At 46.0% G+C, this 72,089-nt stretch overlaps 4 protein-coding genes across 5 annotated transcripts in view; 2 read left to right on the forward strand and 2 right to left on the reverse strand.

Annotated features, from left to right (window-relative positions):
- Nucleotides 1–5,782: 5,782 nt before the first annotated feature.
- On the forward strand, nucleotides 5,783–8,996 carry LOC307076138 (putative gonadotropin-releasing hormone II receptor; the record flags this gene model as incomplete). The annotated part of the gene is made up of 3 exons (XM_079737022.1): nucleotides 5,783–6,346; nucleotides 7,856–8,057; nucleotides 8,578–8,996. 3 exons carry the CDS (start codon nucleotides 5,783–5,785, stop codon nucleotides 8,994–8,996), a joined length of 1,185 nt encoding a protein of 394 aa, XP_079593148.1.
- Nucleotides 8,997–33,250: 24,254 nt separating this feature from the next.
- cep89 (centrosomal protein 89) lies at nucleotides 33,251–60,294 on the reverse strand. The gene is given in 21 exon segments (XM_079736595.1): nucleotides 33,251–34,028; nucleotides 35,995–36,152; nucleotides 48,469–48,558; nucleotides 49,792–49,933; nucleotides 51,468–51,635; nucleotides 52,332–52,491; nucleotides 52,871–52,986; nucleotides 53,725–53,828; nucleotides 54,409–54,492; nucleotides 54,867–54,917; nucleotides 55,251–55,354; nucleotides 56,084–56,311; nucleotides 56,772–56,858; nucleotides 56,959–57,004; nucleotides 57,246–57,277; nucleotides 57,625–57,688; nucleotides 57,854–58,148; nucleotides 58,546–58,625; nucleotides 58,627–58,693; nucleotides 59,831–59,937; nucleotides 60,197–60,294. Coding segments are annotated over 21 exon segments (2,484 nt in total). The 5' UTR covers nucleotides 60,266–60,294; the 3' UTR covers nucleotides 33,251–33,796.
- On the forward strand, nucleotides 36,298–42,864 carry LOC307076384 (E3 ubiquitin-protein ligase RNF182; the record flags this gene model as incomplete). The annotated part of the gene is made up of 2 exons (XM_079737372.1): nucleotides 36,298–36,358; nucleotides 42,089–42,864. The coding sequence occupies 2 exons, from the start codon at nucleotides 36,298–36,300 to the stop codon at nucleotides 42,862–42,864; spliced, it is 837 nt and encodes a 278-aa protein (XP_079593498.1).
- A 1,872-nt stretch (nucleotides 60,295–62,166) lies between the features above and the next one.
- The window catches only part of rhpn2 (rhophilin, Rho GTPase binding protein 2), a 21,626-nt gene continuing 11,703 nt past the window's right edge, over nucleotides 62,167–72,089 (reverse strand). Inside the window, exons 5-15 of one of the 2 annotated variants that reach the window (XM_079736788.1) lie at nucleotides 71,912–71,989; nucleotides 71,071–71,195; nucleotides 70,216–70,382; nucleotides 68,943–69,130; nucleotides 68,202–68,358; nucleotides 67,609–67,728; nucleotides 67,077–67,271; nucleotides 66,482–66,528; nucleotides 64,846–64,992; nucleotides 64,198–64,353; nucleotides 62,167–63,780 (exon numbers count right to left, since the gene is read on the reverse strand). In XM_079736788.1, the coding sequence (XP_079592914.1) occupies nucleotides 63,520–63,780; nucleotides 64,198–64,353; nucleotides 64,846–64,992; nucleotides 66,482–66,528; nucleotides 67,077–67,271; nucleotides 67,609–67,728; nucleotides 68,202–68,358; nucleotides 68,943–69,130; nucleotides 70,216–70,382; nucleotides 71,071–71,195; nucleotides 71,912–71,989 (1,641 nt within the window). In that variant the 3' untranslated portion in view covers nucleotides 62,167–63,519. Of the gene's footprint in view, nucleotides 63,781–64,197; nucleotides 64,354–64,845; nucleotides 64,993–66,451; nucleotides 66,529–67,076; nucleotides 67,272–67,608; nucleotides 67,729–68,201; nucleotides 68,359–68,942; nucleotides 69,131–70,215; nucleotides 70,383–71,070; nucleotides 71,196–71,911; nucleotides 71,990–72,089 lie in introns of both variants that reach the window. The other variant, XM_079736787.1, reaches the window with a different exon arrangement.

Below are 72,089 nucleotides of genomic sequence, written 5' to 3' on the forward strand. Positions count from 1 at the left end.
GAATTTGGTTGCATATTATAACTCATGCAATCCACAATCAAACACATTATAATGCAGCGCGGAGCCGAGAGAGAGAGAGAGAGAGAGAGAGAGAGAGAGAGAGAGAGAGAGATGTTCTGCCGTCTTAACGGCAGAACATGGAATCTGTCAGGTTAATATCATGACTTTAAAAGCACCTAATGACTTCCTTTAACTGATTTCGTTAGTTTAAAATATTAAGAATTGTAAAATATAATTTCCATGAGGCTGTTCGGTCAGAACCTGATGGATCATCAGTAATAAGTAAAGCATACGTAACTTTTAGCCTTTAATGACCAAAGTCTTGGCCATTTGAATTAAAATAAATTAAATATATAGGCTATATATATACATATATATACATATATACATATATATACATATATACATATATATATACACATATACATATATATATACACATATATATATATATATACACATATAAATATATATATATATACATATATATATATATATATATACATATATATATATATATATATACATATATATATATATATATATACATATATATATATATATATACATATATATATATATATATATATATATATATATATATATATATATATATATATATATATATATATATATATATATATATATATATATAATCCGTCATTGTTTAGAGCTCTTAGGAGGAACACCATCAAAGAACACTTTAGAGCTCTTAGGAGGAACACCATCAAAGAACACTTTAGAGCTCTTAGGAGGAACACCATCAAAGAACACTTTAGAGCTCTGCGGAGGAACACCATCAAAGAACACTTTAGAGTTCTTAGGAGGAACACCATCAAAGAACACTTTAGATCTCTTAGGAGGAACACCATCAAAGAACACTTTAGAGCTCTTAGGAGGAACACCATCAAAGAACACTTTAGAGCTCTTAGAAGGAACACCATCAAAGAACACTTTAGAGCTCTTAGGAGGAACACCATCAAAGAACACTTTAGAGCTCTGCGGAGGAACTCAACGAAGAGAAGACGTTAGAGCTCTGTGTCCCCATGTCCCCTGACCCAGTCGTCCTCTCACAGATGAGTAATGATGGGCATCATTACCAGCCCCATGCCCCCTGACCCAGCTGCTGTTAGATGATGGAGGATGGTTGATGGGTTGGTGAATGGATGAGGGGTGGATTATAGGTGGATAGATTATTGAGGGAGTGGGTATGATGGGTGGGTCAGTTGAGAGATAATTGGTGGATAGATGATGGGTTGGGGGGTGGATGATAGGTGTGTGTGTGGAGGGTGGAGGAAGGGTGGATGGAAGACGGTTGGCTGGGGGAAGAGTGGATGTGATGGGGGGGTTGATGGTAATCATGGAGGTAGATAATAGCAGCATAGCAACACAGGGATCCACAATCAGACCATGGAGACGGATGATACAGTCGGTAAAGTGCAACGTGTTTGCCATGGTTCTGATGTGTTGCTCTGTTCTGTTGTTGTTCTATTCTATTTTATTCTGTTCTAAACCGAGAAAATGAAGGTTTGTTTGCTGTTGTTTTATGCTCCTCTGTTCTGCGCGGATCTACTCTAGTCTAGTCACAAACTCAGAATTAATCTTTGATTATAATTACAACATGTGATCTAGAATCATTAAAGCGAGCCATGTAGGAATGTTGCCATGTTGGTTCATACCTATCAAAAATACCAAAATGTCTTTGTTTTGAGAATAATAACTTTAGTAATATTACTAATATTTTACGAGTATGGATTCAAATGTAACATGCATGCATGTCTGTGTGTTCTGTAATCATTGACAACACAAAGTGTAATTTGAATCATAAAAGCTGATGTAGCCTTCTGAAAGGTCAGGATGATATCTCTCAGGTTTGAGAGGTTCAGATTGACATATAAACCCAGTTAGCATCAGACATATCTTCCCGTCCATCTCAAGGTTGACAACAGCTTCCGGATTCTCTGCCTTGTGTTTCATAGTGTGTGTGTGTGTGTGTGTGTGTGTGTGTGTGTGTGTGTGTCTGTGTGTGTGTGTGTGTGTGTGTGTGTGTGTGTGTGTGTGTGTGTGTGTGTGTGTGTGGATAAAGCCACATTGTATTTGAACATTTACATCCACAGATGTAGCCACATCTGCTGAAGCCTTGTAGCTGTCAACACAGACTAGTGTCTGTATTGCATTGGTTTCTGGAAGCTAGATACTCAGTGTTTACATGATCAAGTTTATGGAAGATGATCCTCAGTGTTTACATGATTAGTTTTTTAGAAGCTGATGCTCAGTGTTTACTTGAACAGGTTTCCTACATTTCTTATTGTTTGCAAGTTTGACTACTCACAGCCTTCTCACTTGTAAGTTTATTAAATCAATGAATGAGCTGAGATGAACAGCCAAGCTGCATTGAAGGCCATTCATTTACTCGTCAAGTTATCACAGAGTGCTCTTATAACAAGATTCGTTTAAATAGGCTGCAGCTCTTTCAATGGGGATTAATTGTCCTTCCTTTGAACTGAAAACCATAGTGTGAACAAAGAGAGATGTATTGCAAACAAAGTCTGTATGTATTCATTAAGCGGGCTGTGCAGATGTTGTGTAACACAGGCTGTGCAGCAGACGGTCCAGCAGAGAACCCTGCACACAAATAGGAACAGTCCATTAGAACCTCCAGAACACTCAGAACCCTTTAGAACCACCGCTGCTCCGCGGGGACAAGGCTGAATCTAACTAAGAATCGAACATCTAGATCCTGACTGATGTAATGCAGGACACTTGGTAAAGACCGTCTAACTACATGATGTAACAAACAACATCTGGTGAAGACAGTCTTAATTACATGATGTTATGAACATCTGGTTAAGATAGTCTGATGTAATGCAGGACATATGGTAAAGATAGGCCTACTGATGTCACAACTCCACTCACTTCCCCCAGCCAGGAGCGATTTGACAACTCACTAGCTACAATTGTTACCAAAATCAAGGCTTAAACTGCCCTCCCCAGACCCTACTGTTCCCAGCCGTGTGTGAGTGGAGACATGAGGACATGCTGGGTCCTGGTTGATTGTATTGTTAGAGTTTCTCCCTTTTCAGGTCTTTACCCGAAGGGATTGCTTACAGCTGTAGGGCTTCGAACCACTTACATTACACAAACAATTTACATCCCTCTGTTTTCCTGTTCACACACCTGCATATGCCGATGTGTTAACAGGAAATCTAGTTTGCTTTAATTTCATGTTCAACATTCCCCTGTTAATCCTGCTAAAGGCTTTCAATTGGCTGTTTAGCACGGAGGAGAAAGATTCAATTTGTCTGAACAGAGACTGCACTAGCTTGAAAACGTAGTCGTCGCAGTGACCAGACCTCATGAACACATTAGTAGCAAAGACGGACTAATAAGACGGTAGGCTACTGAGGAAGATGAAGGCGGCTGTTTAGATGAAGGATGCAGACATTGGTTTAGCTTTGCTTCCGGCCTGGGCTGTGTGATGAATGAATCTCTTCTTTGGTGGTTTACACGCTATTCAACTTTCACCAGGTTAGGATGGTTCTCCAGATCCCTGGTGTTCTACAGGGTTCAGTCTTTGGGCCCTCGTTGTTCTCTCTCTCAACAACATTTCTCATGAGCAGAGATAATCGCTAACCATGGATACCGAACAATACTTTCCTAATTGGTCCCTCTCGTTATGTCCCAGACTCATTAGGGCTGTGATTGGTCTGTATGGCTAAACTTAAAGGGGTGATAACATGCCACCAGGTGTGAATGTGATCAGCAATTACAATTTTTTTCTGTGTTTAGTCACATCAAAAGTGGGCATGTCCACCTAGATTTACCACAGTCCACTGGATAGTCTGGTGAACTGATCTATCCAGCATACATCTAGCTGGACAGGCGGGTAACGGCTAATCACACTCACACCTGTTGGCATAATATCACCTCTTTAAAACGGCGTTCCAGCTGATTTAGGTATCGTGACCTGTGAACAGAGGACACGTTTTACAGTCCATTTGATGGCTGACCACAATGAAAAAGAGATTTGAATAATAGGTTTTTAATTCCCTTTGGAAAACAGTGTCAGGCTATGTAGCAGAACAACCAGTGAAGTGCTGCAATAGGTATGATGAGCATAACTATAAGGCTTTAGATCAGGGTACGTTCTGTGACGTCTGATCTGCATGAGTCTAGCTGGACCAGAGAAGGATTTAACTCGGACAAGAGAAAAGGGCTGTATTTTATATTTCACCTTAAAATGCCAGTTCTTAAAACACTGATAATACAACAATGAACGAGATAATTATAATAAGTCCTTGCATACACTCTCTCTCATTCTCATACACACACACAAACACACACACACACACACACACACACACACATTAAACAACTCGTTAATGTTTCGCATTGCGGTTGAAACATCCAAATGTATAAGGAGGTCGGGGCCATTAGCCTTATAGCGCCGTTGCTGACGCTAATGCGCACTGAGACATTTGAGCCGCTTCACTGTGCACCCAAAGCATCCACCCTCAGCAATGTAGCCCTGTTGCCCAGAGGATTCATCGTCAGCAATGAAACGCCGTCATGGAACCCGTTGACCTTATATAGCCCCAAGCCAACCCGTTTACGCGCTGAAATGCATCTCTTTATAGTGTGTCCTAAGCCTTGAGGAAGAAGCCTAGTTGAACTTGACCGTGGAGAGAAAAGATGTATGCCCCCCCCCCCCCCCCCCCGAACCATCCCTCCCCCTATCTTCAGCAACACGAAGCGCCAGTCTTCCCGCGCCACCCACTGTGCGCTCGGATCGCGCGTCAGGAAACCTCGGGTTCCATCTGATGCGCACGGCAGCCAACGACGCACCGGAGTGTTATGTCAATCGAATTGGTTTCATCACGTCGTCGGGGGTGATGCGGGAATAATTTGGTTTAATTACATGAACAAGGGAATACTGTCGCGTCTTCACGAACCGATGGAACTACATGTAAGTTTACCCTTTTTTTGCAACATTGCGCATTTTGTACTTGTTTTCATAGATACTTGTTTCTTATCCTAAAGTTAATGCCTGCTTATGCTTGTTCTTGATAAATTATTTTAAATTAATTTGATTGGGAAATTAACAGAGAACATATCTTTTTATGTGCGGACAGTGTGATAGAATCAGTCTAGGTTCAAAAGCTGGCAGACGCGCGTCTATATTAATAATAACAGACTTAACACACTACAACCCTATCTCCGGTACAGACTTCACATTCAACACCATAAAATATGAAATGCATATAAAAAATGTAGTCACGTTTTTTTACATAATAAACTACACATCGAAAGATGTCCGCATTATCTTTTGATCTGAAGTAGCTAGAATGTTCAGATCACTTTCCTTTGAACTTATATTCTTACAACTCACTTAACGCATCACTCTCATTTGGCTATAGAACGAACCTAATGAACGTGACGACAGGTAGCGCGAGGATTGTTTGACGCTCTCGTGTTGGTTGGACCTAACGTCATCAACCATCCGAGGAGAGAGCGCGCGATTAGTGCGCAAAAGGTTCTCCGGTCCGCCGTCAGGAAACATCAGTCCAAACATAGACTGATGAAAAAATAAAAAATATTTATAAATATTTACTTCTGCTTCAACCACTAGAAGAGGGATGTTTATGAGTTTTCCTTTTGTGGGCTATTGTTAGAGGGTGGCCTGTGAAGCCCTTTGAGCGCTGTGATGAAGGGCTGGACTAATATAACTGACTCGACATTTCACCTGCGGTGCGGACAGCCCCCCCTGCCTCTGCTTCCTGCCATGAACACCAGCCTCTCCGCACTCCTCACCACGGCCTCCGTGTTCTCCTCGCCGCCTCCCCCCGGCCTCCCCTCGACCTCGGGCCCCGTCCCCGGCTCCGTCTCCGAGGGCCCCCCAGGGGATGCCTCGACGGCGGACCTCCAGCTGCCTACCTTCTCCACGGCGGCCCTGGTGCGCGTGATCCTCACCTTCATCCTGTGCGCGGCGTCGGCGCTCTGCAACGTGGGCGTGCTGTGGGCGGCCAGCGGCCACAAGCGTAGCTCGCACGTGCGTGTGCTCATCCTGCACCTGACCGCCGCCGACCTGCTGGTGACGCTGATCGTGATGCCGGTGGACGCGGCGTGGAACGTGACAGTGCAGTGGCTGGCGGGCGACGCGGCCTGCCGCCTGCTGATGTTCCTCAAGCTGCAGGCCATGTACTCCTGCGCCTTCGTCACCGTGGTGATAAGCCTGGACCGCCAGTCGGCCATCTTGAACCCGCTGGGCATCAGCGAGGCGCGACGGAGGAACCGCGTGATGCTGAGCGTGGCCTGGAGCATGAGCCTGATGCTGTCCGCTCCGCAGGTACGCACGCACACGCACACGCACACACGCACACACACACACACACTGCTGCTGTCTGTTCATCAGGTACACTCAAAGAGACACACACAAACACTCTTCTGTCTGTTCATCAGATACGCAGACACTGACACACACGTGTGCAGACACACACACACACACACTGCTGCTGTCTGTTCATCAGGTACACTCAAAGAGACACACACAAACACTCTTCTGTCTGTTCATCAGATACGCAGACACTGACACACACGCGTGCAGACACACACAAACACACACACACACACACACACACACACTGCTGCTGTCTGTTCATCAGGTAAACTCAAAGAGACACAACAAACACTCTTCTGTCTGTTCATCAGATGCACAGACACAGACACACGCGCACGCAGACACGCACACACACACACACACACTGCTGTGCATGAGGTACACTGATAGAGCACCTGCAGTCCCCGCTGCAGGTGTTAAAGGGACGGAGACGGCAGCATTGAGAAGATCAACAGTGTGCTTCAGTGTTCTCGTTGAGCTCTGATCTGAATGGGGTTTTAATCCCTGCCTTGCTGCAACGGATGGATGGATTTACTTACATCATCTTCTGTTAGCAGCAGCGCACACAGCACACACACAAAAACACACACACACACACACACACACACACACACAGGACCTCCGCAACGGGTCTGTTTTGGATGTGGATGTTGTTTTTTTGGTTTCTTATCTTCTACCCATATTTACATAAATGATATGCCATCGTTTATTACACCTGAAGGATTGTAAAGGGAGAAGAAAAGGCCAGAGCCTGGCATTGTTAGCTGAGTAGCGCCAAGCACTGTCCAACTGGTAGATCATTGACGGCCACTGGGTGGCAGCGCAGGATGACTGGATAACTGGATAGGTGGGGTGCAGTTTAGGTGGGGTTTTAGGTCGATCATCAAAGTCATTCTATTATTCTATTTTATTGTATGACAATGTTTATATGTGAAGCACTTTGAGTCTGCCTTGTGTATGAAAAGTGCTACATAAATAAGGTTGCCGTGCCTTGCCAAGCTAGCTCTGTTGTATACAAATTCAAATTCAATTCAAATTCTAAGAACTTTGTTTTTCCCTTGAAGGAACTTCCGCGGTGGTCAGGCACATTCAAATAAGACATCCTTCAGCAACATACAGGAAATGGGTTAACCAAACGATTGTTACTGTTGATCTGTTAGTGCTTGGCACTTGGTTCTATTAACAGCCTTTCTGCACCGCCAGAGATATATTGTTTCTCTTTCTTCTGACAAATGTACTTATTGTAAGTCGTTTTTGATAAAAGCGTCTGCTAAATGCCTTAAATGTAAAAGTAAACGTTTGAAAGGAAATTGCTCTCCATATCCAGTATCCACCCACAACCAGTGACATCTACTCGCCCCGTCCATCTCTCCTCGCCGGGACAGACTCTCTCTGCAGAACCATCCAGATGTAGAACTCCTCCATCAAGGCTGTGACGCCTCTCCTCTGTTCTTTCAGATCTTCATCTTTCACAGCGTGACCATCACCCACCCCCAGAACTTCACCCAGTGCACCACCAGAGGCAGCTTCCAGACGCACGGACAGGAGACGGCCTACAACATGCTGACCTTCTGCTGCCTCTTCCTCCTGCCCCTCGTCATCATGATCACCTGCTACTCCCGCATCCTCCTTCAGATCTCCAGGAGGATGCGCAAGGCCTGTAGGTTCCCCCCCCCGCCCCAGGACCAACCCCCCTCCCCCCGACCCCAACCATTCTCTGGAGGTTATAATCCTAATGATGGCTAGGGTTACGTTGGTAATCTCTGTTTAGTGATCAGTGATTTAGTGATTCGTTTGTTAGAAGTACAAAATATAATAATAATGTATATTTTAATAATTATGTCTAGCTTTTAGTTTAAGAAATATGTAAAGTCAAAGCGTTGGCGATTAGGTCAGCAGTCTTTATATATGATCAAATGTGGCTACCAACACCAAAATCCATAAACATTATAGATATATCGCACGTCTGAAGTGCAGTGAGCAGAATATAGTGGCAGAAACACAATATAATATTCATAAACATGTTCTATTAATGTGTATAATCCTATGATACTATAAAAGTCAAAAACCCTAACCCCCCCCAATTATCCCTCCCCAGTAATAACATGAACAACCAGCATCATTATCGCAGTCATAACCCTCCTCCCACCCCCTCCCTCACGGCGTGTGTCTGTCCCCAGCCTCGTCCAACGAGGTGCCGCTGCGCTGCTCCCAGGACAACATCCCGCGGGCGCGCATGCGGACGCTGAAGATGAGCCTGGTCATCGTGCTGTGCTTTATCGTGTGCTGGACGCCCTACTACCTGCTGGGCCTCTGGTACTGGTTCTTCCCGGAGCACATCGAGGGCAAGGTGTCCCACTCCCTCACCCACATCCTCTTCATCTTCGGCCTCTTCAACGCCTGCCTGGACCCCATCGTCTACGGCCTCTTCACCGTGCGCCTCCGCAAGGGCCTGCGGGGTAGCCGTGGCAACGCTGCCCCCGGGGCGGTGTCGGGGCGATGCCGCGCCGTCGGCCCCGGGCGGGGCGTGGCGGCGGAGCCCCGGGGAGGCTCCGTCGAGCCATCGCTAGCAGCCGGACAGCCCACTTCCATCCCGTAGTGTCAGTCCAGCCAATGGAACCGCTCCGTCGCTTAAGCCTGAAGTTGGGGGGGGGGGGTCCGGGGCAATGAGGAAAGAGACGGTAAAACCGAGCGACCAACAGAACCAGAACCCATGTCACTACAGACAGAGACCGCAGAGACCTGTGGGCGCTGACCCCCCCATGAGCTGACGAGCACATCCTGAGTTTGGCCGTGCATTGTTTCAAGTGATTTGTGTGTGTGTGTGTGTGTGCGTGTGTGAAGGTGTGTGTATAAGGATGATGGATTATCCAACTACTTCATACAGTCTGCAACACTCAGAAGTAATAATGTATAAGCTATGTATCCCATGCTGTAAGTCGCAACCTGTCAACACTATGCTTAGCGTTCACATTTCGGTTAGTTGTCATGGTTACCAAATAATCGATACAGGTTTCCCATCCCAACTAACCAAACATGGCTGCAAGGTGAACAAGGTCTTTGGTGTCAGAGGGGCCAAAGTTAGAGGTGATGACCTCATGCCACGTAGCGGTGATGTCCTCATGTCACGTAGAGGTGATGACCTCATGTCACTTAGAGGTGATGACCTCATGTCATGTAGAGGTGATGACTTCATGTCACGTAGAGGTGATGACCTCATGTCACGTAGAGGTGATGACCTCATGTCACGTAGAGGTGATGACCTCATGTCACTTAGAGGTTATGACCTCATGTCATGTACAGGTGATGACCTCATATGTTCTGTATGTTTAATGATAAACATGTTGTAGCCTCAGCCCCAGAGTCCAATCAGCCTTGGCCCGGTGAGGCTGCTTGAACCAGCCATCAACCACACATGTTCTTTATGTTCAATGATAGACATGTTCTATATGTTTGAAGAAAATGTCTTCAGAGTAAGTTGTAGTACTTGCCTTGTGCTTTGTGAATATTCCCATGTGTTTAATTTCCGGAGGTAAAATGATAAACCCAGGAACAATAAATAACAGTGGATGATGTCATGTAGTCATATGTATTTACGTGTTACCAGTAATCAATAACTCTAAAACTCAAGAGCTCAGATGAATGAAATAAGCAGTTTGTGGGTACATTTAACGAATATCCCCATAATTCACATCATTCAAGGGATCAGGGAAGTCTGCAAATCCAATTTCATACACCCACTGTTTTGGCCGCCCTGCTTAATATTGTCGTCAAACTGTAATCCGGGGAAATAGTTTAATATTTGCAGTATTAATACTAATAGCACTAAACTAGAGCTTATTCATTAGAATATATTTAGGGGTCCGAGCAGCGAAGCTGCTTGGTCCCGTTGCTTCTGTAACGTTTTTTTTTTTCTCAAATTCTGTAAAAGACATACTGCAGCCTATACCGTAAGTCGGAAAATCTTGAAATGTTTAGGTATGATTACCAATTTGTGGTACTGCACCCAAAGGTGGCGCTATTTTAAAGATTCACAGGCTACAGAAATAATCAAAAAAATCACCAAAATCGCCACATAAAAACTTTAGACCAAGCCTCACAAAAATCATCGAACAGAATTTGTTTTACTTAGTTCCATTTGAGAAATATTGGCCAATAAAGTTGGAGCAGTTAGCCCATTTTTCTTATATGACCATTTTGTTATTGTATAAAAAAACTTACGACTATTATTAGGTGGATACCAATACCTCCCAATACCCATAAACCGAAATTGTGGTACTGTACCAAAAGCTAGCGCTATTTTAAAAAATTATGAACTAGCCTTATTTCTCCTTACTAGATAGACTGACTCAAAGTTCTTTCATCATATTAATCTCTAAAATCAGATGCATCTCTTTCACTTTGGTGTTCTGCTCTAACAATGTTTTCTTTTCCCACAATTTCATAGAAAAGCCAAACGTCCACAGACGCAACCCATTTTGCCTATATGACCATTTTGTTTTTGTATAACTACCTTACAGCATCATTAGGTGGATACCATTAACAGTGCAAATTTTCAGATCTGTACTCTTTTAAGAAAGCCCTTAATTCTCTTGTGAAATGTGTGCTTGGAGTTTTCTTGATGTTGTGTGCTTATCAATCAACATCTTCACAATGTGAAGGAGGCTTTACGCAGTTCAGGAATGTCAGTGGCTCAACGGGATAATGCTGTGTGCTGGTGATCCTTAGGTTGAGAGTTCGAATCCTGATTAGAGCATCATGAACAAGCTGAACATGACATTCTGTCAATGCCACTCATTTAAGAAACACAACATTGAACAGCACCTGAAATTCATACGGCAATCAACATTACGGCTCATTAGTTTCCAAGAATCTGACTGCCAAGACACAGTATGGCATTAAGGGGAACTTCTTCATTAACCAATTTTCCTTCATAATTAATTCCTAAGTCATATTTATACTTCTTCCGTTAGTGTTTTTGACTACAAAGGTTTAATTTCCCCAGAATTTCAAAGATTTTTCATAAATCAATTGAGAAATGTGTGTTTGGAGGTTTCTGGATGTTGTATGCTTATCAATATACATTTTGACCATGTGAATGAGGCTGCAATTCAGGTTTATCAGTGGCTCAATAGGATAATGCCTTGTACAGGTGATCCTTAGGTTGAGAGTTCGAATCCTGATTATAGCATGCTGAACATGACATTCGGCCATTGCTTTGCAGCCCACCTGAAAGCCGAGGCACAGTATTGCATTAAGTGGAACATCTTCATCAACATCTTTCCTTCATAATTATTTTTCATATTTATATATCTTCCATTAGTGTGTTCTTGACTTTAATTTTGCTCGGACCCCGTTAAGCACCGCTTGCGGTTATATTTTTCTTTTGTTTTACAAAAACTACCTATCTATCGAGGAGTAATACAAGAGTAATACAAGATGGATGCCAGATAAACACATGTAGGGCTGACTTCGACAACGGCAGTGCTGTTAATGTTTAGAATGTGGCGCCCTGGGACGTGTTTTACGTGCTGTAAACGTTTCCGGCTCTACGGGAATTCATGAAGGAGCACTTTCCTATTCCAGCCTGGAGGCTGAAGCCCTTTCTGCTCTTTGAGAGGACTTCTAAAGAGGAATAGAGAGACTTGATGGCAGCGTTATGTAACTGTAGAAACACACACAAACAAGTGCTGTGACAAAACCCAATTTCATGCATGGTTGATGGGTTAAGCCCCGTACATCTTACACCACAACGTGTTGAAAGTCAAAGGCAGCATATCTAACCACCTCACCCTTGAATGCCGTAACAAAGTTAGGAAGGTTAGCAGAGGCCTTGTGGCTTTTGGTATCTTTTCAACTAAAGCCCTTTATACATTTGATGTATACACAACAGGAAAAATATATGCACATACACATCTGGAAGTATGTATACCTGGAACCTATACACATGTTGTACACAAACCTGGGCATAAACAAACTTGGAAGTATACCTGAAACTTATAAACCTCCTCTTGAGGTATAAACACCTGGCCATGTATACATCTGGACGCACACATCTGGATGTATACATACAGGGAAGTTATATACACATTGTAAACAAACCTGGACACACACATCTGGAAGTAAACATAGCTGGAATGCAAAGAGGAAAATGCCAATGTCTGGTTGTGTACTACCTTTCTGTACTTCAATGAAGGGGCTCTTGTCTTCTAGCTTCTAGACATGGAAGATATCATTCTCTAATTACACTCGTCTGTTGTGACATGATGGTGTTGGCGAAATTAATATAATATTTACACATAGTGTTGATTTATTTAGGAACTGAGAGAACAAACCACAAAAACTCTAATTTTAGGGAGACAACCTTTTATGGAACGAGAACTGTCCCACTCCCCATACAAGACGGCCATGAAACCATTCAAACATTCATTTATTCCGTCTAACCAATGTTCGAAAAGACCTGTTGGGTCCAGATTTAGTGTCGACTAGGACTCATTCACACTGACACTAACCCCACGGATAGGTCTTGAGCATACTGGTGGATCCAGCTACCCAACACTAGTTTGTGTTTCAGCTTAAACAACAAACAATATACGTGGTCTACTCTAGGCCAAAAGGGTGTTGTGAATCATCTGCAGTTTTCCCGGCAGCGCTGCAGACAATTTGGCTTACTTAGACCTCCCAGGGTACAGTTACATTGATCCAACATGACGATGAACCCCTGCTGTGTATTCCTGACTCCATTATGTGTGAAAAGGACACTCCGCTGTTATAAGTGTTCAGCCAGGCAGGGCCTCAAGGCCAGTTTAGCCAAACTACAGTTTATACCACAGAAGGTGGATTTCCTGGACCACATCATCGGACCACAGGGCAGGTCCCTAAGTAGGGGCTTATTGGGAACGAAGGGCTGCTGTAGACAGTGGAAAGTCAATCATGCAAATGTAGCACCGCCACTCCGAGACATCCCACACAGCCATGGCCTGACCCCGAGTGACTCTGTGACTTGGACAACAGCAGCATACTCTGCGTGCAAAGGCCCGTATGGCCCTTATATACACTTATGGCCCTTACATACACACTCGTTCATACAGAATGCAAAGCAGCCCAGTGGTTACATGACATCAGTGCTATTACAGGAGCACGGGGCCAAGATGTGCCCATTTCCCGATTTCTAATCCAAATATGATCCAGTGGCAGGAGGTGTACCACACTGTTTAAAGGCAGCGGCAGATACATTAGGGGGCGAGTCGATAACATGCCATTAGCTTTGCTTGTTACAAATGAGGTTTCATCTATTTTGCTAACACAAAACACATTACAGCTCAAAACATCATGATTATTGGCATGGCAAGTGTTGCTTGCCATGGATAACATTACTTGACAGAGGTGGAGAGTGAAAGAAAGAAAGAAAGAACATTCTCAAAAATGGGGAAACATTAGCAGATCCTTGTTATTGTGTTATTCCTAAAAAAATAACAGATATTGGATATCCTGTGTCAAAAAGCCAACTATTGTATGGCCCGTCATAGGATATTATAGCCTACAGGTGTCTGATAGAAAAGCCTGGCGTATCTACCAAAGAAAACCTATGTGCATCCTGTTGAGGATTGTATTAATCGCCAGACAGTAAATATGTTTCACCTTTATCCTGTTATTAATCCCCCTCCCTGCGAAACATCGGTCTCCATCCCTCCACTATTCTCGAAGAGTTGATCGAACTATTGCTCTGTATTCACCTTCATCCTGTCCTCATCCTCCTCCCTGCCAGACCTCTGTCTCTAACCCCAAAGGGCCCATCCCTTGTCTCACAGACCAACAGGTACGGGGCCGATCTTGCCCTGGTATAAGACCCTGCCAAATCTTCAGCCTACAGAGGGGTGTAAGAGGTTTGTTATTGGCTTGATTTGAATAACGGCAACCCAATAGGTATCCGTTTTTTGAATGTTAACAGGTAAACCATGGAGGTAACTGATAGCCCGGTCCTTGTCACATGCTTTGATATTCTGTGTTTTTTTATGAATTAAGGAGAACAATGAGAAGGGCAGAATTGAAGTGACCACGGAAGGCCTAAGTGGTTGTTTTTTGAATCCTGCTGAGCCCACAAATAAAGGAGTGAACATTGCATCTTGGCTGTATGGTCTATTGCGGACATCGGACTGGAAACTTGCATCGTGATTTGATCATACTTCTTCAATAAATCATAACGACTCAAATCCGCCCTTTTAAGGACTAATCTGTCTTAGATCCATGCCAGTCCAATTTGAATCGAAGGGAATAAACCCCATGGTATGTAAATCTTTTTCAATCTCTGGCTTTTAGGATTAGGGCAATTAACGGCACACCAAATCATTGCCATCTTGACGGTTGTCTATCTGTCATCTACACTTTCTGCCCCCTGGTTGCTTGGGCCTATCCGCTGTGACGCTGCCCAGAAACCTGTCTGTATGACACAGGCCAGGGCCCACAGGTCAAAGGGCTGAATGGGAGATAGCATTGACTAGCAGTGATACACAGAAGGATTCTCCAATTATTATATGGGTTCTCGTGCCAAATATCTTCACAAATAACATAGGGAGAGTACAGAAAGACTCACCCACTAATTACCCACCACCATCACCATCTGATGATGATTTTGTAGAGTAAACCCCCATGTGAGGGAGACACATATTGTTTAGTAATGGTAGACATATTCCTTGTCCCATCTAAATTGACATGAAATATTTCCTACCAAGGCTAAGATACCGTTACCATTCTAAGGTAACGGTAATAAAGTGTACTTTAATTCGATGCTAAAGATACTTCAACCATACAATCGAACTAACTGCAATGACACGTTTTTTTTTTTCAAATACACTGTGTTGAACTACTTTAAAAGTCTGGTGTGTAAAAGGGTTGCCACTAGCTGAGGTGTTTCTTATTGCAGCCAACTGACAACACAGCAATTCATATTTTCATGAGATTATACACCAATTAAACATAGCTATGAATATTATATTCCACTTCTGCCAAGCCCGTTCAACCAGATGGTAATTAATTCTACACAGTGGAAATGTTAGTGTACAGTGTGTGAAACATGAAATGTGTCTTAATTCAACCTACTTTCCGTATTACACTTTCAGAGTACAATTTAAAAAATTACTTCAAATAACTTCTGTTTCATCTGGGACTATGACCAAGCCATTGCGATTGAGGATCAATGAAACCGTAATAGAAGATTGTCGGAACAGATTTGATGTAAATGTTTTAAAATAAATGCAAAAATAAATGAACTATTCAAATCTCGGTGAGCCTGACGAGAAGGGTATGTTCATCAGAGGACCTTCGACCTCTTATTTACATCTTGGCTCAAGTCGGGACAGTAGCCGAATATGGACATAGGTACTTTCAAATGGATCTAATCATCTACGACAGCATTGGGAATTCATATCAACTTTCCTTATAACACACTGCTACACAACGATTGTAAAAAAAAAAATACAAAAGAGTTGTAGCCATGGGGATGAGACGCCCCACTCAGTCCTACAACTCTGAGGTTGCAACATGGCAGCCTCCTTGGCAGAGGAAACACCCCCCATGTAGATATAAAGCGCTAAAACTAAGGCAACGAGATCACAGCAATTCTTAGGCCCCGTTTACACAAGGACGCTTGCGGGTAAAAACGACAAAATATTTTATCGGAAGTGCCTTTCGTTTAGACGGCGACAGGGTTTTGGGGGCTTAAAAACGCAAAAATCTGAAACCACCCTCCAGAGTGGAAAACTTGATAAAGCTGCTTTCACACCGCCACGCGGCAACTCGCCGCCTCCATTCATTTCAATGAGGGAAGGGCGGTAGAGGGGAGGCGGTTACAAAAGCGGCTGAAAACCAGGAAGCGTTTGCCGCCCACGTGAACGCGCACAGATTTTGCCCTACCGCTCAGCTTTCCCCGTGTTGAAACTTTCGGCGGCAGCCGCTTTTGAAAACGCCTGGCCCTTCACACTGCCGCGCTGAACCCTCTGGCAGCGAGGCGGTTATAAGGGCGGTTGCGCGGCGGTGTGCAAGCACCTTTACGCTCCGCCGTAGCGTTTCCGTCTACACTGCCAAGACGCAAAACTCTGCTCAGATCTCCTCACGTCGCGTATGCGTTTACGTCACATACATGCGCCAGTACAGGGAAATAAACTAACATGTTGGAATATTTCCATGCGTCGGACCGACAAGCTGCTCTGGCAGCTCTAATAAACTCACAGGAGTCTTTCCACGAAATGTACAGGATATGTACAGATAGTATTACTGAACAGAGAAGGATCTGTAATTCTGTTTTGGTTTTCGCGGCGCAGATAAGAGAAGGAAGATTCTACACATGCGCTCATACATGGCGGTGTTGTGTGATGGTGTATCACAGCACCACCTAGCCGCCTGACATGCACACCCAATCGAATTCCACACACTTTTGTGTCACCGTATGCACGCAGATTTCCTCCCGAAAACGCTCGTCTAAACGCGGAATAAAAAGTGAAGACGCGACGCCACCTTTGCGTCTTCTGTTCAGACAGTCATCATGTAAACGTAGCCTTATTCTCATGGGATTATACACCAATTAAAGCGTACCTATGAATGTTATACTTCATTTCTGTCAAGTCCGTTCAACTCGATGCCACTCAAATTCTCACAAACTGGGCCCTGTGTAGTTAGTACACTTACAGATATGTCAATTACACTTTCAAAAAGTATACTTCATATATAATTATTTTTCACCTGGGACTATGACCAACCCATTGCGATTGAGGATGAAGGATACCGTAATACAAGCCTTGTCTGAAAAAAAAAACAATTCTTAATGTAAAAATAAATGAACTATTCAAATCTTGGTGAGCCTGACGAGAAGGACGCCGATCAAACGACCATCCACCTCCTATTTACATCTCTGCTCAGGTCGGGACAGTAGCCGAATGTGGACGTAGGTACTTCCAAATGGATGTCATCATCTATGACAGCATTGAGCATTCACATCAACATCACTTATTACACACTCCTACCAAGAGTATTATTTTGCATAGGGACGGAGGGACATGTCCCGACCAACTTTGGGAAAAAAAGGATTGTCCCTACCAATACTTTGATTTAATATTTAATACAACGGAAATATATTTTACACAATGCATTTAATATAAAATAAAAATCAAACTCTTGCGCGCAGCGAGAAGTCCCTCGGTTCTTATACCTTGCGCGAAGGCCACGTGCACGATTCCATATTCAAGTGAACCTCTGGAGCACGTGCGCAAGTTCCTAACTTCTACTCACCTGCTCTTTTTTGCAGTGGGCTATTTTAAATGTGAATAAGTGCACATGTAAATCTAGATTTTATTTTAATAAAGTATTTATTGTTCAGCATGATGCAGTCTACGTAGGGATTTTGGGTTAGGTCTGTGAAGTGTTCCTACCAAAGCTGAGACCAAACTTACGCCCTTGACTCCTACACAAGGATTCTAAAAATAAATACACAAAAGAGTTGTGAATGAATGTTATATTCCATTTCTGTCAAGTCCATTGAACTCGATGCCACTCAATTCTCACAAACTGGGCCTTGTGTAGTAAGTATACTTAAAGATATGCCAATTTAACATCCTTTTCAGAATAACACTTTCAAAAAGTATACTTCAGATATATATACAAATCTCGGTGAGCCTGACGAGAAGGATATGTTGATCAGACGACCATCCACCTCTTATTTACATGCTTGCTCAGGTGGTAACATGTCTGACGTGGTGATTGTCCCCCATCTGTGTTCTCATAGGTCCGCTGGACGGGAGTGGTGTCAGGTGGTGCACTGATTGGTCCCCGGAAAACATCTTAAATCTCATCTGCCACGACGCGGGGAACACAAGCATCAGACTTCTGCTGTCAAGGAGCACAAGCTACTCATCTCACCCCGGGTGAGTACTGCTCTAGTTACCGAATGTAATGTTGTAATACTAATTACTGCGTGTAAGTCTTGTACACCTGTTCTTTCTGTGCGTTGAAGACATGGATTCATACCTGCGCCGTGTCTTCATCCTGGTCCTTCTGACTCCTTTAATGCACCTGGTGTCTTCTGGCCTCAGAGGTCACCACTACGTCGAAAATTCTAAAACATGGGAAGAGGCCGATCAACACTGCAGAACACACCACAGCGGCCTGCTGACCGTCAGGGATGCGGAACACGAGGCCACGCTTAGCGGCGACGGCTGGGTTGGCCTCCGACGAACTGATGGCAATTGGACGTGGGCCGGAGGGGAACCGCTCGGTGTCCTTCGCTGGGAAAAGGGTGAGCAAAACATGCAATGAAACATTTTAACTGGAGTATTACATGAAAGGGTAGGGATATGGAAGTATTGCATTTGTTATCTTTTTAGTCCCAGTCAATCCACGGTGTTAATTAAGCCTTGTTTTGGTGTACAGGCGATGAACCAAAGAATGATAAGCATTGTGCAAAGTGGAAACAAGACGGCTTGAAATCTGAGGATTGTGACAGTGAAAAAAAGTCCTTCTGTGTCGACAACAATCTGGTTCTGATCAGTGAGGAGAAGACCTGGGAAGAGGCCCTGCAACACTGCAGGGATCTGCCATTGAGCCGGGGTATGTGCCATGACCTGGCCACCTTGGAGACGCACGACGACCACGTCTTTGCGAAGGGAGAAGCAAAGAAGGCTGCAACCGACGAGGTAGGCAGTCAGTCTGTCTGAGCTGCTCTGTCTGTTGCTGACAGTGAGCAGGCTCCACGTCATGCACTTTAACACATAGTGGTTGTCGTGTTCTTGTCTCCCAAGTTGTGTTTAAGTGATGGTGCTCTTGTCTCCACAGGTGTGGACGGGTCTGCGTTACCTGAGTAGCAGGTGGTTTTGGGTGGGGGACGTGGATAAGGCGATCTGCCATGCCCTGCCCGCCTGTCCAGACCAGAACAACTTCTGTGGCACCATGTCTGAGAGCTCCCTGGACTTGCAGACCAGAAATTGCATGGAGAAGAAGAACTTCTTCTGCCAGAGGAGAGCGTGTTATTAAAGCGACGGAGGATCTTGCTAAATGAGTAGTAAAAATAATAATTTGTTTATTTTATATAGCGCCTTTCTCATACTCAAGGTCGCTTCACAGTGTCATGTAGTAAACTGGTAAAATCCCAAAGTAATCCCCAGGATATTCAATATGTACACAGAATAGTGTCTGAAATAAACACAGTAGAGACGTTCTCACCTCTTCACCTGCAACCTTTATTTGTGGTTCTTGATGTTCATCTGTCATTTTGTCGTCATATGTAATCCTCTACAACGGCATAGAGTAGCCAAGTGTCGAGTGAGGAGGTTCTTTGATCGATTTATGTTTTGGTTTTGCTTACTAACTTTCTCCAAAAGAGTGAGAGCCTATATTAAGTTATGAACAGGAAATCAACTAAAAAAATGACTGTTTCCAAAACATGGATGAACTCAACAATGCAAACCAATTCATCCTAATCCCTCTCACCCCCAAACTACCATTTGGTACACTATTTAACCATCTGTGCAGCGGTATATGTCCCCGTCCTAGAGAGGGTTAAGCTTCTCTGATACTTATAGTGCAACGCCTGTGTGCCTGTGTGCCTGTGTGTGTGTGTGTGTGTGTGTGTGTGTGTGTGAATGTGTGTGTGTGTGTGTGTGTGTGTGAAGAATTTCTGATGATTTTGATGTCCACGTCTGAGAGGGGTTAGCTTGCTGGATGGGTAGTATAACCTCACGTTGAGCGGGCCCATTTTCATATCAAAATATCTTATTACAACCCGCCTACGCAACGACTCCAAAAAAAACAAAATACACAAATAGGTTGTAGCTATGGGGATGCCACACCCCACACCCTCCTAAAACTCTGAGGTTGCAACATGGCAGCCTCCTTGGCAGAGGACACGCCCCCTACGTAGATATAAAGGGCTAAAACTACGGCAACGAGATCACAGCAATTATTTTTTTCATTGTATTATACACTAATTAAAGCAGACCTATGAATGTTACACACTTGACCTTGTGTGGTTAGTACACTTAAAGTTGTCAATTTAACATTCTTTTCAGAATTAACTAAGAGTTAACTTTCAAAAAGAATACTTTAGATATAAAAGAAATTTACCTGGGACTATGACCAACTCATTGCGATTGAGGACCAAGGATACCGTAATAGAAGAAGATTTGATGTAAATGTAATAAAATTATAAATGTCAAAATAAATGAACCATTCAAATCTTGGTGAGCCTGATGAGAGGGATATGTTGATCAGACGACCGTCCACCTCTTATTTACATGCTTGCTCAGGTGGGGACATTTCTGACGAGGTGTTTGTCACCTATCTGTGTTCTCATTGGTCCGCGGGATAGGGAGTGGTGTCAGGTGGTGCACTAATGGGTCCGTGGAAAACATCTTCAATCTTTTCTGCTGTGGGGAACACAAGCATTAGACCTCTGCTGTACCAGAGAACAACCTAATCATCACACCCTGGGTGAGTACTGCTTTAGTACTTATGTACTAATACTGCTTTAGTATGTATGAACTAATACTATTTTCTCCATCCTGGGTGCGTACTGCTTAAGTACTAATGTACTAATACTGTTTCCTCACCCTGGGTGAGTATTTCTTTAGTACTAATGTAGTTATACTGTTTCCTCACCCTTGGTGAGTATTTCTTTAGTACTAATGTAGTAATACTGCTTCCTCCATCCTGGGTGAGTACTGCTTTAGTACTTATGTAGTAATACTGCTTCAGTACTAATGCAGTAATACTGCTTCCTTCATCCTGGGTGAGAACTGCTTTAGTACTTATGCATTAATACTTCATCCTTTACTATGGGTGAGTATACTACTAATGTAGCAATACTGCTTACTGCTTTAGTACTAATGTATTCATACTGCCTTCTTCCAAGGAGAGTACTACTTGTTGAGTACTAAGACTACTCACAGCTGATCTAACAGAATAAAGTATCACGAAAGACTTTGGGGTCAGTATAACAGAAGGGATGATGCAACATTTCTCCATGAGATGTCTAGCATGCCTACAATAATCAGATATAAGTAAGATGGTGGCCATTTTGTTTTATACCTGTTTGTAAGTGCTTATGCATTGGTGAAATATTCAAACAGAGCTATAAGAGTGGTCTTCTACAATAGCCTTATATGAGCCTAGTGCTGGGCCAGTCGTATCCGATATCTATACCAATGTATATGCACATGTCCAACATGTGTACGTACGTGTACACATTACTGCGTGTAAGTCAGGTACACCTGTTCTTTCTGTCCGTTGAAGACATGGATTCATACCTGCGCCGTGTCTTCATCCTGGTCCTTCTCACTCCTTTAATGCACCTGGTGTCTTCTGGCCTCAGAGGTCACAACTACGTCGAAAATCCTAAAACATGGGAAGAGGCCGATCAACACTGCAGAAAACACCACAGCGGCCTGCTGACCGTCAGAGATGCGGAACACGAGGCCACGCTTAGCGGCGGCGGCTGGGTTGGCCTCCGACGAACTGATGGCAATTGGACGTGGGCCGGAGGGGAGCCGCTCGGTGTCCTTCGCTGGGAAAGTGGTGAGCAAAACATGCAAAGAAACATTTTAACTGGAGTATTACATGAAAGGGTAGGGATATGGAAGTATTGCATTTGTTATCTTTTTAGTCCCAGTCAATCCACGGTGTTAATTAAGCCTTGTTTTGGTGTACAGGCAATGAACCAAAGAATGATAAGCATTGTGCAAAATGGAAACAAGACGGCTTGAAATCGGAGGATTGTGACAGTGAAAAAAAGTCCTTCTGTGCCGACAACAATCTGGTTCTGATCAGTGAGGAGAAGACCTGGGAAGAGGCCCTGCAACACTGCAGGGATCTGCCATTGAGCCGGGATATGTGCCATGACCTGGCCACCTTGGAGACGCACGACGACCACGTCTTTGCGAAGGGAGAAGCAAAGAAGGCTGCAACCGATGAGGTAGGCAGTCAGTCTGTCTGAGCTGCTCTGTCTGTTGCTGAAAGTGAGCAGGCTCCACGTCATGCACTTTAACACATAGTGGTTGTGGTGTTCTTGTCTCCCAAGGTGTGTTTAAATGGTGGTGGGGCACTTGTCTCTCCAGGTGTGCTTAAGTGGCGGTGGTCTGGTCTCTCCAGGTGTGTTTAAGTGATGGTGCTCTTGTCTCCACAGGTGTGGACGGGTCTGCGTTACCTGAGTAGCAGGTGGTTTTGGGTGGGGGACGTGGATAAGGCGATCTGCCATGCCCTGCCCGCCTGTCCAGACCAGAACAACTTCTGTGGCACCATGTCTGAGAGCTCCCTGGACTTGCAGACCAGAAATTGCATGGAGAAGAAGAACTTCTTCTGCCAGATGCGAGCGTGTGATTACAGCGGTTGAGGGTCTGGCTAAATTAGTGATAATAATAATACGGTAATTTTATATAGCGCCTTTCTCGTACTCAAGGTCGCTTCACAGTGTCATGTAGTAAACTGGTAAAATCCCAAAGTAATCCCCAGGATATTCAATATGTACACAGAATCGTATCTGAAATAAACGCAGTAGAGACGTTATCACCTCTTCACCTGCAACCTTTATTTGTGGTTATTGATGTTCATCTGTCATTTTGTCGTCGTATGTAATCCTCTACTACGGCATAGAGTAGCCAAGTGTCGAGTGAGGAGGTTCTTTGATCGATTTATGAATTGTATTTAGTTCATTTGTCAGTAAATGTAAAACTATCGGCCACAGCTTATGAGTAAAGGTAATTTTACATTGGACGCGATTGTTTGTTGCATTGCTGCAGTTTTGGTTTTGCTTGCTAACTTTCTACGAAAGACTGAGAGCCTACTTTTAGTTATGACAAGGAAATCAACTTAAAAAAAGACTGTTTCCAAAACATGGATGAACTCAAGAATGCACACCAATTCATCCTAATCCCTCTCACCCCCAAACTACCATTTGGTACACTATTTAACCATCTGTGCAGCGGTATATGTCCCCGTCCTAGAGAGGGTTAAGCTTCTCGGACACCTATAGTGCAACTCCTGTGTGTGTGTGTGTGTGTGTGTGTGTATGTGTGTGTGGGGGGTGTGTCCCCCCACACACACACACACACATGATTTTGATGTCCACGTCCGAGAGGGGTTAGCTTGCTGGATGGGTAGTATAACCTCATGTTGTGCGGGCCCATTTTCATATCAAAATATCTTATTACAACCCTCCTACGCAACAACTCCAAAAAAACAAAATACACAAATAGGTTGTAGCCATGGGGATGCCACACCCCACACCCTCCTAAAACTCTGGGAGTGCAACATGGCAGCCTCCTTGGCAGAGGACGCGCCCCCCACGTAGATATAAAGGGCTAAAACTACGGCAACGAGATCGCAGCATTATGTTTTTCATTGTATTATACACTAATTAAAGCAGACCTATGAATGTTATACTCCATTTCTGTCAAGTCTGTTCAACTAGATGCCACTCAATTCTCACCCACTTGACCTTGTGTGGTTAGTACATTTAAAGTTGTCAATTTAACATACTTTTCAGAATTAACTAAGAGTCAATTTTCAAAAAGAATACTTTAGATATAAAAAAAATTCACCTGGGACTATGACCAACTCATTGCGATTGAGGATCAGGATACCGTAATAGAAGATTTGCTTCTTGCTTTAAAATTATAAATGTCAAAATAAATGAACCATTCAAATCTTGGTGAGCCTGATGAGAGGGATATGTTGATCAGACGACCGTCCACCTCTTATTTACATGCTTGCTCAGGTGGGGACATTTCCGACGTGGTGTTTGTCACCTATCTGTGTTCTCATTGGTCCGCTGGACGACAGTGGTGTCAGGTGGTGCACTAATGGGTCTGTGGAAAACATCTTCAATCTTTTCTGCTGTGGGGAACACAAGCATTAGACCTCTGATGTACCAGAGCAACACATTATCATCTCACCCTGGGTGAGTACTGCTTTAGTACTTATGTAGTAATACTGCTCTAGTACTAATGTATTAATACTGCTTCAGTATGCATGGACTAATACTGCTTTCTCCATCCTGGGCGTGTATTGCTTTAGTACTTATGTATTAATACTTCATCCTTTACCATTGGTGAGTATACTACTAATGTAGCAATACTGCTTACTGCTTTAGTACTTACGTATTCATACTGACTTCTTCCGGGGAGAATATTGATGTATTGGTGAAATATTCAAACAGAGCTATAAGACTGGTCCTCTACAATAGCCTTATATGAGCCTAGTGCTGGGCCAGTCGTATCCGATAGCTATATCAATGTATATGCACATGTCCAACATGTGTACGTACGTGTACACATTACTGCGTGTAAGTCAGGTACACCTGTTCTTTCTGTCCGTTGAAGACATGGATTCATACCTGCGCCGTGTCTTCATCCTGGTCCTTCTCACTCCTTTAATGCACCTGGTGTCTTCTGGCCTCAGAGGTCACCACTACGTTGAAGATTCTAAATCATGGCAAGAGGCCGATCAACACTGCAGAACACACCACAGTGGCCTTCTCATCAAGGATGCGGATTATGAGGGCCCGTATAGTGGCGACGGCTGGGTTGGCCTCCGACAATCTGCTGGCGTTTGGACGTGGAGCGGAGGGGAGCCGCTCGGTGACGTTCGCTGGGAAAGTGGTGAGCAAAACATGCAAAGAAACATTTTTACTGGAGTAATACATGAAAGGGTAGTGATAGACAGTGAAAGATGGGCAATGCGTGAGTTCTGGAGAATTACCGACTGCTCAATTGGAGGCTTTTGAATGGAATTGATATTGAATGAATAAATATTGCCTTTATTTTCTGACATCTAGAACTGGTCTGACACAGACAATTTTAGTCTCAGTCAATCCCTGGTGTTTTAATTAAGCCTTGTTTTGGTGTACAGATGACGAGCCAAGGCATGACAGGCATTGTGCACAGTGGAAATCAGGCAGCTTGAAATCGGAGCACTGTGGAGGCGGCAAAAGCTTCTACTGTGCCGACCAGAAGCTGGTTCTGATCAGTGAGGAGAAGACCTGGGAAGAGGCCCTGCAACACTGTAGGGATCTGCAAACGAGCTGGGGTATGTGCCACGACCTGGCCACCTTGGAGACGCACGACGACCACGTCTTTGCGAAGGGAGAAGCAAAGAAGGCTGCAACCGACGAGGTAGTCTGTCTGAGCTGCTCTGTCTGTTGCTGACAGTGAGCAGGCTCCACATCATGCACTTTAACACATAGCTCGAATCATATGCATCCATCGCAACAAACAACACCTTTAAAGGTCCCATGGCATGCCACCAGGTGTGGTGTGATTAGCCGTTACAAGCCGTTTTGGAAATCTGCCCCTTATGACATCACAGGTGGGCGTGTCCACCTAGATGTGTGCTGGATAGATCAGTCTACCAGCCTACCCAGTGGACTCTAGCAAACGTTGCTCATCTATCCATCACACATCTAGGTGGACACGCCCACCTGTGATGTCATAAGGGGCAGATCTCCAAAACAGCTTGTAGTGGCTAGTCACACCACACCTGGTGTCATGCCATGGGACCTTTAAAGTGAGTAATTTTGACTGTTTTTGTCAAAACCAAATCTCCTTAAAGGACATTTCCGGTATTTTGAACATTGAGCCCCCTTTCCGGTTTGTCTAGGATGAAATAGATTGGTTAACACCGAAATTTTGAATATTGGTCCTGTCTCGAGTATTTGGTTAATTTCGAATCGCCCTTGCCTGCTTCACAATTGCTTTTGCTGTGTTCTTTTGGAAAAAGTTTGCCGAGTTAGGATCACTTGTAACGCACATTATTTGGTAAAGGTTCACTATGATATCTATGAAGCAAAAGGAGAGCAATTGTATTATGCACGCGTGGAGATATGCTTAGTAGGACATCTGATGGATGCGTTACCTGGAGCGTTCTGGCCCCCTGGGCTATGTGTTGTGACTTTAATAATGGGCAGGCGTGGACTCCGTTATGTGCTCTGATTGGCTAATCAAGGTGCTGAACTCCCGCCTCCTGGATAGTACCGTATGTGTACAGTACTCTGTGCTGATCCCTTGTGGCTATGTGTTGGCATTGCAACTTGGTTTGTGGCTTGGTGCTGACCTCTTGTGGCTATGTGCAGGAATTACACTTGTTTTTGTGGCCTTGAGCGTCTGGGTTTCTCGAACACCTGGGGCCCTATCTTGCATCCGGCGCAATTCACTTTCTCACTGGCGCATGTGTCGTTGCTAGTTTGCAACTGGCACAGAGCGTTCTTTTCCCTCCTGCGCCACGCGTCGTAAATTAGGGAATGATCTTGCGCCCCAAAGGGCGGTTCGGCAAAAGGAGGAGGCGTGTGCGGGCGCAAACGTTCCCTGGTGCTATTTTGCAGATCAGAAATCACTTGCACCACAAACCAGGAAATACCTGGTTTAAAGTCAGTGGCGCGTTGTTCAGATGCTATTTTAAGGGCGCATGCATAATGTTGCTTGTGCACCTCGCGCATACACTTTGCTTCTCTCATCTACCTAGCCACACATTCTTGGTAAATTATTTGGGAAAGAACAGCTGATACAGCGGTAATAATTTGTATTTTTAAATCACATGACACAGACATCATGTACATGCCCATAACTTTTAGGATTGATAAGTATTTGATCGTGAGAAAACATTGTTTAACCGTGAGTGTTAAAAAGAATGAATGAATGCGGGCGCGCGAGTGTGTGTGTGTGTAAAAGAATTAATGAATGCGGGCGCCCGTGTGTGCGTCCATCTGTTTAAACACACGGAAACTAAACACGTAACGCATAATACAGTCCATGGCAATGTATATTAACGGGGGGACACATGCATATTAGGAACACAAGTCGATAACGATAATGCATACAATATTGATAAGAAACGATGTTTATAATGTATTGCGTATATCATTAAATAGAACCACAGTTACCACATACCATATGTGTGTTAGGTTTTCTTTGCCGAAATTTATTTGAGGACTCAGTATTTCTGAAGTTGTTGAAGAAAACCTTATTCCATGTGTGAATTAGGCCATATTATTTGCCATAAACTGAGCCATTTGAAGTTTGAAATTCATATGCACCTGTCTCGGAACCGGAAACGGAAAGGGGGGTGCATTCATATGCACCCAGACCGGAACCGGAAACGGAAAGGGGGGTGCTTGTAGTCTTTTCACTCGGTTCTCCATATCAACAGTAGGGCTGGAACCGAGCGAAAAGACTACAAGCAGATTTACAAAATGCCAAATAACGAACACCACTAACCACTCGATGAGTTTCACATTTCTGAAAACAAACGTTTAGGGGTGTTTTTGAATGCCCATAGCCAGCCATTGTGAAGCAGGTAGGGGCAATTCGAAATTAGCAAAATACTCAAGACAGGACCAATATTCAAAAGTTCGGTGTTAACCACTCTTTTTCATCCTTGACAAACCCGAAAGGTGGCTCAATGTTCAAAATACCGGAATTGCCTTTAAGTTCCTCTAAAAATTAAAAAAAACGATCTAGTCAGTTAGGTCTTAGTCTACTTGAGGAAGCGACTCAATACACAATAGAATCCAGAAAATTGTAATTCATCTCTCCAATATCCTGTTTTACTTGAAAGTTAAAGTAAATTACAGTCAAATTAAGCATTTACAAGCTGTGATTGAGAAACACTCCAGTGATAAACAAACACAGCAGTGGTTAGGAAACACCATTGTGTTTGTTTTTTCAATTTAGTACAAAAGAAAATCAGAATCACTGCTAGTTGAGATCTCAAAAGCTGCTAGTTGAGATGTCAGCCTTTAATAAAATAAAACCAATCATTTTGTACTATATTAGCCCTCCTAGGCTTATAAAGATATTGCCTATATGATATGATGCTTTAAGCAGCCAAACCATACTACCAGCAATGCGCCAGCCAAAGAAAACTAAATTGTTAAAAAGATCCTAAAAAACAGACCCTGTTAAGGGTTAACCTGTTAAGTAACCCTGTTTAAGTGTTGGCGCTCGTCTCTCCAGGTGTTTAAGTGTTGGCGCTCTTGTCTCTCCAGGTGTGTTTAAGTGGTGGCGCTCTTGTCTCTTCAGGTGTGTTTAAGTGGTGGTGCTCTTGTCTCCACAGGTGTGGACGGGTCTGCGTTACCTGCGTAGCAGATGGTTCTGGGTGGGGGACGGGGATAAGGCAATCCGCAACGCCCTGCCCGCCTGTCCAGACCAGAAGATGTTTTGAGCTCCTGCCAAGAGGTTGATTTTGATGTCCACGTCCGAGAGGAGTTAGCTCGCTGGATGGGTAGTATAACCTCACGTTGTGTGGGCCCATTCTCATATCAAAATATCTCATTACCATTTACAACCCTCCTCTACCACCACTCCAAAAAAACAAAAATACACAAATAGGTTGTAGCCATGGGGATGCCACACCCCACACCCTCCTAAAACTCTGAGGTTGCAACATGGCAGCCTCCTTGGCAGAGGACGCGCCCCCCACGTAGATATAAAGGGCTAAAACTACGGCAATGAGATCACAGCAATAATCTTTTTCATGGGATCATGGGATTACACACTAATTAAAGCAGACCTATGAATGTTATATTCCATTTCTGTCAAGTCCGTTCAACTCGATGCCACTCAATTCTTACCCACTTGACTTTGTGTAGTGTAGTATACTTAAAGTTGTCAATTTAACAGACTTTTAAGAATAAAGTACTTTCAAAAATTATACTTTAAATATAAAAAATAATTCACCTGGGACTATGACCAACCCATTACGATTGAGGATCAAGGAAACTGTAATAGAAGATTGTCAGAAAAGATTCGATGTAAATGTTTTAAAATGATAGATGGAATTTCTGACGTGGTGTTTGTCACCTATCTGTGTTCTCATTGGTCCGCGGGATAGGGAGTGGTGTCAGGTGGTTCACTAATGGGTCCGTGGAATACATCTTCAATCTTTTCTGCTGTGGGGAACACAAGCATTAGACCTCTGCTGTACCAGAGAACAACCTAATCATCACACCCTGGGTGAGTACTGCTTTAGTACTTATGTATTAATACTTCATCCTTCGCCATTGGTGAGTATACTACTAATGTAGCAATACTGCTTACTGCTTTAGTACTAACGTATTCATACTGCCTTCTTCCGGGGAGAGTATTTCTTGTTGATAACTAGGACTACTCACAGCTGATCTAACAGAATAAAGTATCACAAAAGACTTTGGGGTCAGTATAACAGAAGGGATGATGCAACATTTCTCCATGAGATGTCTAGCATGCCTACAATAATCAGATATAAGTAAGATGGTGGCCATTTTGTTTTATACCTGTTTGTAACTGCTTATGCATTGGTGAAATATTCAAACAGAGCTATAAGAGTGGTCGTCCACAATAGCCTTATATGAGCCTAGGGCTGGGCCAGTCGTATCCGATAGCTCTATCAATGTATATGCACATGCCCAACACGACGAACCAAAGAATGGTAAGCATTGCGCAAAGTGGAAACCAGCCGGCTTGAAATCTGAGGATTGTGACAGTGAAAAAAAGTCCTTCTGTGCCGACAACAATCTGGTTCTGATCAGTGAGGAGAAGACCTGGGAAGAGGCCCTGCAACACTGCAGGGATCTGCCATTGAGCCGGGATATGTGCCACAACCTGGCCACCTTGGAGACGCACGACGACCACGTCTTTGCGAAGGGAGAAGCAAAGAAGGCTGCAACCGATGAGGTAGGCAGTCAGTCTGTCTGAGCTGCTCTGTCTGTTGCTGACAGTGAGCAGGCTCCACGTCATGCACTTTAACACATCTCGAATCATATGCATCCATCGCAACAAACACCTTTAAAGTGAGTCATTTTGATTGTTTTTTTGTCTAAACAAAATCCCCTCAACCCCCCTCAAGTAGACATACTTGATAAAAGCTTTATCAAGTATGTCTTCTTGATAAGTAGGTCTACTTGATTAAGCTACTGAATAGAATCCAGAAAATTTTAATGACGTCCCTCCAATATCCTGTTTAACTTGAAAGGTGTTAAATTTGTTGCCAAATTAAGCATTTACAAGCTGTGTATTTAAGTGGTGGTGGTGGTCTGGTCTCCCCAGGTGTGTTTAAGTGGTGGTGGCGCTCTTGTCTCTCCAGGTGTGTTTAAGTGGTGGTGGCGCTCTTGTCTCTCCAGGTGTGTTTAAGTGGTGGTGGCGCTCTTGTCTCTCCAGGTGTGTTTAAGTGGTGGTGGCGCTCTTGACTCTCCAGGTGTGTTTAAGTGGTGGTGCTCGTCTCTCCAGGTGTGTTTAAGTGGTGGTGCTCGTCTCTCCAGGTGGGTTTAAGTGGCGGTGGTCTGGTCTCTCCAGGTGTGTTTAAGTGATGGTGCTCTTGTCTCCACAGGTGTGGACGGGTCTGCGTTACCTGAGCAGCAGGTGGTTTTGGGTGGGGGACGTGGATAAGGCGATCCACCACACACTGTCCGCCTGTCCAGACCAGAACAACTTCTGTGGCACCATGTCTGGGAGCTCCCTGGACTTGCAGACCAGAAATTGCATGGAGAAGAAGAACTTCTTCTGCCAGAGGAGAGCGTGTGTTTAAAGCGGTGGAGGATCTGGCTAAATTAGTAATAATAATGTTTATTTTATATAGCGCCTTTCTCATACTCAAGGTCGCTTTACAGTGTGATGTAGTAAACTGATAGCCTGGCTCCGCCCGCCTAAGTCCTTCCGCTCAATTTTCATTTCCCTTCAGTGCTACGTCTGGGTTTGCGGTATATTTCCGTCCAAATTCTGTGCGTCCAAACAGCGAACAGAGGGAGTGGCTGAGAACAATGACGTTAAAGTCAGCTCTCGTTGACGGACATCTTCACGAACATTGATATAGAACACTAGGGACCTCTACGAATAGTCAGATCTCCTAACCTTTATGCCTCCTTTACTTAACCTTTGTGGAAAACGTCATCGGGTCAAGGAGAAATGAAAAGGTGCTCCCTTTTGTCGTGTTCTTGAAGAAAGTAGTTCAATCCGGGTCGCTTTTAACTCACTTTATTTGTTAAAGTATTTCGGTATGGTAACTATGAAGCTAAAGGAGGGATTGTATTTAACACGCGTGGAGAGAGATACCAGAGCTATGTTACAGCCCCGGGGGACTTTCCCCGGGGTTCTCAACGGGTCTGCCATATGTCTCTGACCTCATCTGACTCCCGCTCCCGATTTGTATCAAGTAGGCGTGGCCTATGTGAAGTAGGCGTTGACTATGTGACGTATTGGCTCCGGCTTCCTCACCTGTCTAAAGGTGCTGCCATCTGTGGCTGGAGTAGTTATTGCAGCTTATATTTTGGTCCTGCTCCCCTTGTGGCTATGTATAGTAATTACAGCTTTTATGTTCGATCCTGCTTCCTTGTGGCTATGTGGAGGTAATACAGCTTGGGTGTTCGATCCTGCTTCCTTGTGGCTATGTGGGGGCAGCTTATGTGCTTAAAATACGTAACACTTTCGAACATAGGAAAAGACGAATTCGACTCCACTTTTCCTAACCGACGTCATTGCGCGACGGCGAGTATTGCTGACCTCTAGCGTTTCTACGGCGGAACTACAGTTTTCCGAAGTCGGTCTCTACAAGCGCTCTTTTGATCCATGCAAGGGCGTAGGAACCGGGGGGGACGGAGGGGACTTGTCCCCTCCAATATCGGAGAAAGGCGCATTTGTCCCACCTAAAAATTATACCGGATCTGTCAGGTTTCCGATGTGTCCCCCCCAATGTTAAACTCATTCCTACGCCCCTGGATCCATGCGTTCTTGTCGTATTGATTTCAATAAGGTTGTCGCCAACAGTGAGAATCACTTAGGTCGGACTTGGCCAACGAAAATATTTTAGGCCAGTTGAAAACCCAATTCACATGTAAAAAAAAAAAAGGCTCAACTTAGGTTGATGTTGAAATTAACTGCCCCCAGTAGTCTTTCTTAAATGTGAAGTTGGCATTTTATTTTCTTACGGTGTATATTGTGTGCCACTGCTTAATAACCAGCAATAAATTATTTCATTTTGATTCAAATAATATATTTCTGGAATTGGTATCCTTTATTATCAATTGTATTATGTTCTCTTCTATTCTTCTTTTCATAGATTCTCCTTTCTCGTGTTTTCAGTATTACATTTCAAACACTTGTCTATTTTCACGATTTTCTATTGTTAAGCTTTTACAAATTAAACTTGCTCAGGGTGAAAAAAAAATTAGTTACTTCTTTTTTAAAAATCTTGAGTACCCCTTGCAGCACTCAAAAGTACCCCTAGGGGTAAGCATACCCCCATTTGAGAACCACTGGTTAAACTTTATAGAATACTATCAGGAGTTAAAATCATTAAAAAGGTGACCTAACCCCTATGGTAATGCTATATAATGTTTACCACTGCATTAACTAATGTAAACAAATGGTTTACATATATATATATATTATATATATATATTCCATATACTGTATATAAATAGGCTATATAAATATATGAAAAAATATATATATACATTTATAATACATATATATATTTATAATATATATATATGTTAAACATTCGTTTACATTAGTTTATGCAGTAAAAAGCATTACATATATATATATATATATATATATATGTATACATAAATCTCGCTTGGCTGACGCCGCGGTCACAAAGAACCACACTGAGCTGCACAGCTACCACAGCATCAGCAGAGGGACCACTATGGCAATAAACACACAAGCAAACACACACACACAAAGAAACATACACACTCTGCAGTGTGGGAGTTGTAGTCCAGAACACAATATTTTATTGCAGTTACCGTCCGCAGAGTGGGAGTGAATATAATAGTTGATAGCAGTTACCATCTGCAGTATGGGAGTTGTAGTCCAAAAGACAATTTGAGAAGCTACAGCCAGATTGGGAGTTGTAGTCCAGAAGACAATTTGAGAGTGGTTGCAGCCAGCAGTGTGGGAGTTGTAGTCCAGTAGACTATTTTTTGAGAGGTAACAGCCAGTTTGGGAGTTGTAGTCCAGAAGATCATTTGAGAAGCTACAGCCAGATTGGGAGTTGTAGTCCAGAAGATCATTTGAGAAGCTACAGCCAGATTGGGAGTTGTAGCCCAGAAGACAATTTGAGAGTGGTTGCAGCCAGCAGTCTGGGAGTTGTAGTCCAGTAGACTATTTTTTGAGAGGTAACAGCCAGTTTGGGAGTTGTTGTCCAGAAGATCATTTGAAAGCAGTAGCAGTCAGTGTGGGACTTGTAGTCTCGAAGACACTTTGAGAGCAGATACAGCCTGCAATTCTGGGCCTTGTGCCCTAGCTCAAGATGTTTACCAAAAAAAGCATTACTTTAAACAGCGCATTGTCCAGACGGAAGAAAAGAGTTGATTTGGTTTGTGTTTAGTGTTTGGTGTCGCACTGTGACGAAGGAGGAGGGCCGAGCTTCCCCTCTCGCCTTGGAGCCTCAGGAGTAGAAGTCTAGCCCGAGCTTCTCAATCTCATTGGCTGAGTGGTGGTAGGCCTTGTTGGGCGCTGATGGCTCTGCAGCCTCCGAGAACCAGCCAGGGGCGGTCCTGCCCAGGAGACCCAGGCTCTGGACGCCCGGGCTGGGGGAGTTGTTCAGGAGCGTCTCCCTCATCCCCTGCTCCTCCCGGGTGGCAGCCTCCCACACCAACCCGAGCTCCGCCTCCAGTTCCCTGCAGGACAAATCACAGCAGAGACGAACAGCTCTGTGTTCATCACGTCTATTCTGGGACAGGTGAATGGCTCTGTATTCTTCACGTCATGCCTGGGACAGGTAAATAGATCTATTTTCATAATGTTTGGGCTGCTCTGACACACACTGTTCCTCTCTCTCTCACTCTCTCTCTCTTTCGCTCTGATACACACTGTTCCTCTCAGTCTCACTCTCTCTCAGATACACACTGTTCCTCTCAGTCTCACTCTCTCTCTGATACACACTGTTCCTCTCAGTCTCACTCTCTCTCAGATACACACTGTTCCTCTCAGTCTCACTCTCTCTCAGATACACACTGTTCCTCTCAGTCTCACTCTCTCTCTGATACACACTGTTCCTCTCAGTCTCACTCTCTCTCTGATACACACTGTTCCTCTCAGTCTCACTCTCTCTCTGACACACACTGTTCCTCTCTCTCTCACTCTCTCTCTCTTTCGCTCTGATACACACTGTTCCTCTGTCTCACTCTCTCTCTGATACACACTGTTCCTCTCAGTCTCACTCTCTCTCTGATACACACTGTTCCTCTCAGTCTCACTCTCTCTCTGATACACACTGTTCCTCTCAGTCTCACTCTCTCTCACTCTCTCTGATACATACTGTTCCTCTCAGTCTCACTCTCTCTCTGATACACACTGTTCCTCTCTCTCTCACTCTCTCTCTTTCTCGCTCTCTCTGATGCACACTGTTCCTCTCTCTCTCACTCACTCTCTCTCTCTTTCTCGCTCTCTCTGATGCACACTGTTCCTCTCTCTCTTTCCCTTTTCTCTGATGCACACTGTTCCTCTCAGTCTCACTCTCTCTCTGATACACACTGTTCCTCTCAGTCTCACTCTCTCTCTGATACACACTGTTCCTCTCAGTCTCACTCTCTCTCAGATACACACTGTTCCTCTCAGTCTCACTCTCTCTCTGACACACACTGTTCCTCTCTCTCTCACTCTCTCTCTCTTTCGCTCTGATACACACTGTTCCTCTCAGTCTCACTCTCTCTCTGATACACACTGTTCCTCTCAGTCTCACTCTCTCTCAGATACACACTGTTCCTCTCAGTCTCACTCTCTCTCTGACACACACTGTTCCTCTCTCTCTCACTCTCTCTCTCTTTCGCTCTGATACACACTGTTCCTCTCAGTCTCACTCTCTCTCTGATACACACTGTTCCTCTCAGTCTCACTCTCTCTCTGATACACACTGTTCCTCTCTCTCTCACTCTCTCTCTTTCTCGCTCTCTCTGATGCACACTGTTCCTCTCTCTCTCACTCTCTCTCTTTCTCGCTCTCTCTGATGCACACTGTTCCTCTCTCTCTCACTCTCTCTCTTTATCGCTCTCTCTGATACACACTGTTCCTCTCAGTCTCACTCTCTCTCTGATACACACTGTTCCTCTCTCTCTCACTCTCTCTCTGATGCACACTGTTCCTCTCTCTCTCACTCACTCTCTCTCTCTTTCTCGCTCTCTCTGATGCACACTGTTCCTCTCTCTCTTTCCCTTTTCTCTGATGCACACTGTTCCTCTCTGTCTCACTCTCTCTCTCACTCTCTCTCTGATGCACACTGTTCCTCTCTGTCTAGTCTCTCTCTGATACACACTATCTCTCCCTCTCCCCTCCCTCTCTGACACACTGTTGCTTCCCATCCCTCCCTCCTTCAACCCCTCCCTCTCTCTTCCATCTCTCTCTTCCCCTGCTTACCCTCCTCCCACCTGCAATGTCTCCCTCCCTCCCTCTCTGACACTAGTGCTTCCCTCCGGCCCCCCCTCCTTCTCCTCCCTCCCTCCCTCCTTCTCCTCCTCCCTCCCTCTTTCTTACTCCTCCTCCCCCCCCGGTCCCTCCTTCCCTCAGTCCCTCCCTCCCTCCCTCCCTGACACTGGTGCTCCCCCCCTCCCCCCCTCCCTCCCTCCCTCCCCCCCTCCCTCTCCTTACTGCTTGCTCTGCAGCACTGTGTCCAGGGTACTCTGTCTGTCTCCCAGCTGCTGCTGCAGCCGGAGGATCTCTCGCTGGCTCGACGCCAACGCCGCCTCCTGGTCGCGCTGCCGCCGCTCCGCCAGCGCCCGGCCCGCCGACACACGCCCGCGGTACACCTGACGGGCGGGGGGGGGGGGGGGGGGGGGGGGGGGGGGGGGGGGGGGGGGGGGGGGGGCGAGGCATGAGTGAGGCCGGCATGAAGGAGAGGTGAACCGGGAGGACGACCGGCGGGAGGAGGAGCGGGGAGGGTCTGACGTTCCCATGAAGGACTGGGAGACGACCGGAGGACGTGAGGAGAGGCAGATGCGCACTCCGGGAGCAGGTGAGGCCCCCCTGGGGGGGGGATGGGTGCGTAGGACCCTCTGACCATGACTCACCATGTATGACTTGATATAGAAACCTTTGGAGTCAGTATACATGAATGTTGTTTTGTGGGCGGGTTTTAGGGGGGGAGGCGGAAAAATCTGATGCCATTCGTTTTTTTTTTTTACTAACATTTGTCTGTATGTCATTCTTTTTACATGCAATGAAACTTGGATTTGAAAGCATGGTTGTTTTCCCTCGACGGTTTTCTGTCCTACCGGTTATTAAGTGGTTATTTTTACAACAGAATGAGCTTACGATGCCGAGGTAAGGCGTCTCAAACTCACCACCGCAACCGTCATCTAAGAGTTCAGTTTCACCCTTGTTGTTGACGAAGACACATAATCAAATAGATGTTATCACTTTATTTCTTTCCGGTTTATTTTCCCTCCCCAGTTCTTCCCCTGAAAACAAATGACTTACGTGTCTTTATAGCAAATGACGGTGGCAGTGTTGAGCCGTAGAGAAGAGCAACTCTCAGACTCTGACTCATCCTAACCCTTATTCAAACGTAAAACAAGCGATGCTTTCAAAATCATGTCACGACCCTGGAGTCCGATGAAAATGGTAAGGCGGTACGATTATTTGAGGCTTTGGTTTAGCACTACCGAGCTATGCAAAATCCTGTCAGTTCTGTAGAGCTATGGTTAATGTAAATAGAACATATAAATAGAGCTATGGCTTAATGGTGAACTGATGAACCATCCTACATCATATTTAACATGTTTTTAAGCATTAACTTATACAATGGAAAGGACTGAGGACTGCTAATAAAGAAAGTTAGAAGAACAATCAAATCTTTCTCAGTTCCCCCTTCGCTGATTTGATGCACATGACAAACCATAGTCACATATCCATCCCTACAACAGGCAGTACTTTACCCCTGGCGCTCCCCAACCCAGTAAGATGGACTGTTGGTACCAGCCTACTATCCCTACTGCCCTCCAGTGTTTGCATTATTTGCCTCCAGCCAACACTGTGACCGTATCATGATGTGGACTGAAAAAGGCTCTATGTAGATGTTTGTTGTCGCATCGGAGTCAGTGTGTATGGTTGTGTATCTGTACTGTGTATTTGTGTGTGTGTGTGTTTGTGTACACTGTGTATTTGTGTGTGTGTGTGTGTGTGTGTGTGTACACTGTGTATTTGTGTGTGTGTGTGTGTATTTGTGTGTTTGTGTGTGTATTTGTGTGTGTGTGTGTATTTGTGTGAGTCAGATATAATGAAGGGAGTTCTCTGTGGTTCGGCTTTTCCCTGGTTCCGAGAAACAAAATGATATTATCCAGGCAGCACACAAACACACACACAGGTCCAGACCCCCCAGGGGCTTCGGCACACTCAACGCTGACATTTAGCTGCATAACATGCTGAGCGCGCACGCACACACACACACACACACACACACACACACACGCACACACACACACACACACACACACACACACACACACACACACACACACACACACACACACACAATCTGCTTACAAACAGCTATATATATACATCCATAGGTGTGAGAAAGATATATATATATACATATATATACATATACAGTATGTATAATGCTGGCAGCATGAGCATGATTTCAAGGATAGCACAGCTAATTAACCTCCATTATCATCATCACTCCCCTCCTGATTAACAGTGGCCTTCAGCGGGGGGGGGGCACTGTGTGTGTGTGTGTGTGTGCGTGTGCGTGCGTGTTGATATAATGGTAGCAGTTTACTAGAACAGTTAACTGAGTTGAGAAGTTAACTATATTGACCAGTTAGCTATAGAGTAATATTTTACTAATTCAGTTAATAGTACTTTTTGACCGTACAATTACCGCTTGTCTTGTGGTTTCTATTCGAATTGAGAGATGTTGATATGCATTTTCTGAAACATTTGATAGTTTGAAATCAGATGCTAATATTTGGTGCGTGGTCGCCGTACAACAGGAGGGTTTAGGACAAAAGAGGAGATAAGAGAGGCGAGGAAAGATCCACTGAGCTGGGTCTCGGTCTTTCATGGAGGACAGCTTTGCCGTTTAACAGAAGAGTATATAATATATATAGTATATAAGAGTTACACAGCATCTGACCGGACAAAGATTTAGCAATCGACGCACTCTAATTCTGTTTCTTTAAGAACGCTGTGCTCTCTTCACTGAAATATTTTGGCTATTTTGGGATGGCAGGGCAGTAGGTCAGTAGGAGCAGTTTGACAGATTTACCTGATCGTTTGTATTCGTCAAACAGGTAGCAGCCAGCGGATAACGATGGTCTATCTCTCTTTCTCTCTTCCTCTCTCGCTCGTATCCTAGCAACACATTTCAGAGCGCAATGCCATTATGTTTCTGGCTGCTTCTTTGTGTGGAGTGTGGAATACCTCGGCGTAACCTTTTGAAAGGGAACTGTCTCTGCCTACACACACATTACACCAGGATCACCCTGCAGCCCATAATACACTACGCAACATATTACACACCACACCATTGTTGATGGTGTTGTTATAAACACCATCAACAAAGTAATTGTGAGGCATTCATTTCCCCACAGCCAGAGCAGCCCATTAAGATGATTATTACCTGGGAGGGACGCTCAACGTAGCCCAGAACCCAGTTTACCAGAATACCATCCCTTTAAAACAACACAGAAGAAGTTTATACTGTATTGTGGTCCGCTGTACTTTACTTAGTATGAAGGTTTACTCAACTAAAGTTCTCCATTGGCCAACATGACCTCAGGGGGGAGGGGGGGTGTTTGTTAATTAATGTACTGGACCTAATGGACTGATCCAGGGTGTGACGTAGGACAGAGTGAGGCTGATGACAGAGTGAGAACGAGGAAATAATGAGGCTGATGACAGAGTGAGACTGAGGATAGAGTGAAACTGATGACAGAGTGAGACAGAGGACAGAATGAGACTGAGGACAGAGTGAGATTGAGGAGTGATGACAGAGTGAGAATGATGACAGAGTGAGACTGAGGACAGAGTGAGGCTGATGACAGAGTGAGACTAAGGACAGAGTGAGACAGAGGACAGAATGAGACTGAGGACAGAGTGAGATTGAGGAGTGATGACAGAGTGAGGCTGATGACAGAGTGAGACTAAGGACAGAGTGAGCCAGAGGACAGAATGAGACTGAGGACAGAGTGAGATTGAGGAGTGATGACAGAGTGAGACTGATGACAGAGTGAGACTGAGGACAGAATGAGGCTGATGACAGATTGAGAATGATGACAGAGTGAGACAAAGGTCAGAGTGAGACAGTGAGTGCGTAGCTGTAGGCAAGTTGTTTATTAAGCCGAAGCCTCATTTAAACTTGTTTTATAACCAGTATTAACAGAGGAGAATCGTTGACACCGCAATTACTGTTTGATGATCATCACAAGGACAGATGCGTTTCAGTTAAATGGCCAGATGGCCAGTTAACTAAAGGGCAGAAAAAGGGAATAGTTAAATAATCCTCAGTGCATTACTGTCAGACAAAACAGTTGGCATCACAGGCCGACTACAACTCCCAGTGGAGTGGAGGTGAACTCCCTGGAGCTTGCCTGTCTCTTGAGTCCAGGGCTCAAGACGTTTCATCCAGCTGTATGCCTTCTGCTGAGACCTGAACCAGCAGTTATCCGCTCTGCATCAGAATACTGTAATATTCAGCCTGCTGCAGCACTCGCCGCTGAAGATAGTAGAATCCTTCCGGCGAGTTCTACCAGGCCTTTTTTCAACAGTCCAACGTGTAAAATATGTATCAGCCAGCGTGTCGGATGGAGGCGCGACCCATCCATATTTCATGGGCGTGAACGACAGATGTGCGGCACTTTCTCCTCCGAGGGGAAAGATAAGAGATCTTTGCAGAGGGGGGAGCGGACAGTTCATAGCCAGGCTGTTCTCCACGCAGGACGAGGTGGGGGGGAGGGGACAGCTCGGAGCCAGACTCTACCTGTAATGGTTACAGATGCTACTGTAAACTAACTGTGATATGGACCACAACGGTGGTACAAAAAACTAAACAGGCAGGTCAGTTTGGAAGGTACTCCAAGATGAGTTTATACTTTTTAATTTATAAATACAAGCACTCTCAGCAGAGTAGCCTTGGATGAACCTATGTGTGTAAAGATGCCGACAAAGACGACTTTGATTAATTGGAAGCCTAGACCGACAACTCTGTGTACAAGATTGTTCAGATTGAATGTTCAGTCAGATACTGGTCTGTCTGGATAACTTGGCATTCTTCTCTTCAGGCAACTACTGCTTGGCATCCAAATTGTAAATTGTATTAATATCATAAGGACAATAATCCAACTTTTGTTTTTCTTTTTGAGGTCCAATGGGAATTGAAAGGAGGCAGAGCTGGTGGTTTTAGGTGAACCTGAGGGACTTGGTTTACACTATTTATAGGTTGTTAATCACCAGACACTGCTCTAGTTACAACATTAGGATTTTTAAGCATTTGGGGAAAACCGATACCGCCGGAGAGCATAGAACTTCTCATTCAGCATTGAACTTCCAGAAGGGCAATCCCTGTAGTCCACTTGAGGGACAGCCCCCTATAGAACTTCAAGCAGTGAATCAGTTTCCTGTCCGTCCGCGGTCCAACACATCCTCACCTCCTGGCCCATCAGGTCTCTGCCTCGTTGCCAATGACTAAATGGAAGGTTGGTTCTCCACAAAGACACTAGGGGTTTAGTGGAGGCATCGGAGGCATAAAGCCATGCCAACGCTGGACATACTGTTCTCGTCATGAGCTGACAGGGTCATAACAAGTCCGGGCATTCCTTTGAGCACAATGTGATGGTAAATAGGTGACCCTCTGTTTGTTAGACTGATTGACAGCGGGGGAGCTTGTTGCCTAGCGACCGGCACAAGGATGCTTTTTTCGATTAGATGCCTGTTATTCCTGTATTACCGGTATTAAAAAACAAAGCTATTGAGATGATGTAAAATTACTATTTACCACGACCAACCAACACCCTCCTGATTGTACTTCAACATACACATCAATTTAGAACTATTAACAACAAGGGAAATAATATAGAACTATGAGCCACTAACTACTAATACCCTCCTGAAAGTACATCAACACACAATAATATAGCACATAAGGGAAATAACATATTGTTAGAGGTAGATGAAATAGAACCCCTGAGACAGACCATGAGGTGAACCTGCTGAGGGAGATCTCAGAGGTAGACTCTATACCATAGACCCCCTGAGATAGAACAAGCTGAGGTAGCAGCTGTGTACTGGGATGCTGAAGGAGTCTCCTGGGCCCGGGGAAACAGCGCCCTCTGTGGGCAGGGGGGGCCGCTCGGAGGACAAGCGTACCACTGATGTGACAGGAAGTGACAGCGTGGCAGGGTCCTCTGACAGGCAGGCAAGCCCGAACACGACAGCCCCTGGGGGCTCCGTGTCGTAGAAGTTTTGGATACATGGCCCTTATCTGGTCACACTCACACTCTGTCTTACCAGAGGGCACACTTCCGACCTCATCTCTCCGACGTTCCTCCTGAGCGGCTGAGTCGTTTAGAGTGGTCAGGTGTTCATGATTCTTATTAGAGAATAGTTTAAAGGGATCTCTAAACAACGATGACGATGCTTCGTCTCTTTCATGGTTATATTTAGTTGTTTTTAATGTTAGAGCTCTACAGCTCTAACGCTCTCTTATAAATTTCTCTCTCTCCATCTCTCCCTCTACAAGAGGAAGGCACGATGAGCGTCGCAGACGAGGAGGTGGCTCCACCTCCTTCACCTCCTCCGCCTCTTCCTCCTCCAGACGAGATGGAGTGCAAGATCTGCTACCAGCGCTACAACCTGCAGAACCGCCGGCCCAAAGTCCTGGTCTGCCTTCACCGGGTGTGCGCCCGCTGCCTCGGCCGCATCCTGGACGCGGCCGACGGCGGATCCCTCGCCATCTCCTGCCCCTTCTGCCGCCACGAGACCGGCGTCAGCGGCCGCCGGCTGTCCGAGCTGCCGGACGACGCCGACGTCATGTGCCGCCTGTCGACGCGCGACAAGTCCTGGAGCTCCGACCTCAGCGGCGAGCTGCTGCTTACCCCCGGCAGCCTCGCTGCCTCCCCTTCCTCCTCCGCCTCCAGCCCCTCGCGGCGGTCCTCCCACTGCCTGGTCATCACCATCGTGGAGGTGCCCGGAGAGCCTCCCTCGGGGCGGGAGGTAGCGGCGGTGACGGCGCCGCCCTCGGAGCTGAACACGGAACAGAGTCTGGACTCCCTGTCGTTGGGCTCCGAGGGGCTTCCGGAACGGGACGTCCTGTTCAAGGCGTGTAACCACGTCCCTAGCGTGCTGCTGTGGCTGCTGGGCTTTTTCTACTTGAGCTCGCTGCCGCTGGGAATCTACCTGTTGGTGATCCAAAGGGTGACCCTGGGCGTGGTGTGTGTGAGCCTGGTGCCGTCCAGCCTCACCGTCTGCCTGGTCTACGGCATCTGCCTTCTAGTGCCTCTGCCAGGGCGCGAGTGACTTCCAGGGGAGGGGTGAATGAGCGGTACAGGAGCCTTATAGCGGGGCCACCGGGACCCCCAGGGCGGTGAGACACTGACGCGGTCCTTTAACAAGGTCCACGGTCCAGAAGTTAAGGGTTGTTTTTTTTTTTTAAAAAGTATGTGAATTAAAGGCATGTCAGGTGATGCGATGCGAGTGGAAACCGTGCTAGCTGATCAGTGCAATCGGGGTATTAAAAAGGGATTTGTGTTAAGACTCTCCCAAAGTAGAAATCTGTAAATTCTGTCTATGAAATGGTTCAACATATCATACTAACAAGCCCATATGCCAATGACCTATGACTTCTGAGCATATCTATTAGTTGTAATGTGTATCAGCTTCTGCCCTCCTTACAATACAATTGGACAATTCCATTTCAAACCTATAAAACATTTTAAATGAGTCAGTCAGTGACTAACTCACTGCAGGATTAGACGGCACAGGTGCATGGATTCACCTTCAACCGTTGTTTTGTCCCCCGTGAGAAAACAGATTGCATCATGGGTGATCAATGGCCTCTGGACCGACTCAGGTGTTGTTGTGGCGGCAGGTGGTGTTTATATGATGCAACGCAGCTCACATTCTGACAATGGTTTCTTTCTTGGTGCCGTTCACATGAACCTTCGAGGGGCCCTTCTGTCGAGTCGGTCGATGTTACTTTTCAAGACAGTGATGCCTCCCTATTCCTTGCTATATGGTAGACGTACATTACTCATAATCATAGTAATAATAATACTTATCTTAGGACATGTGGCCAACAACGTGAAACAAAAGCCACTGTTCCTTCTTCAAAGTACATTTGACTTTTGTGGTGTCCGGCCAAGATCATGAGATATCTGAAGTCTGAGGAACCTGAGGCTGTAAACTAATCTATTGATGAAGAGACACTCTGTATATAAGAGGTCACCTCTTGTGTCTACCTAGTCAACTGCCAAGAGCCATGTACAATGCTAAAGGGATGGTTACTTTAAGGTGCTTGCACCACGCCCCAACACACACCGACACACAGCTATAGAATGCGGGCCCAGGTTGACCAAAGCCTATTGGACATGTTCACTAACCAATAACCTCCAACCTCTGACCGCCAACAGCCGCCACCACCAGGTGGCACACTGGCCCCATGTGGGCGTTTGTTGAAGCATTTTGGAGCATTAGTGGCACTTTAACATGTCATTAATTAAGTATTTCAAAATGTTTTGAAAACTTAATTAAGGTTCTGAGAGATTAGAGACTTCAACCCTTTCACAATCTGCTTTCTTGTCTGTATCTGTGTCCTTGTGTAATGTCATCTTTTACGGTCCAATTACTGTCCCAATATACAAGTTTGAATTTTGCGAAGAACGGTTACAATTCTGAGTATTCTCGAAACCCCCGTTTTTCAGCGGATGCAACGTTGGTAACTAGTGTGAACTTGGCAGCACAGACATCCCAGCATTCATTTCGGCATTCAAGCTACGAGCGGCGAGCAGTACCGTATAGTTTAATTATCCAAGATGCTATGGTTCTATGTTGTATATTATTACTGTATACATTTTCAGGATCCAGCCAACAAAAAGGGGGAAATAGACCTCTGGAACCAACCGCCTTCGTCTCCACTCTATAATCTATGATGTGATAACCACAACCAACCAATCAGAAGAGTGGGTGGTTATACTGGAACTGTCTTTGATGTGATCCACTTAGCTCCTCCTGTCTCTCTGTGTCTGTGACTCTCTACCCCTCTCCGGTCGGTCTCTGTACTGTGCTTCTGAAGACGTGTGTGTGCAGGACTATAATAAAGACAGCACAATTTTGTTACTTTATGTTGAACTTATTTGGGTCAACTGTTTTCCCTCCATGAACCAGAAACTAAAGACCCCGAGAGTGGCGACAGGTTGACACATCTATTTCATACATCGTTGAGTCAATACATTAGGTTAGAATCAGTAATTATGTCGAGTCGGCGTACCATTGAGAGCAGTGGTAGGGGACCGGAAAGGTCAAAGGTTGAGGACAACGTCGAGGTCAGGCCTGTATTGTGCAAGGCGCCAGTAGGACCGCCACAATCATGTCATCGTCTACATCAGCATCGAATTGTCATGGTTCAAGGGATGAGGTTCCTTGATTGATGATTTACGAATTAAGGTTCGATATTTAGTCTGAAAATGTAAAACTAAAGCATGCGTCCTTGCAGTCTAAAGCCTCATCAGTTTAACCTATAACAATGGGGTATCTTTTTCAAAGTCACCATGGACACTGTGGGCTCATGTGGTAGGACATGGCAGAGGGAACAGCCTATTTACGATTCTTAATAGAGTCCTCTTATCATATCCATAGTAGTAAATTATACTCATATTCATAGGCCTATGATTATCATTGAAAATATGTATTGATAACTCTTCTGATAGCAGTCGTGGCTACACGCCGATGTTCATTTGCACTGCGGTTAGTGAATATAGGTTGCTTTTGATGAAGTGTGTGGATTTTCCCAGAAAGAGTGCTAGCCCACTCTTGGTTATTAAACAAACTCAATGTATTAAATGTATTAAGGAATGCACCCCCACTCATCATAATCCCCTCATCTGCAAACTGCAATTCGCTACACTATTTTGGACCTTGATTAAAACGTGAAACTGTATTATAATTGAATCATATATATACACCAGATATTTTGTCTATATGAGGCGCGTCAGCGAGAAGGTAAGCTTCTGAAGACTTATAGTAAAACACCACGGTGTGTGGATGTGTGTAGTTCTTCCTATTGTTTTTGTTATGCATGCTAAATAAAGTTAAAGAAAAACTGAAGACAAAATCCCCCTCACTCTCTCCTACCTTGTTTCCATCTATTACTGGTATTCTCTGTTGCTATAGAAACAGAACATTTCAGCAAGTTGTTGATTAGGAAAGACACTAACAGTAAGTTGATGTGTTCTATTCCCCATGTGGCACAGTGAATAATGCAAGATGACGACAGTGCCAGGGCTAGGAGTTATATTCCTGTGTATCTCAGCTGTGAAATTCATTGCGAGGTTGAGAGTTGAGTACCCTGTTTAGGTTGAGTAAGGTATTCAATAATGGCCTATGGTTAATTGCGTGAGTGGGCTGAGCAAGGCTCTTTTACAGGAGGTTAGAGATGATATTCTGCGTCAATGTCGATTAAGTGAAAGCTACATGTACCACATGCTACATGTACCTTACATGTACCTCATGCTATTTACCACTTTACCCATTCCCGTGTGCATGTGTGTATGCGTGTGCGTGTATTTGCATGTGTGCGATATCAAATAGTGTTTCTATCTACAGCTCACACTCTCGGCACATCAATATTTCACCACCACCAGCAACACTTCCAACCTCCTCTCACACCAGAACCCTGGGACAGAAACCCGGGACCGAAACGGCCAGGACAGAACCTGGGGACAGAGACAGACCGTGTCTCTGTGGTGACAGCGCGGTGCAGGGAGACTCGTGTCGAGAACCGTGGCGCATGGGGTTTGATGTGGTGCAGCACAAACACTCTGTTTGAGAGAGATAAGCCACGTGGTATGAAATCACTTCCCACAGAGATAAAGGGTATTATTCCCCCTGCCTAGCAACCAAACAGTCGGCATGCTCAGATAGATAGGACAACTGCGTTTCATAGTGTGTGTGTTTGTGTGTGTGTGTGTGTGTGTGTGTGTGTGTGTGTGTGTGTGTGTGTGTGTGTGTGTGTGTGTGTGTGTGTGTGTGTGTGTGTGTGTGTGTGTGTGTGTGTGTGTGTGTGTGTGTGTGTGTGTGTGTGTGTGTGTGTGTGTGTGACACAGATCCCGTTTTAAGCAGCAAGAAAACTTCCATTGCATCACAAAATTGAATTTCAACTTCACAGGATACGATACTGGTCTATTTTATAGCGCATACACGCACGCGCACACACACACACACACACACACACACACACACACACACACACACACACACACACACACACACACACACACACAGGAGGAGTATGAACAGGCTGGGTTTGTCCCCTGCTGGGTCCTAGTTGGAGGCAGATCAGGTGTTTCCAGTGAGAGAGAAGGATTTGAGACTGAAGATTTAACAACCCACTACACCACAGCTTGAAAGACAGTCTATCTTCCCATTCATCCCGCCGTCTGTCCTTTCAGTTATCCATCTATCTGTCTAGCTGTCCCTCCGTTTGTCTGCCTGGGTAAATACCTTGGAGTCGACTGAAGATTTAACAACTCTGTACACCACAGCCTGAATGATAGTCTATCCCCCCATCGGCCTATCCATCCATCTATATATCCCTCCATCTATATATCTGCCTATCTCTCTTCAAGTCTTCATTTGTTCTCCTCCCTAAAGGTTGCATGTGCAATGTGCATCCGTCCTTCTACCCGTCTTTCTTTCTACGCATCTGACTTTCTTGTTTGGATCTCTCTCTCTTTCTCTCTCTCCCTCCCTCTCATTCGACTGGAACAACCCCACAAAGTGTTTTATCGACTTGGATAAGTGAGCCAGGAGCATGTCAGTTAGTGGGATGGACTGGATATCACTACCGGGGTGGACTATATATTGACCTTTGATTTCACAGCAGAGTGTTTCATTAGGATAGACGATAAGGAAGTCAACTCTATTTATTACCACACTGTTCCAAACAGCAGTTACAAAGTGCTTAATATAGCTTAATAGCTTAATAAAAGCTTGTGGGCTTTTTGTAGTTATAGTGCATATATATTTTCATATTTATTATAAAATATATATTTCAGTCTACACATTGAATTAATTCAATGTATGATCTTAAGTTGATGTTCTTATATAACTATGATATTAAGTGAGATAGTCAGTTAAATGTACAGTGTGAAGCAAGCCATTGTAAGTATTAAAGAACGACCTTAAATGTGTGAACTGAGAGGGCCGGAGTTAAATGACCGTATCTCTGCTCACATCCCTACCACAGCCTATTTCTAATAGAATGGCGTTGTGATATTTTTTGGGGTTTATTCTCAGTTGCAGCAAGAATAAACAAAGCGGAATGCTGAAAAGGTTGTTTGGTAATTATTCTCTACGGAGACACGAGTGATATCGCTCCGCGTCTAAATGCAGAGCGAGCCAGCATCGCTCTGTCTGGAGGTCAGGAACCCAGACAGAGTAATACCCCCAGAAGGAGTCCGCTCTCCATCCCCGGGACAGAGCCTCCCCTGTCCAGAACCATCTTAAAACTAGCATTTCAACTTTGAGACAAATTGTATGCCTTTTATGTTTTTTCCACTGTAAAAATCAGTTACACAATGAACCATTTAGGGCTACTGAATGGATCATTGTAAATGATTCGTTTTGGCTAAAGACTACTGTAGGCGGCTATTAGTTCCGTGGCAAATATAATGTGGCAAATACAGATCGTTTGCACTGCGGGTCGCACAAATGTCCAACGATGACGCCGTCCATGATGCAAACTCTACGACCTCACAGTGTATGACACCACAGACGCTACGTCCACATTGTTGTACAATCTATAGTGTGAAGGGGAGACGTTTGCAAGGCGGAGGAGCTTTGGCAGGGGGAATATTCTCGTACAGATTCACCAGAGGAGATAGGGAGGACTTTAGTGGAGCCTACCTTGACCTTGTCGTGGAGCTTGCGGAGCCGTATTGTTCCCTCCAGGAGGGAGCGGAAGCCTCCTGCCTTCTCCTGCTCCAAGGCCGTGGCCTGGCGGGGAGGGAGTAGGCGTTAAACAGCTAGGAGTGGGAGCACTCACACTACCGTGCCAGGGGATGGAGAGACAGGACACACGGACACTAGACTCGTTGAGACTAGACGGACCGGAGTGTGTGTGATACTTTGTCTGTGTGTGTCTATGTATTTGTGTCTATTCGAAATGACGTGGGCGTGACATTTTTGCCTAAAGTTCATTAAATATATTCATTAGCTATTATTAATTACATATTGTTCATTGAACGTGTACAGTGATGCCATTTAATACTTGGAATACTTGGCTATACCAGCAACCTCCGTTCCAGCGGAGTCTATTCCACGGCGGGCTTGATTTTAAACCGCCTCCGCACCGGCCTATCCCCCGAGCACGTAGATATGCTAATTCCTTTGCACAAAAATGAGTGATGCAGTAGGTGGGCTTATGTGTTATGTTAACTGGAAATGTTTTAGACATACTGTATTTCCGTCTTACACGTAATATATTTTTGTTGATGTCCTGTTATGTGCGCATCAAGCGTAATGCGAGGCAGGCCCGTGTGCTGCAAGTGGAGTTCTGTTGATATCCAAGCCCAAGCACTTATACTTTTTGCTGTTGTGCTTTACTTGAATCTATTTTTCAAGTAAAGCACTATTTTTTTTTTGTTTGTGCCTTAAATTTACTTTAATCTAATTTCAGTTTGTGCCTTAAGTATGCAATACTGTCCATTCATATTCTTGTCAAAAATGATAGTTTCGTTTCAACTCGTTTCGATTCAGCATACTGATTGAGTCTTATTTTCCTTCTAAAATGCTCAATGAATTGAACAAATTGGATTTGATTTCCTTATTTATTTGACTAATAGATGGAAAACTAATACATTTGTTTAGTGAAGGCCAGATCACGGAAGAACTTCAGGCTACATTATGAGTGCGCTACACTATGTTTTCATAGTTCAGTTAACCGTTACTAAAATGTTTTTTTATCGAATATTCGAATATTGATATGCCTTCAAATGCCCATCCCTAGTGTCTCTGTGTGTCTATGTGTGTGTGTGTCTGTGTGTGTGTGTGTCTATGTGTGTGTGTGTCTATGTGTGTGTGTGTGTGTGTGTGTGTGTGTGTGTGTGTGTGTGTGTGTGTGTGTGTGTGTGTGTGTGTGTGTGTGTGTGTGTGTACGCGTGGGTGCGGGTATACGTGTGAGTGTGTGTATTTCTGTGAGTGTGTGTGCGCTGCGCTGCCTTTGTGTACCAGCAGGGCGAGATGGTCTCTCTCCAGGGTGCTTCTCTGGGCCAGGGTCAGCAGGTTGGCCAGCAGCAGACGAGCCTCCTCCTCCTGCCTCACACACTCCTTCAGCTGGCCCCCCAGCACAGCCTGCCTGCTGCACGCCTTCCTGGTGGAGGGACCCCCGCAGACCCAGGGCAGACACTCACTTTGGGTCGACTGGTTGAGGGAGACTTGTGTGGGTACAGAGTGGGTTAGTGAAGGCCAGGCGAGACAGGGATTAGGGAAGGGCCCAGGGTGTGCTGTTGTAGGGGCCAGGGTGTGTCGTGTAGTGGCCAAGGTGTGTGTCGTTGTAGGGGCCAGGGTGTGTCGCTGTAGGGGCCAGGGTGTGCTGTTGTAGGGGCCAGGGTGTGTCGCTGTAGGGCCCAGGGTGTGCTGTTGTAGGGGCCAGGGTGTGCTGTTGTAGGGGCCAGGGTGTGTCGCTGTAGGGGCCAGGGTGTGTCGTGTAGGGGCCAGGGTGTGCTGTTGTAGGGGCCAGGGTGTGTTGCTGTAGGGGCCAGGGTGTGTCGTGTAGGGGCCAGGGTGTGTCGTGTAGTGGCCAAGGTGTGTGTCGTTGTAGGGGCCAGGGTGTGTCGTGTAGTGGCCAAGGTGTGTGTCGTTGTAGGGGCCAGGGTGTGCTGTTGTAGGGGCCAGGGTGTGTCGTTGTAGGGGCCAGGGTGTGTCGCTGTAGGGGCCAGGGTGTGTCGCTGTAGGGGCCAGGGTGTGCTGTTGTAGGGGCCAGGGTGTGTCGCTGTAGGGCCCAGGGTGTGCTGTTGTAGGGGCCAGGGTGTGCTGTTGTAGGGGCCAGGGTGTGTCGCTGTAGGGGCCAGGGTGTGTCGTGTAGGGGCCAGGGTGTGCTGTTGTAGGGGCCAGGGTGTGTTGCTGTAGGGGCCAGGGTGTGTCGTGTAGGGGCCAGGGTGTGTCGTGTAGTGGCCAAGGTGTGTGTCGTTGTAGGGGCCAGGGTGTGTCGCTGTAGGGGCCAGGGTGTGCTGTTGTAGGGGCCAGGGTGTGTCATGTAGGGGCCAAGGTGTGTCGCTGTAGGGGCCAGGGTGTGTCAGTGTAGGGGCCAAGGTGTGTCGGTGTAGGGGCCAAGGTGTGTCGGTGTAGGGACCAGGGTGTGTCGATGTAGGGGCCAAGGTGTGTCGATGTAGGGGCCAAGGTGTGTCGATGTAGGGGCCAAGGTGTGTCGCTGTTGTAGGGGCCAGGGTGTGTCGATGTAGGGGCCAAGGTGTGTCGGTGTAGGGGCCAGGGTGTGTCGCTGTAGGGGCCAGGGTGTGTCGCTGTAGGGGCCAGGGTGTGTCGATGTAGGGGCCAAGGTGTGTCGATGTAGGGGCCAAGGTGTGTCGGTGTAGGGGCCAAGGTTTGCTGTTGTAGGGGCCAGGGTGTGTCGTGTAGGGGCCAGGGTGTGTCGCTGTAGGGGCCAGGGTGTGCCGTGTAGGGGCCAGGGTGTGTCGCTGTAGGGGCCAGGGTGTGTCGCTGTAGGGGCCAGGGTGTGTCGCTGTAGGGGCCAGGGTGTGTCGCTGTAGGGGCCAGGGTGTGTCGCTGTAGGGGCCAGGGTGTGTTGATGTAGGGGCCAAGGTGTGTTGGTGTAGGGGCCAGGGTGTGTCGCTGTAGGGGCCAAGGTGTGCCGTGTAGGGGCCAGGGTGTGGGTCTTGGGGTCTGACCTGCGGGCCTGCTCAGACAGCTGCAGCTCCTGCTCCTTGGTCCGGTGGTCCTGGGTCAGCAAGGTGTTCTGCGCCTGCAGTACTCTCTTCTCATCCTCCAGGCCCAAAACCTTTGCATGCATCTTTTCCACCTCCTGCACCCGCCTCCGCTCTTCCTGCTCCAGTTGGCTGTGTACACACACACACACACACACACACATTGCCTTGACGACGTGGTGATGGTGTGATCTTTATACATAATGACAGGTTACAAGCTCAGTGCTAAACCTAGCAGCTAGTCTAGCCTGAGGGTTTTTTTGGATGAATGACGGTCTGCTAGGGTCATTCTCCACTGCCCGTGTGTATGTATATGTGTTTGTGTATGTGTAGGGGAATATGTATGTGAATGCTTCTGTGTGTGTGTGTGTGTGTGTGTGCGTGCGTGTGTGTGTGTTTCTCTGTGTGCGTGCGTGTGTTTCTCTGTGTGCGTGCGTGCGTGCGTGTGTGTTTCTGTGTGTGTGTGTGCGTGTTGCGTGCGTGTGTGTGTTTCTCTGTGTGCGTGCATGTGTGTGTTTCTCTGTGTGTGTGTGTGTGCGTGCGTGTGTGCGTGTGTGTGTTTCTCTGTGTGTGCGTGCGTGCGTGTGTTTCTCTGTGTGCGTGCGTGCGTGCGCATGTGTGTTTCTGTGTGTGTGTGCATGCGTGCATGTTTCTCTGTGTGCGTGCGTGCGTGTGTGTGTTTCTCTGTGTGTGTGTATGTGCGTGCGTGTGTGTGTTTCTCTGTGTGTGCGTGCGTGCGCGTGTGTGTTTATGTGTGTGTGTGCGCATGCGTGCATGCGTGCGTGCGTGCGTGCGTTTCTGTGTGTGTGTGTGCGTGCGTGCGTGTACCGGTGTAGCTTCCCGGTGATGCCACAGTGCTCCTCCCAGGGGACGGCCTCCTTCAGGCGGCTCCGCAGGGTCCTAAGCTCCGCCCCCTCCTCCTCCACCTTCAAACGCAAGACCCGGCCCTCCTCCTCCATCAGCATCAACCGCTTGGTCAGACGGGTCACTGGAGGGCGGAGAAAATACACGCTTCACTCAGTAGTACACACTTAATAGAAATCAGTGTGTAGTAATACATTCTTCATAAGTAGTAATATGTAGAAATACACAGTTAATAAGTCATTTTTAGGAATACACACGGAGCGTGTGAGGTAATGCACACTTTAATATACATGTTCATTCTTTGTATTCTTTAATAATAAGTAAATAATAAGGTAATTAGTAACATGTAGATATATCTGATACATGCGATGTCCACCTAGCAGCCATCTTGTCTCTGAAGCCTAGCCGGAATAATACCTTCAACACTCAATACCTGTGTGCCTGAGTGTGCCTGAGTGTGTGTGCGTATGCGTCTATGTGTGTGCGTGCGCGTGTGCGCGTACCCTCAGTCTGGTGCTGGCTGTGGCTGGTCTGGCTCCGTTTCTGCTGGGCCTCCAGCTGGTCCAGCAGAACCTGGTTCTCCTTCAGGACCAGGGCAGCCTGCTCTTGGAGACCACACCTTAGGGGACGAGAGCACACACAGACACACACATACAAACGTTTACACAACACACTGTCACATTTAAATACACACACCTAAGGGAGTAACTCACACAGGTAGGCCTTTCACACGTGACCTCCGGACTGACTCGGGTCTGGAAATGATCAGGAGTTTCTCAATCACACGTGAAACGCGCAGCAGCAGATAAGCCACATAAGACGTGTTCACACAATACGGGGATACTCCGGAGACTTTAGGCGAGGGGTGGCGCCTGGGTAGTGTGTAGGAGGCAGGACGTGACGCACAAAGTATGCAGCGGTAGACGCAGTGTTTGGTTTACAACACATAGAATATCGCAGGTGAGGCTACCAACTCCGTAACACTGACTCATTTTGCAGTGATATCAATACTGCATTTATTTAAAGATGTATCCAAAATATCAACAGAAGAGTGGAAAGCAGAATGAAGTTGGAACGCAAAATAGAGGCAAGCACAGAAAAGTACGTAGCAGCTACAATCCGTGCTCCCGGATTCACGCCAGTCGCCTTATAGAAACGTCATCAACACACAAGATTTATCAACACTCGCTCGTTGATAAATCTCTGCCAGGGAGGATAATCTCTGGAGGGGAGGATTCTGACATTTTCGTTTTCACAAGCTGTCCCATCGGGTATTATCCAGAGAACGTCCAACTTACGGTGGATGTGTGAAAGGCGTAAGACACAAACACGCACACACCCACAACCACATTCTCACCAGTCCTGCTGAGAGACGCCCTTTGAGGTGACCAGTCGGTCATGCAGAGTCTGGTTCTCTGTGACCACTTCCTCGACGCGAACCCGCAACGTCTTCACTTCCTCCTGCAACAGGAAGACAACAGGAAGGCAGAATGAATACAAGTAGAGGCTCATAGCAGGACTTCCAGGTAAGGGTTGGTTACCTGTAGACTAGAGTAACCTCTACCAGATAAAACTAGAAGTTAAGAATAGACCAGGACCTCCAGGTGATGACTGGTTACCTCTAGGGTCAACCATTATCGACCTCCTGGCTATTATTATGGAACTGAGATCACTGTGATTTTAATCTTGATAGCCTCTGTGTCTAGAGGTACCAGTGCTTTAAATATACATACAAAAGATCCCCAGTGTTTGCCTGTTAGCAGGTTTTCTTTTCTTGAAGTAGAGATCTTCATAAGAAAATACTTTTCAATAATAACAGCAACAAACACATAACATCACACAACGTCATAACACTATTCGTGTGAATGGACGGTTTTATGGCAGCTGAAACATTGAGTGATTTCATTGGCTATTTCTTTTTTCTACCAAGACGTCCATCGTTACCACAACTTTGATCTTATATGCAGTTATATTATTAACTGGATCCACACACACACACACACACACACACACACACACACACACGCACACACAAACACACCTTAACAGCCTGCAGGAGTGTGTCTTTCTCTGCCATCCTGTCTTCGTAGGCCAATAGCAGAGGAGAAAGATACTTCATGTCCGACTGGAAGAAAACAACACAATTATTACTTCCCTTGTTACTCTCTAAGGATATACATCACTGTGTGCACTCATCCGTGAGAGGGCTAAAACGTGCGAGAGTACCACTACGCGTGACTTCCAGTGATCTGATTCAACATGCATCCATGGCATGAATAAGGAATGTCTCCTTGGAGGGAATGTAATTTTCAGTTAATCTCTCCCTTGTGAGTTCTTATCTTGGACGGATAGGCGCTTGCGTCCTTTGTCCTCAGGTCGTTTTATGCGCGTCTAGGGGGTACCATACTACCAACTACATCAATTCTACTACTACAAGGATATACTACTGACAGACTGAGAGACAGACAGACAGGCACTCAAATAGACGAACGGACTGACCAGCCATGGTGGAGGCGAGCTTGTCATCGGTAAACCGTCAGTCCTGGAGCTCTGCAGTCAGAAAACAACCTTTCATGAGGGTGTGTGTTTGTGTTAGTGTGAGTATTAGTGCGTGTGTGTTCATGTGTGTTAGTGTGTGTATGTTATTATATGTGTGTGTTAGTATGTGTGTGTTGGTATGTGAGTGTGCGCGCACGTGCGTGCCTGTTTGTTGTTATATGTGTGTGTGTGTTGTTATGTGTGTGTGTTTGTGTGTGTTGTTATGTGTGTGTGTTGTTATGTCTGTGTGTTGTTATGTCTGTGTGTGTGTGTGTGTGTGTGTGTGTGTGTGTGTGTGTGTGTGTGTGTGTGTGTGTGTGTGTGTGTGTGTGCGTGCGTGTGTACCTGCTGCTGGCCCAGCGGTCTGTTGTGGGCCTGGTAGCGGCTGAGCTCTACGCTGAGTCGATGGACGGTCAGTTTGAGGTTCTGCACCTGTTCCTCCAGGACGCCTGGAGACCAGACTGGGGTTAGACCAGACCACAGCCCACAGACCACCAGGCTAGACCACAGACCAGCAGACTAGACCACGCTAGGATCAAACCAGCAGTCCGAAACATGACAGGTTAGTGGTAAAACTCGGAAGGATAGTAAACAGGGAGTCAAGTCCTTCTGCTGGAGACTGAGAGACTCCGAGGGATGCGTCAGCCTGACCCTTTCATTCAATCATCCCATATTTAATCACAGGTTAAATAAAATATCCCAGAAAGACACATGAGAAGTTCTCCTCTGAATGGTAGCAGATGTGATTACTTCACAGGAAGAGAGGGAGTCAGATAGATAAACACGCCCATTACCTTCCACATTAAGCTATTTATACTGTCATCTGAGTGTCTTTGTGCCTTAATTGCCACATTAGGCAACTTAAAAAAATTAACTTAAAAAACGGTTAATGTTATTAATAATCAATTGATGGTCCATAGTAGCCACTATGGACCACTCACACACTCTCCCACACACACTCCCTCACACACACAAAGTCTCACACTCTCAGACACACACATTCACACACACACACACAAACTCTCTCTCTCCTCTCTCTCTCTCTCTCTCTCTCTCTCTCTCTCTCTCTCTCTCTCTCTCTCTCTCTCTCTCTCTCTCTCTCTCTCTCTCTCTCTCTCTCTCTCTCTCTCTCTCTCTCTCTCTCTCTCTCTCTCTCTCTCTCTCTCTCTCTCTCATACCTGTGGGTGCCGGTGGGCTGGGGGCCGCTGGGCTGGGTGTGCCCCCCCGGCTGAGCCTGGCCTGCAGGTCCTGGATGGCGTCCTTCCCCCGGAGCAGCTCCCTGCCCTGCTGGCCGAGGGTCTCCTGCAGCTGCCTGCGCTCTGAGGCCAGAGCCGCGTTCTGCAGCGTGAGAGACAAGACCGCCTGCTGCTGCCCCTCCAGGACCCCCCGGAGGCCCTCGCTGGGCTCTGGGTCAGCACGGCCACACACACGCACACACACGCACGCACACGCACGCATGCACACGCACGCACGCACACGCACGCACACCCCACGACACAAACACACATGCATGCACCCCCCCCCCCCCCCACCCCCCAACACACAAAGACACACACCACCACGAAAACAAGACGCACACAAACACACAACACAGAGACACACAAAACTCAAGACACCCCACAAAGACACACTTACGCAGAAGCGCACACGAACAAACACATGCCCCAGCACAATACGACAAACACAAGCAAATACACAAACCATGCAAACAGAGAAGACAGGTAAACACACACATACACACACACACACACAAACACACACACACACAGAAGGATGTAGAAAGGTTTGAGAGACTACACTACAGGGAACAGTACACAACATGGGGTGTGTTCGGAACAGAGATGGGCAGAGGAGCGGCTCTCCTACCAGAACTCTTCCGTGGCGGCGGAGTGTTCCTTTTGGAAGAGCCGCGCCCTGCTTTAGGAGAAGGGCTGCTGGTCTCCACGGTAACGTCTAGAGGAGGAACGCAGCCGATGCATTAGACCGCTTGGGTGGAGGCACTTTAGAGAGCATTAGGCAGGTAGCGGTATGCGAGAGAGGTGACACTCTATACCTTGTGCAGGATTACTTCTGTCAGACTGGAACTTCTGCTGTGTCAGCTGGGACAATGAGAGAGAGAGAGAGAGAGAGAGAGAGAGAGAGAGAGAGAGAGAGAGAGAGAGAGAGAGAGAGAGAGAGAGAGAGAGAGAGAGAGAGAGAGAGAGAGAGAGAGAGAGAGAGAGAGAGAGAGAGAGAGAGAGCAGTATTGTGTCATGTTTGAATAAAGGAAATTCACCTCCACTCAGGACCGCAAATGACCGAAAGGACATTTGCATTGAATAAGAAGAACTAGACTCTTACCTGCTTAACCGGCTTCTCTCCCCTGACACGCACTGAAAAAAAATACACAAAGCAGTGTTACTGCAGAACACAGTACAGAGATACTGCAGAACACAGTACAGTGATACTGCAGGAACACAGCCAGGTAGACACCCCCATGTACACCTGCTGTATAGTCGCCAGTTCATATTGGACCTAAACAAGTTATAATAGTCCCACCATCACACACTTTTACAAGCGGTACTATGGCTATGCAAGATGTGCTCATTATCTAATTACTTTGTTTGAAAGTGTGTATAAGTGTCTAAGGAGGAGAGTGAGAGAGAGAGAATTCAGTATTGTGTCATGTTTGAATAAAGGATATGGTGTAGTAGGTAGTTCTTGTGATGCGTCTACTCACGTGCGTACGGATCAGATTCCTGTGTGAACTCTTCGTCTGAATTCACTTCTTCCTGAAAAATACGCTACAAAGCAAACACACACACACACACACACACACAGAGTTCATTATATAGATATAATTTTCATATGTAAATATCTAATTACACAACTATCTACTAGGATTGCTATAATACAGAAATCCTAATCAGAGTGAAGACAATAGGAGTGAGGAAAGGAGAACAGACAACCTTAGCTTTGACCGGCAGGGTGTAGACGGGCTCTGTGATTGGCTGACCGTCCTGTCTGTCTACACAGACAGGAAGGTCGGTCCGTCTGTCTAGACAGACAGGCAGGCTGGCCTGTCTGTCTAGGGTTTGGTAGATGTGCTGCTCTTCGTCTGACAGCTCCTCCCTCTCCTCCTCCTCGTCCTCCTCGTCCTCCTCGTCCTCATCCTCATACTGTAGCTCCTCCACCTCTTCGTCGTCAGAGCTGCCAGGAGAGGGCAGGCGAGGTCTCCTGTCTTGGTCCCCTGACCATCTGTCCGTGAGCAAGGCATCAAACCCGGGAACCATATCAGTAATCACCATAACTCCTGGTCAGGAACATTCCTCCTAGGACACTTGTTTGACGTGCATGGTTTGATCATGTCATGTGACCAGTAAAAAGGTAATGTTGCTATATAATGTATATTTATGTATGCTATATAACAGTAACATGGCTTCTTGGTTTAGCTTTTGGAACCCATATATCGCAGTTGTTTCTGCTTGTACAAAATCACGGCGAAAGAAGATCAGTGCTGCAGGACTTGAAATGACTTCACTAAAGGCTTCAGAACAAATCACAAACAAAATACGTGTACAGTCTGAAAGCATTAAAGGGATGATAGTGAGTGAGTGAGTGAGTGAGTGAGTGAGTGTGCGTGCGTGCTTGCGTCTGTTACCTTGAATAGGGTGCAGCGCCCTCCTGTGGCAGACCGGAGAAGGACAGGGAGCGGCCGGCGGCGGAGAGTGTGCGGGGGCCCGGCAGGAGGGATGGCGAACGTCCTCCCGGTCAGAGAGGAAGACAAGATGGCCGCCGCCAGAGCTGACCTGGAGGCGCAGGGAGGAAGACTCTGACGAAGAACCCTCAGTACAGAGACCATCCCCCCACACACACACAACCACAACAAGGCCAAGGAAGGGCTCCTAACTACCTATCTGGGTAAGACTGGGTAGAAGGTCAACACCTTAATAAGGTGTATGTATTCAAACAACCGTCTGTGGTCTTTGTACAGGAGTTACCTTGCAGCCAGATTCATTTTCCACATTAAAGGTCCCATGACATGCCACCAGGTGTCATGATGTCATAAGAGACAGATTTTTTTAAAGCGGCTTGTAACGGCTACACCCCAACGCACCACACCTGGTGGCATGTCATGGGACCTTTAAAGCACATAGATGAGCTGAGGGCGGGAGACACGGGATCAGGGACGCGGGAAGTCAGTCCGAGTCGGGGGTGCTGAGAGAAAGGCTATATGATGACGTCATAAAAGATGCTGCGCAACATTCATGGTTTTCGTATTAATACGGCCACTTTCAGAATGTTTTACACTAGACATGTTTAACACCAACATGTCAAAGCAGCATAGTAGCCTACCAGATTCAGCTATGGACAGACCACAAACCGAATGCAGGTTTATTTCTAATCAGAAGACGATTTATTATTGACGGAGTCACAGCTACGCTATACGGGTAGCAACAGAACGAGGCACTTGAACTTAACTATAACACACACACACACACACACACACACACACACACACACACACACACACACACACACACACACACACACACACACACACACACTATTATGTTTTTGCTGCTGTGACTGAGGAGTCGGCTGTCTGGCTGCTGTTTTGAAGTTTGGATTTTTTGGGGCCAGTATTTAAAAAATTAGCTCTATCGATCTTTCGTGCTGCTTTGTGCGTCATACGTCAGCCTACACAGACAATGTTCTAAAATGAAATAATAATAGGATAAATATAAAAAGGGTGGATGTCAATAATTTAATGATAACCATGTTGTATGATGAAGTTTTACTCCAAAAAAAGTATTGATTTGTTCAGAAAACGTTTTTCACTTGCAGTTACAGCCCCCGCCGGGGTGTGTGTGTGTGTGTGTGTGTGTGTGTGTGTGTGTGTGTGTGTGTGTGTGTGTGTGTGTGTGTGTTTGTGTGCGTGGTACCTTGGTCTTTCAGGAGAGGGGGCGGGGCTGCGGGGAGGAGGGGTACGAGGAACAGCTGGTTTGGGAGCGATGGAGGCAGAGGGAACCAAACCAGGAGCGATGTGCTTCTAAACACAGAGAGAGAGAGAGAGAGAGAGAGAGAGAGAGAGAGAGAGAGAGAGAGAGAGAGAGAGAGAGAGAGAGAGAGAGAGAGAGAGAGAGAGAGAGAGAGAGAGAGAGAGAGAGAGAGAGAGAGAGAGAGAGAGAGAGAGAGAGATTCAACATCTAACTCGTACACCCATATACCACAATAGAACTGATATAATCTAGGCCCGGATTCTCAATAAATACAATCACAACAGTAAAGAATAACCAAAACTAACTCACAAAGTCCTTGTCCCGCCTCCTGAAGCTGAACTTGGACATGGAGGAAAACAGAGAACTAGGAGAAGCCATTTTAGTGCATTTAGTCAACCATAAGTTGCGAGCCGAACTAAACTAGTGGTTAAGGAGGGAAGACGGAGCTAGGAAGCGAGGACCGTCGGTATCCAGACGCTCCCCTGCTGCATGTCACCTACCAACAACAACGGCGCTGATTGGCTGACGGTTACAGCGGCAGCCACTCACAGCCTGGCTTTGATTGTCTTAGCAACGCCGAGCAGTTGTCTGGCACCTATAAGTACATAAAGTTCGCCGCCAGGGGGCCCTGCCGCTCCGTTGGTTTATATATAAAAATATATAATAATAAATACGAATATGAATGGCTGTTACACCCACTTATAGCTCCCACCCAGAGCCATTTAGAGAAATAAATATATATAAATAGATAGAGCTCCTAACATCTCTGGTCCCACTTACTGCATTTTGCTTCGTATTAAAAATAATGGACTTATATTTTGTTTATTATGGGGCTGTTCCATTTATAACCTTTAGGTATGCCAATAAGCAAAGCAACAAAGCAACATAAGATTAGATCAATTCTACTTTCTTTATCCCAGAAGGGGAAAAACAATTTGATTTAAACAACAAATGATCTGTCTGTGTATGGTGTTAAACATTCCGCTAAGAAGTAGAAGGAATGAACATCAACTGAAACTGTGCTTCACCTGGAGGGACTTCTCTATAAAATATTTTCATTATCAGCTCTCAGAGCTTAAGTGGCCCAGTCACATGACCTCCAGTCACAAAGAAGAATACACTGGAACCTGTTTGGTCAGTGATTATGTCATTCTCTCTGTCCCTTACTTTTCTCTTTCTCTTCCTTTATTTCCTTATTTTTTCTCTGCCCCATTTTTCTCCTTCTTTCTTTACTTCTTAATTCCCGCCACTCTCTCATTCTTCCTTTCCTTTCATAGAAAGATTTGAGGTTAACGAGGAAAATATTTTGGAGGAAAGATCCTTTTTCCCTCATTAGCGCTCTCATTCACTAATATCAAACACACACACACACACACGCACACACATTACCACAGTAACCACTCTGACATCAGCACTGGCAGAGCGAGAGCTTTCTCTCTAATCGGCCATCCAGAACCACTCGACCACAACATGAGAGAGAGTGAGAGAGAGGGAGAAAGGGAGAGAGGCAGAGAGAGAGAGAGAGAGAGAGAGAGAGAGAGAGAGAGAGAGAGAGGAATGCAGCAGTCATTTCAGATCCAATAGCTTTGGTTTTTCGCCCTGATTAGGCCTCCTCTTCTTATGGTTTCCACAGCAAACCGTCTCTAGGTCAATTTCTAGGTCAAAATCGGTATACTGGGATTCAGTTAGATATTCAGAAGCAGCCACAACGCTGACACAACAGGATTCAAACAGGTGTCTTCTGCTCAACAGCTAGCACAGACGGCCACCTGTTCAACTCATGTTTCTCCTGCAGTAGGTCAGGCGAACCGCGGTAATGGACGGATTGCCCTCATCTCATCGGCTCCTTGAACAAACTTCTAAATCGTCCAAATAACCTTAACACTTTCAACTTCCAAAGAATGTTGGACTCTTGTTGCGCCCAAACGCACAAGTGTACCCATACAGTATGTACATAAAAACACACCCTAACATACTGCTGCGCCATGGCAGCGGGCCCGGTGCCAGGTATAAGCTGTTGAGCAACGTCAATATTATCTTCTGTTTCTTACAGAATGAGTATTATCTTAATAGATCTGTGGTATTCTCACCAAGATGGCTTCTCACAGCCCCTATGGTTGCCTTGTCCAAAGGGAATTTGTTTTGGACCATCTACATTGAGCAATGTCACCTTCCAATTAATGATATGATATAGGACTAGAACCACCAACTGGCATGATTGACATTACTATAAAAAGGTTAATATAAATACGTTTACATTTTTTATAAAATTCCAACCGTCGTTTCGTCCAATTTTATTGAGATTTTAGTTTACAAGTTCACCGCAGAACACCAGAAAATATTTTTGAACTGTCGTAATCACAGATAACACCAACGTACTATAATAACATGAGGGCATTCGTTCATTAATCCATTCATTCAGCCATTCATTCATATGTACATACACAGGACATGATGACCATGTTGTAACCCCCAAATCTCCTTCATAAAACATAAATCGAAAGTAGACACCATTTAAGTAAACAACATTTTGTCACTGCTGAAAATTGCACAAAACCTTTTTCTAGAACATTAACAAAAGCTGGAAAATTCCCTATTGCCAGAGTTAGAATTCGTAGAGCAGTACTGAAAAATAACAAAAAATATTCAACTCAAAAAAAATGAAACAGAAGATATTTAAATATTCACAACTTTGCCATCGAAAATATCCACAATGTGCACAAATACATATATCTATATAGATATAGCTACATTTATATCTACAGCTATAAAAATACGCATACATACATACATATATAGATAGATATTTATATTCAAATCAATGTTCTGTGTTCATCACATAAATAATTTGATTATCAAATGTTTATAGTAATCTACTTTGTAGACAAAAGAGAGATAGGCCGACAAAACGGTGTCAGTCAGACTACTGGCGGATGGAGCAGGACTCAAGACCCCCATTGCTTCGACCTCTAGCCCCCAACACTTTCCCCTTCACTACATCCTCCAATGAGCAGAACTACATGATTGTATAAATATAGGTATATCAGGATCCTTTCCCCTTTTTTTGTCTTTTTTTCAAAGAGGTCAATAGAAACTTGCCCTGCCCTGTAAACTGTAATGTCTCATTTTTATAAATATCCACAGTTTGGGACTCGAATCGACATAGAAATCAGTTGTCAACACTCTCTGTCGGGTCGCCATGGAAACACACAAGATGGGAGCAAAGGGAGCCTTCTGGGGTTACCCCCTCCAGGACGAGTCTGTCTGCTGTGTGGACAGGCGGACTGGAAGCTAGCATAAGGTAACTGGTGTTCACTGGGCTCACTGGTCCAGCGATGGTTGTGATGAGGATGTGTGTTTCCTCCCGTTTGGAAGAAACATTATCGGACGACATGAACTGAAGTTGTTGCCCCTTCCGGTGGTCCGATGGCAAGGCCCGAGGGATGCCCAGACGGCTTTAGCCCTGATCCGGAGTCCAGACTGCTCTGCTACTGAGGGGGACTCGGTGAGGCTTAGAGGGGCCAACGGACAGGGCTGGGCTTAGAGAGGCCAGCAAACAGGGTTAGGGTTAGGGTCGAGTCGGCTCTCCCTGGGCCCCGGGCTCGAGCTGGGGCCAGGGCTCGTGAGCCGGGTCAGTACAGGCTGCTGTCGTTGAAGGAGCTGCTGCCAGGGAAGGTGGTGCAGGTCTTGTTCCAGGGCAGCGTGCTGGAGTACTCGGCCGAGGGCAGGCTGAGCGTACTGGCACTCTTCAGGCGGTTCTTCAGGCCCCAGCTCAAGAAGGACGGCTTCTTGGTGACCTTGCCCCCCTTGGCGCTCTTGTCCTCCTGGTCGTACGCTAGGCAGATCATGGAGTACGTCTTGGGAAGGCCGCAGTAGGTGGCGCTCTTGGTGTGCTGTGGGGGGGGGGGGGGAAGAGAAAGAGGAAGAGGAAGAAGAAGAAGAAGAAGAGGAAGAAGAAGAAGAGGAAGGTGTTAAGTGGTGTGGAGGAACAGTTTTAACGTCTGGTAGCATAGAGAAGAGGCCGATCTGATCACATGACCATATGTTTACTGACTCAGAACAAACAGAAAGCGTTTAGCATTGATTGTTCTAAAGATAAACTAAGCTAATCTAAGAGAGCAGGTGACCAACTAATTGGTCATGATTCACACACGCACACACACACACGAAACTGTGTGTGTCATTGCGCGCCACTAACATGATGTCATCACAGATCACGCCCAATGAGAGCAGTGACTGTTGATCTTGTGTCCGTGGCCACATGCTGCGCCAATGGGAGGGGCAAGGGGGTTGGAGGGGGCGGGGCTTACCATGGAAGCATTGCTGTCCATCAGGCTGACCACACGCAGGTCGACGCCCTCCTCTCCCACGTCCTTCAGCAGACCAATCACCTGGCTGACACTCATCCCCTTACAGTCGCTGTCACCCACGGCAACGATGTAGTCTCCCTCTTTCAGCCCATTGACCTGGCAACCGGAGATAAGGAGGGACAGGAGAGGGGTCATAAATAACAAGAGGGGTGGGGGAGTTTAGACACACCTTTATTATTGTGTGTGTGTGTGTGCGTGTGTGTGTGCGTGTGCGTGTGCGTGTGCGTGTGCGTGTGTGTGTGTTGCACATTTCAGTCACCGTTCGTCACACTACAACTATTTATACCCCAGAATAAATATTGATACAACCGTAATGGGTTGACTCAGTTCTATAGTTCTCTCTAAGACGTCTGGGTTGGACAATTGAGTGAGCGTACGGCTGTGGTACAGGTCAGCAGAACCACCCAGAACACCAAGTAACAAAGCAGCCCTGCGTCGGGTCCCACCAGCCAAGACCCAAAGTAGACCCTTGTTCTGACCAAGCCTTTAGGAGACTTCCTGCTATCCGACGTCCTATGACGACACAGGCCTTGCCCCCCCAAGCCCCTTCCTCCCTCCCCCATCACCCAGGATGAGAGCGAGACTCACGGCTGCTGCACAGCTGGGGTTCAGAGAGACCACCTGGACGGGGGGCTCCCCCTTCAGGGTGAAGCCCAGCTCCCCGTCCTTGGGGACCAGACGGAGGCTCCTGGGGGCCGTCCACCGCTGCTTGGCGTTGAAGAAGGACAGAGGACCCTGGGGGGAGGGGGAGGGGAGGGAGAAGGGTTAACTTACAGGTCGAGTTGTCATGTGACTTTGAGTGGAAGTCCATAAAAGGCCATGGCGTGTTTGGATTCAGGACTCCTCCACTGCGCAACATAACAAATAACAGTGGCAATAACAATCAGATACAAATATACACTGCAAAATGTTAATAAACCAAAGTATGGACATGAACAGTGCAAACTGCTTGCACCATTAACCGTGGTTAATGTTTTATTGAAACTTACCTGATCAGCAGTTGTTTTTTTTCACAGAAGCGTTTATTGAGCTAGCCTAGTTCAGCCCCCCAAAATACGACTGGTCTGATTCAAAAGGCTAATCCTGCTCCTGGAGGGGTTGACTGGCGTGAAATCTGTGTTTATCGTTATTTCCAAGTTTACTGAACAGAAATAACAGTTTTATAGTAATAACAGAAGTATTACTCCTGGATCTGGAATATTCTCGTTCCGTAAGATACCCTAGAGAGATTTGTTAACAGCTCGGTAACAGTTAACCTAGCTGTTATTGCTAACAATGTAAGCTAAATTCGGACACTACTGACAGAACTACAGCAATATCAGGCTCTTTTTACATTGAGGCCCGTCAAAGTAAGAATACAACACAATGAGGTTTACTATTGTCCTTAAAACCACTAATGAGTTATCAGCCGCCTCCCTGTCTCCTGCTCAGCTTATCAGTGAGCCCTGACAGACTCCGAGTGCTGTGTGGTCTGAACCTTGACCTCTGAGTGTGCGCCTGGTTGCACCGGTAGCGATAACGCCATCTCCACAAAGAGAAACGCTCACCGTTGACCATGCTAAGTTCACATGTTATAATATATTTCCATACCCAGTGTGTATGTAGTTAGTGTTTAAGAGCCGATCCATACCCAGTATGACATCATTGTTCCAGACTCAAAGTCCATGAGTCCATGTTTCAGAACTCAGTCAGTTTTTATGTAGTTAATGTTACAACACCAAACCAGACCCAGTTTCTATGTTGTTAAATGTGAATGGCCAAGCTCGTTTGTTTGATCATAAAAGAGAGTACTGCTTCATTCACAAAACCATCCGTGAAAGGTGGGACGGATGACATCACTGGTGCGTCATGGAGGTGACATCATGCGGCCAATGAGGTCACCGGTCAGATTTCTTCTGGGAAGCGAGGTTGATGTTGCAGAGCGTGATCATTCACAACACGCTTATGAGGCAGTACTCTCTCATATAAGAAAACAGTTGAGCGTGAAGGTTCCCCTTCCATGAGCAAATCCATACCCGGTATGTCTTTAGTTGGTGTTTGAGAACCAATCCATACCCTGCATGTATTTTAAGAACCAATCCCCTTCCAGTATGCATGTAGTCAAACGTTCAGCACCAAACAGCCCCAGTTAGCACATGGTGTTTTCATGAAGCCCAGTGTGAGTGTGAAATTGGAAAGTTAGTAACCCACATACCAGCCGCTGGAAAAAGTCCTTGACTTTCACCTTGGTGTTGGATGGCAGCTCCGGGTGTGCACTGTGCTCCGTCTTGGCTATAGAGACAAACGGACAGACAGAGAGACAGAGCGACATAGAGAGATAGAGACAGAGAAACAGAGAGACAGAGAGACAGAGAGACATAGAGAGATAGAGACAGAGAAACAGAGAGACAGAGAGAGACAGAGAGAGACAGAGAGAAAGAAAGAAAGAAAGGTACAGAGAGATATAGACAGAGAGAAATAGAGACAGAGAGAGACAGAACATTAAAGAGACAGGGATACAGTTATAGAGATAGATACAGAGAGACAGAGACACGAACAGAGAGACAGAGACAGAAAGAACAGAACACAGCAATCAGTAATGTGGTTCATATTATCCAACAACATAAAAACATCCTGGTGCGAAGAGAGGACAGAGAGGATAGACGATAGAGGATACAAGAGAGGAGAGAGAGGAGAGAGGATAGAGGAGACAAGAGAGGAGAGAGAGGAGAGAGGATAGACGATAGAGGAGACAAGAGAGGATAGAGAGGAGAGAGGATAGACGATAGAGGAGATGAGATTGAGAGGACAAGGAGGAGGCGAGAGAGAGTGAAGCTCACAGAGGATGTCTGGTGCCTCCATGTAGTCTGTGAAATCGTCCTTGTTGTCGTTGGCAGAGAACTTGTCCATGGACCGCTCCAGGCTGGCCTGCAGGATCTGCTCCAGCACGTCCAGCTTCTTCAGGTGGCGGCACAGACCATGGACCCTCAAGGCCTCCTCGTGGCTCATGACGGCCCTCCTCAGGTGGGCTTTACCTGGAGGGGAATGGGGGATTTCATTTAGCACATGCTTTCATCAAATTGTGAGTATAAGATCTAGACGTGGAGGAAGGACAGGGCTTTTGGTGTGGGAATGAATGAATGTGTGAGTGAGTGACTGAGTGAGTGAGTCTGTGTGGGGTAGTGAGTGTGTGTGGGGTAGTGAGTGTGTGTGGGGTAGTGAGTGTGTGTGGGGTAGTGAGTGTGTGTGGGGTAGTGAGTCTGTGTGGGTAGTGAGTGTGTGTGGGGTAGTGAGTGTGTGTGGGGTAGTGAGTGTGTGTGGGGTAGCGAGTGTGTGTGGGGTAGCGAGTGTGTGTGAGAGTGAGTTTCTCACCGATGAGCCTGCGTTCCTCTCTCTTCTTCAGCAGGTCCAGCGGAGAGCGACCCTCTGGCAGGCTGTCGTACACCTGGGACAGAGTCTTCTCCTGCTGGTCCTCGTCGTCGTTGGGACCCACTGGGGGACAGGACACACACACAAATCACTTACCGACTGCCTGACTGACTGACTGACCGACCGAGAGCTTGGATGGTAAACAGAGAAAAAAAGAAAGATGGCAGAAAAGACAGACAAAGCATGACGCTAAAATTGTAGTTCCAAAAACTCAGATGGACTCAATAGATTCTGAGATTTTCCCCAACAATTCTAAGAGCTCCTGATGACTCAGAGACTGACTCAGGGATTCTAAGAAGTTCCAAGAGATTCTAGGAGCACAGCAAAGACCAAGAACATATGTTCTGGAAGGAACCGAGAGATTCTAACAGGTGATATGATCGATTTTGAGGGATTCCAGTAACTTCCGACGGATTCAAAAATATTCCGATGGATTCATAGAGTTCCTAGCAGGCTATGAGAGGTTATATGAGGCTGTAGGAGGTTCTGAAGGACTCTGGGAGGCTCTAGAAGGTTCTGAGAGGGGTCGTTCTTACGTTGGTGGTCCAGCAGCGCGGTGGCCAGGAAGTAGTGTGCCAGGGAGCGGTAGTGGTTGGTCTTCACCTGGCACATGGACGACCAGAACAGCGGCACGTTGTCCTTGATGGGGGTCTGCACCATGGACTGGTGTACCTGGTCGTAGATGTCTGACACCTGTGCGAAGGGGAGGTTACCACGGTGACCGTCTATTCAAACGACAACACTTTCTCCAATCAAAACAACGCGGCAGGACAGACAGGTAGTATCATATCTATTTATTACACGGCTCTTCTCAATGCCGTGGAACGCTCTGTTCACTTGCATGGGCCCTCTACAACTTCCGGCGGTGAATTATATTTGATAGTTGACCGTTGCTATGTATAATTGACTGCTGTCAAGGAAAGTGGATTTTTTCACTTTCATATCATTCCGCAAGTAGTCCGGTAACTTATCAACCCAGCGTACTCGATTTCTAAGCGACGTCAACATCTTTGGCAGATGGTAACAAATAAATTGTAAAAAGACACACCGTGTGATGGTATTCTTTCGTTTCGGCAAGTAGCCGTGTAACAAGCGGGATAATGCATAGAACGTCGCCGGTCATTATCATCCATGTCCTGTTCGCCCTTTCAGGGCTTATTTTCCCGATAATGACCGGCGTTCTACACATCATCCCTTACATAACATCTCCATTGTGGATTGAGGACGTTTGACACTTTGTCGTCGTTTTCGATCAGCGGGTCTGGAGCGGTTCCTACCTTGGCGGCCTCCTGAGCCATCCTCAGCAGGGACAGGAAGTGGTTGCGGATGCCGGGCAGCACGGATCTCTCGAACAGACACTCCTGGGCCTGGGCCAGCATCATGCTGGACAGCATGGCGAGCATGGCCGGGCTGAGGTCGTAGCTGGGGATGTGGGTGAAAGTGTCCCTCAGGTGGTTCAGGACACCTGTGGCGGGGGAGGGCAGGGTTTTAGAGTTACTTAACCAAGGTTGCCTTTCAAAACGCGCGGGACGGGCTCCAACCAGTTCCCTCGTCGCCCCGTTCCCTAATCCCTGCAAAGAAGCGTTTGCATGCAAACATTTCGGACAGGAGTAGAAAATGGTGATGGCCCAAAGACGCACTACATATATAGGACGGTCAAATATTACCAGTGCTACCCTGCTCTCCCAATAGTAACACTGGGAGTGGGACCAGTCACTTTGTTTGGGGGTTTGGAGGGGGGGGGGGGGGGGGTTACTAGGTTTAAAACACAGTGGAAAAGTTTGAAAACAACGTGCTCCTCATCCATATCTATCTCACGCTCTGCTGACGTCAAACCCCCGACCAGAGCAGCAGAGAGAGAGAAGGTTGGTTCTCTGGGGTTCTGAACCCAGACCAAACAGAAAACATCTGCTCCCGCTTTGATCCCCGACCAGAAGCTTCTCTCTGGCCCCGAGACAGCCGGGAGCTGCTCTAATAACAGAGCCCTGTCTGCCAGCCAGGGGGCTAGCCAGCTAACATGCTAGCAGGCCAACACGCTGGAGGTTTCCAACAGCATGAAGCGATTACCTCGAATCCCTGCTGGGTTGTCGTGTTCCCTGACTTCCTAATGCTGGAAACAATGTTCGCAATAGGGAGCACGACTTGTTTAACGTCAGCGACGACTTTGTTAGGAGAAAAGGCAGAGCAGGGCTGTTATTATTCGCTCCTAGCTCGCTCCAGAGTGCGTCTGGACGCCAGGGAGAGACTGTAGTAGGGTAACGCGACTCGACTCGTGACAAATTGCTTGGTCGCTCAATGAGCGTTTCCATATACGCAAGACAGATAGAGAGAGCTTATTATAAACACAGAGATATATGAGCCAACCAAAACAGTTGTCAAGAGTTGAGTTGCTGCAATGTTTGATGGTTGTTTAGAAAGGTTATGCTCATGCAAGGGTCACAAACGACGACAGATAACGTCTTCCCTGCTTTATCTCAGACACGTCTTCAGGCGTTTATGGAGACTCTTCCTGAGTGACGGAAACAGGACAGAGGATCGAGCGGTTCTCACCGGCTGCTTTCTGGAAGGAGGTGACGGCCTGGTCCAGCCCAGTGAGGGTCTGTCGGTTGCTCCTGGTTCCGATCTGGGAGAAGAGGGCGGCCATGTTGAAGAGGACGCTGGCCTTCTCCAGAGAGATGTTCTGCTGGCACAGCGGCACGCCCGTGAACGAGTCGTACCTGGAGCACGCAGAGAGGCAGTACGATTATTACAATGAATAAACTTTATTAACAAGATATCAATAACTACATACAACCGTACATGAACAAAGATGGATATAAGATATATTAACAATTTTAGAATTTTATCTATCCAATTACTTGAACTATTAAGCTTTATTGTTGTCAATTGAATCTAATAGACAAATGATAACTAATAATTAAAATGTAATAAAGCCACACTCGTCTTGGCTGACAGCGATGGTTATCCACCACAGGGCCCTGACGGCATAAGACCGGACCTCTGGTTCCGAACCAACAGTGGGTTTGTACTTATATGTGTATATGTGTATACGTAGGTATACTTACTGCATTTACTTAGCTTTAGAAAATATGTTTTGTGCTTCCAAGTGGGCAACTTTAATATTGTATAATAATTTTTCGGGTATTAATTGCATAAATTGCAAGTGGAATTTAAGTAAAGGGAACAGGTAGTAGTTTATAATTATTGTATGATCTAATGAAAGGGGTTGGGATTAAACAAGGGTATACTTCTTCCAACCCCTTTTCAAATGGGTTAAGAAAAAAAAGGAAAAATAGAGCCTTGTTTTTGTCATTCGATGACATGTTTCTTTCAAATTTGAAATACATTTTTTAAATCAAATCAACAGTGTTAACAGTGACGACGCCGTCGGAGGGGGATCCGTACCAGGTGAAGAAGAGGCCGCTCTGGCGGTTGGGTGTGAAGAAGCGGCTCTCCATCAGGGGGAGGGTGTTGTAGTACTTGGCCAGGAGCTCCATGCCGGCATCGCTGCGGGCTGGCGTCCGGCACGCCTGGAGCACACGGTGGAAACATGGCGTCAGGTCGGACTTCTACTGTTGAACTGAAGGAAAACTACAGAACACCCCCAGGTAGATGGAGGTGTTCTACTGGACCAGAACCAAGGTGGTAGTGGGAGTATTCTACTGGAACAGAACCAAGGTGGTAGTGGGAGGTGTTCTACTGGAACAGAACCAGTCTGGTAGTGGGAGTATTCTACTGGAACAGAACCAAGGTGGCAGTGGGAGTATTCTACTGGAACAGAACCAGGGTGGTAGTGGGAGTATTCTACTGGAACAGAACCAGTCTGGTAGTGGGAGTATTCTACTGGAACAGAACCAGTCTGGTAGTGGGAGTATTCTACTGGAACAGAACCAGTCTGGTAGTGGGAGTATTCTACTGGAACAGAACCAGGGTGGTAGTGGGAGTATTCTACTGGAACAGAACCAGGGTGGTAGTGGGAGTATTCTACTGGAACAGAACCAGGGTGGTAGTGGGAGTATTCTACTGGAACAGAACCAGTCTGGTAGTGGGAGTATTCTACTGGAACAGAACCAAGGTGATAGTGGGAGTATTCTACTGGAAGAGAACCAGTCTGGTAGTGGGAGTATTCTACTGGAACAGAACCAAGGTGGTAGTGGGAGGTGTTCTACTGGAACAGAAGCAGGCTGGTAGTGGGAAGTACACTATTGATTCCACCATACTGGTGGGGGGCCAGGTGAGTGCGTACCTGTCGTAGGTCCATCAGATCAGCGATCTCGTCCTCATAGTTGTTCCCGTCCTCGCTGTAGTGCTCCAGGATGAAGTCCTTTAAAATCACAACAAAATACAACTCAGCACAATAATACATGAAAATCTTACACACCATACAACATCATTTAACAACATCAACTTATACACCTCAGGCA

This window comes from Pollachius pollachius, assembly GCF_949987615.1.
Source record: "Pollachius pollachius genome assembly, chromosome: 5".
NCBI classification, from domain to species: domain Eukaryota; kingdom Metazoa; phylum Chordata; class Actinopteri; order Gadiformes; family Gadidae; genus Pollachius; species Pollachius pollachius.